A 57,658-nucleotide genomic window follows, 5' to 3' on the forward strand; every position below is an offset into this window, starting at 1 on the left:
TTTAATGAATTTATTTGCAAATTATGGTGGAAAATAAGTATTTGGTCACCTACAAACAAGCAAGATTTCTGGCTCTCACAGACCTGTAACTTCTTCTTTAAGAGGCTCCTCTATCCTCCACTCGTTACCTGTATTAATGGCACCTGTTTGAACTTGTTATCAGTATAAAAGACACCTGTCCACAACCTCAAACAGTCACACTCCAAACTCCACTATGGCCAAGACCAAAGAGCTGTCAAAGGACACCAGAAACAAAATTGTAGACCTGCACCAGGCTGGGAAGACTGAATCTGCAATAGGTAAGCAGCTTGGTTTGAAGAAATCAACTGTGGGAGCAATTATTAGGAAATGGAAGACATACAAGACCACTGATAATCTCCCTCGATCTGGGGCTCCATGCAGATCTCACCCCGTGGGGTCAAAATGATCACAAGAACGGTGAGCAAAAATCCCAGAACCACATGGGGGGACCTAGTGAATGACCTGCAGAGAGCTGGGACCAAAGTAACAAAGCCTACCATCAGTAACACACTACGCCGCCAGGGACTCAAATCCTGCAGTGCCAGATGTGTCCCCCTGCTTAAGCCAGTACATGTCCAGGCCCGTCTGAAGTTTGCTAGAGAGCATTTGGATGATCCAGAAGATGATTTGGAGAATGTCATATGGTCAGATGAAACCAAAATATAACTTTTTGGTAAAAACTCAACACGTCGTGTTTGGAGGACAAAGAATGCTGAGTTGCATCCAAAGAACACCATACCTACTGTGAAGCATGGGGGTGGAAACATCATGCTTTGGGGCTGTTTTTCTGCAAAGGGACCAGGACGACTGATCCGTGTAAAGGAAAGAATGAATGGGGCCATGTATCGTGAGATTTTGAGTGAAAACCTCCTTCCATCAGCAAGGGCATTGAAGATGAAACGTGGCTGGGTCTTTCAGCATGACAATGATCCCAAACACACCGCCCGGGCAACGAAGGAGTGGCTTCGTAAGAAGCATTTCAAGGTCCTGGAGTGGCCTAGCCAGTCTCCAGATCTCAACCCCATAGAAAATCTTTGGAGGGAGTTGAAAGTCCGTGTTGCCCAGCGACAGCCCCCAAAACATCACTGCTCTAGAGGAGATCTGCATGGAGGAATGGGCCAAAATATCAGCAACAGTGTGTGAAAACCTTGTGAAGACTTACAGAAAACGTTTGACCTGTGTCATTGCCAACAAAGAGTACATAACAAAGTATTGAGAAACTTTTGTTATTGACCAAATACTTATTTTCCACCATGATTTGCAAATAAATTCATAAAAAATCCTACAATGTGATTTTCTGGAATTTTTTTTCTCATTTTGTCTGTCATAGTTGACGTGTACCTATGATGAAAATTACAGGCCTCTCTAATCTTTTTAAGTGGGAGAACTTGCACAATTGGTGGCTGACTAAATACTTTTTTTCCCCACTGTATACTGCATTCTATTCTATAATATTCACTGTATCTTAGTCCATGCCGCTCTGTCATTGCTTGTCCATATATGTACAGTGAGGGAAAAAAGTATTTGATCCCCTGCTGATTTTGTACGTTTGCCCACTGACAAAGAAATTATCAGTCTATCATTTTAATGGTAGGTTTATTTGAACAGTGAGAGACAGAATAACAACAAAAAAATCCAGAAAAACGCATGTCAAAAATGTTATAAATTGATTTGCATTTTAATGAGGGAAATAAGTATTTGACCCCCTCTCAATCAGAAGGATTTCTGGCTCCCAGGTGTCTTTTATACAGATAACGAGCTGAGATTAGGAACACACTCTTAAAGGGAGTGCTCCTAATCTCAGTTTGTTACCTGTATAAAAGAAACCTGTCCACAGAAGCAATCAATCAATCAGATTCCAAACTCTCCACCATGGCCAAGACCAAAGAGCTCTCCAAGGATGTCAGGGACAAGATTGTAGACCTACACAAGGCTGGAATGGGCTACAAGACCATCGCCAAGCAGCTTGGTGAGAAGGGGAAAACAGTTGGTGCGATTATTCGCAAATGGAAGAAACACAAAAGAACTGTCAATCTCCCTCGGCCTGGGGCTCCATGCAAGATCTCACCTCGTGGAGTTGCAATGATCATGAGAACGGTGAGGAATCAGCCCAGAACTACACGGGAGGATCTTGTCAATGATCTCAAGGCAGCTGGGACCATAGTCACCAAGAAAACAATTGGTAACACACTACGCCGTGAAGGAGGTTCCCCTGCTCAAGAAAGCACATTACATGCCCGTCTGAAGTTTGCCAATGAACATCTGAATGATTCAGAGGAGAACTGGGTGAAAGTGTTGTGGTCAGATGAGACCAAAATTGAGCTCTTTGGCATCAACTCAACTCGCCGTGTTTGGAGGAGGAGGAATGATGCCTATGACCCCAAGAACACCATCCCCACCGTCAAACATGGAGGTGGAAACATTATGCTTTGGGGGTGTTTTTCTGCTAAGGGGACAGGACAACTTCACTGCATCAAAGGGACGATGGACGGGTCCATGTACCGTCAAATCTTGGGTGAGAACCTCCTTCCCTCAGCCAGGGCATTGAAAATTGGTCGTGGATGGGTATTCCAGCATGACAATGACCCAAAACACACGGCCAAGGCAACAAAGGAGTGGCTCAAGAATAAGCACATTAAGGTCCTGGAGTGGCCTAGCCAGTCTCCAGACCTTAATCCCATAGAAAATCTGTGTAGGGAGCTGAAGGTTCGAGTTGCCAAACGTCAGCCTCGAAACCTTAATGACTTGGAGAAGATCTGCAAAGAGGAGTGGGACAAAAACCCTCCTGAGATGTGTGCAAACCTGGTGGCCAACTACAAGAAACATCTGACCTCTGTGATTGCCAACAAGGGTTTTGCCACCAAGTACTAAGTCATGTTTTGCAGAGGGGTCAAATACTTATTTTCCTCATTAAAATGCAAATCAATTTATAACTTTTTTGACATGCGTTTTTCTGGATTTTTTTGTTGTTATTCTGTCTCTCACTGTTCAAATAAACCTACCATTAAAATTATAGACTGATCATTTCTTTGTCAGTGGGAAAACGTACAAAATCAGCAGGGGATCAAATACTTTTTTCCTTCACTGTATATTTTCTTAAATTCCATTCCTTACTAGTTTTGTGTGTATTAGGTATATGTTGTGAAATTGTTAGATATTACTTGTTAGATATTACTGCACTGTCGGAGCTAGAACCACAAGCATTTCGCTACACCCGCTATAACATCTGCTAAACACGTACGTGTATGTGACAAATAACATTTGATTTGATTTGATTTACTGCTGCAGCCTTCACAGTAATCTAAGACAATCTAAATTCACACTCCTCTTGTTGTCTGAGAGAACATTTTACAGGTTTAAAGCTTATTTCCTGCAATTCTACACATTTAGTCATGGGGTGCAGATAATTTTTCAATTTTAAAGCTCATTTTCTTGCAATTCTATATATTTTGCCATGTCTAATTTGTATTCATGTGATATTTGAGTGACTCAAACTTTACAACAAAATCTATGGGCTAAAAACCCTAGCTAAAAAAACTGTTAGCTGACATGGTTGACAAGTTATAAATAGCTCTCTACGGTATGCAATGACTGACATGACAAGAAGGAAACTTGTACTATTACAAATTCTGCCTATTAGTGCCCAGTTAGGCACAGTGGAAATAAGGGTGGTAGTCTACATCAGCCAGAGAGTGTTCTCACACTTGGTTTGGTCTTTCATCACAAACAGTAAATATGTGACATTCATATCGTATCAATCAACTGTTGTTCAACTGTTGCTGTGCTTGTTGATTTTTGCATGTTTGGATAGTAGTGCACTGATGTCCATGTACTGTAACTATCTACAGTACTCTCTTGTACCCTCGTGATACAGACATGACAGATGTCAGTCAGTCTGAATGTCCCCAATCCTGCAGATTCTATACTGAACAAAAATATAAACGCAACATGTAGTGTTGGTCCCACGTTTCATGAGCTGAAATAAAAGATCCCAGAAATGTTCCATATGCACAAAAAGCTTATTTCTCTCAGATTTTCTGCACAAATTTGTTTACATCCCTGTTAGTGAGCATTTCTCCTTTGCCAAGATAATCCATCCACCTGACAGGTGTGGCATATCAAGAAGCTGTCTAAACGGCATGATCATTACACAGGTGCATCTTGTGCTGGGGAAAAGGCCACTCTAAAATGTGCAGTTTTGTCACACAACACAATTTCACAGATGTCTCAAGTTTTGAGGGAGCATGCAATTGGCATGCTGTCTGCAGGAATGTCCACCAGAGCTGTTGTCAGATAATTGAATGTTAATTTCTCTACCATAAGCCGCATCCAACGTTGTTTTAGAGAATTTGGCAGTACGTCCAGCCGGCCTCACAACGCCAGCCCAGGACCTCCACATCAGGCTTCTTTACCTGAGGTATCGTCTGAGACCAGCCACCTGGACAGCTGATGAAACTGAGGAGTATTTCTGTCTGTAATAAAGCCCTTTTGTGTGGAAAAACTCATTCTGATTGGCTTGTCCTGGCTCCCCAGTGGGTGGGCCTGCCTCCCAAGTGGGTGGACCTATGCCCTCCCAGGCCCACCCATGGCAGCGCCCCTGCCCAGTCATGTGAAATCTATAGATTAGAGCCTAATGAATTCATTTCAATTGACTGATTTCCTTAAATGAACTGTAACTCAGTAAAATCTTTGAAATTGCTGCTTTGTGTTTATATTTTTGTTCAGCGTATATGCCATCTAGTGACCAATATAGGAATAGCACAGGGTAGTGAGAAGAAATCACACAAAATGATACACACAAAGGATATCCAACCTTAGTCACTTTACTTGTTTGAGAAACTCCAACCTTTTGAAATAAATAACTCATCCATTTCAAAGTCCACTACAGTGATTATGGCTGATAGCAGTGTTTCACAACAGGGAAACCACTCCCATTATAAGGCGGACACACAAGTCAGAGCTGAGGCTTGGTACAAATAGGAATTTGACATATTATGCAACTTAACGTTGAGGATGAGCATATTTTTTGTCATTGATCTGATATAGTTGATATATCCATGGTTTGCTAACACAGAGAACGAACTCCAGGCACTGGGCTTAGTGAGTTTGGCACAGGCTGACCAAGACACATGATCAAAGAATAACATTTAGAAGAAGAGTGCACTTGACTACATTACTCTTTCAATTCCTTTCTCTTTTTATCAGTGCAAAATAAAGCAAAATTATTTTTGCCTATCAAAATCTCTACATATGTATTTACATTAACTAGTTGCTGTATGCAAGGCCATTTCAGAAAATACGGTACATGATGAAAATACGTAGCTAAGAAACACATTAAATGCAAAACAATACAAGACAATAGTCATACTTTGAGCAGAACCTGTGCTTCAAAATGTCAGGCACGTGAAGCTGGCTAAGTCCAGTGCAGGAACGTGTTCTGATAAAACGAAAGAAATAGAGAGTTCATTCAGTAAATATAGGGAGATCTTTTAAAGTACCGTCATATTGGTTTAGAAAGGCTGTATTGTACTGTGAACATGACAGCACATATTAGGTCTAATGGGAGGGGGTGAATGAACCCACCACCTCAGACCTTGGTGGATGGTGTAATAATACATGGAGATCCACTCTCATGCTTCTGACATCACATTAAGACTACAGTCACGTTGGCATGTGGTGAACATGTATTAATAACAGATTCATCATTTTCATAACCTCTGGATGTAGGTTACACACTAGTAGGACATGCAGTTTAAACACATTTACTGCTATTGTTCTTTTTCTGTTTTATCTTCTTTACCTCCAAATGTGTCCCCTTGTCAGGACTCTTAGTGTCAAAAACATGTAAATGTAGTGATAGCTTGATATCAATTACCATATTCTTCTTTGCTTTAATAAAATCCAGTATTTATTTTGCATGTCATTTTCCTTCCATTTTTAGAAGTAATCCAGAGTAATTCATTCCATGAAAAATTGGAGGGGGAGTCATAGGTAGCCTTGGTGGAATTTTCCAGAATGGTACATATCTGGGCCAGCTCTTCTCTTGGCTCTGGGCGTCACACCTGCTGTAGCAGCGGGACGGAGACATTGAAGGGTGACAAAGTAGGCGAGCGTGTCCCCTCCTTTAAGAACACCATGTTTCCTTCCCTCCTCTCTCGGTCCACACACAGTAAGACACAACCGTCACAGCTGACTAAAGGCAAAATTAACATATTCCTCCTTCCTCCTTCTTCCTCTTCCCTTTTTGTTTTATATTCAGGCATTCTGAGGGCGGCTATGTGTAGCAGGAGAGTGGCAGCGAGGTCCCCAGGGTAAGTCTGAAAGGTGAATGATGCACATCCAAAGATACAGTCTCAACAACCCACCCAAGATGGCCACTGCTATAAAACTGTGGCTTCCTCCATGGCGTTCACCCATCTGGGTAGAAAGAAAAGTGCTGACTGTAATTGTAATACATTATAATAACAATCTGATTGTTGTGTTGACGCTGTTGTCAATGTGAGTCATGCCTATGAGGTGGCTTAATGAGGCCTGTAAGTGGGGCCAGGAGTTTTACCTCACCACGTAAAAGGCTAAAGGCTACAACTAGGGCCCAGAGTTAGTCTTGGTCAGATCATGTGGTGATATATATTTTTTAAAGGTGCAGTGCAGGGCTCACCTCTTAGCAGTGTGATTGTCCTCAGCCTTAAAGGTGTAGTACAGGGTCTTCTTGTGGTACAGCTCAAAGACGTTGGTAGTCTCCTCTCCATCTGGCCTATCAGGCAGCTTCACTGTGAAGCCCAACAGAGGCAAACTCTCAGACGCCACTTTCTCCTGGAGACAGAGAGAGACAAGGAGAGAGAGAGATAGAGAGAGAGAAATAGAGGGAAATGAGGAGGAGAGACAGAGAGAGAGAGAAGGAGGATGAGAGAGAGACAGAGAGAGACACATACAGAGAGAGAGAGAGAGAGAGGGAGAGAGAGAGGAGGAAGAGAGACAGACACAGAGAGAGAAATACACAGTGATCATTGACCTGCATAGTTTTAAGGATGCAGTTTGTGGAGGTTTTGCTGACTAAAAAAGTAGAGAGGGTGAATTAGCTTTACTAGGGAAACTCTATGCTCAGAGTTACAGGGATAGGTGTTTTGGGTAGAGGTGTGTGTGAGGGTTCAGGTTTAAGGGGAGCGTGTGTTCCCCCTCACCTCGCGGGCCTGGTAGGTGTAAAGCACCTTGTCTTTGAGGAGGAACCACAGCCTCTTCCAGTTCCTCTTGCTCCTCTTACTGCGCTGCAGAGTCCCACTCATAGAGCCCTCCTCTGACACACCCACCTAGAGACAACACAGGAACACACAGAGAGATTAGTTAGATACATAACAGTGCAAAGGGAAATGTATACTGTCACTACCTCAGTACAACCAAGTTGCATCAATTGAAGATCAAGCTGAAGAACAAAACGTCTAAGAGCCACTTTTGGAGGAAAATGTATGTTTCCATTAAAATGTAAGTTTAGTTTTTGGACAATAGCTTTTACCATTAAAATAAGATTAGTGTTTTGTGTGTGTGTGTGTGTGTGTGTGTGTGTGTATGTGTGTGTGTGTGATTACCTGGGTCAGAGAGGCAGTGCCCTTGCGTCTCCACAGGCTGGGAGGGTGAATGTTCTGGAAGACGGCAGAGAGCGGGCGGATGGAGCGGCGGTTAGAACGAGGACTGTCAGTACCACTCGCCCCAGACACATTCCCTCCTATGGAGACAGAGAACACCTGACCTTAACACCTGGACTCACACACATTCAATATGCTCCAGTAGTCAAGAGCGGCATATACAGTACAGTACAATACAATATAGTATAGTACAGTTTAGTACAATACAATACAGTACAAGAAAGGAAAGGAGGAGGAGTTATGCACCTCTCTTCTTGAGCTCACTGTAACAGTGGTCACACACTTTGGCCATGTGGTCCTTCAGGTACTTCAGAGGGTATCTGTTCCTGGAGCAGCTCCGACACACAATCTGAGTACAGCAGGACCAGGACACGTCAGAACACCCAACACACACAGGTCAGGCCTGACTATGGAAAACAGACTCCAGCCACATCATACTGCACAAAACTATGCTTCTAGGTGACAGAGCCATGCATTGTCACCTAGAAGCACATGTGTGTGAGAGAGAGACTCACCCTCCCGCAGGCGTGGCAGTGATGTCTGCGCAGTGTGAGGCTGAAGTCTGAGGTGCAGTTCATACACATCATCACATGGGACACAGGCACCAGAGTAGGAGCCTTCTCCCCCAGGGACAGCCACAGACGTTCTCTGGCCTGGAAGAGAGACAGGACAATATAGCTACGGCTACGGCACTAGACTTCACAGTAATACTCAGTGACTCATACTCAACTTAAAAGAGAAAATACACCCTCTGCAATGTTAATATAAGCTCAGTAAATGTATGAGTATTGGTTTGCTATTGTCATTGAGTGGGGAGCATTGTTATGTTATTGCTAACATTGCTTTTATGTATGCTCTGTCTCCCAGTCAAAGTCCTCTTCACCTCTCCAGAGCAGCTGCTGAATGTCGCAGGTCCTCTGGCGTGGTCAGACACTGTCCGACTCAGAGTGTGGAACCAGTCCTCCCTCTCACTACAGGAGCTGCACAGGGACACACAGAGCACAGGTCATTAAGCCCTCTCATCATACTTTTCATATACCTGTTTGACTACACTACTTTTAGGGCTATAAATGGCCCAGAGTGGTCTAGATACATGGTCAGGAAAACAACACTGACACTACTTATAAAAGGTCCAAAAAGCCTGGCACGAGAAGCTTTACTATACCTCATTCACTGTTGAAACAGCGCAATTGGTAACCATGGGAACTATGAACTACGATCATTATACCGACCATGCCACCCAAGGTGTGTTAGTGTGACCCACCTGGCTGCCAAGGTGATGGAGATGTCTGCTCCCTCGATCCTCAGAGCATTCTGCACATTCTCTATGACGGGTTTACTGACCTGGAACATCAATCATCAATAGCACATTACACAGACCCATCAGGAAAGTGAGAGAGAGGACAGATAGGTTTGAGAAGGGGAAAGAGAGAACGAGAGGATGGAGAAAGGGAGAGAGAGGAAAAGAATGAGAGATATAAAAGTGAGGGAGTAAGATAGAGATAAAGACACAGTTATAGAGAGGACAAGGGAGAGGGAGGGGGGAGGGAGAAGGGAGGGGGGGGTGAGTGATATAGACAAAGAGAAGAGAGAAATTTGGTAAATGGTGATGAAAAAAAAACAGGAGAGGGAGGACTCTGACCTTCATCCCAGTGAGTGGGAGGCTGTTCTTCAGTCTGTATTTCCCATCCTGCTGAGGGTAGGTGTACAGCAGCACATCATTCATCTGTTAAGACACAATCACACTCAGAATTCACTAACAAACCTCAGAATCACACATACTTTCATTCTGTATCCTCAGAACCAATGAACAAGATAATACTGTATACAAACATTTCACTGATTCAGCTGTCGGATAGAACAAGTGCATGGAGAAATGAAACAATGTGAAATGCATACATATACTTATTCTCAGTACTCTCCAATCCAAGTAGCATGCTACTTAGTGTTATATATCTTGATGCCTAGTCAGTTCACCTCTGCCGACATGTACATACTGTATCTACCTCTATTACCACATATCCCTGCACATTGATATGGTTATGGTACTCCTTGTATATAGCTTCATTCTTGTGTGTTTTAATTTTGTCTTATTTAACTCTGCATCATTGGGAAAGGGCTCGTAAGTAATCTTTTTACTGTAAGGTAAATGCGCATGTGACAAATAAAATTTGATTTGATAAAAAATACATTTGACATTATTCCTGCATGCTAAATGACCACATGGTGGTGCCCTAAACGAAGAGGAAACTATCAGTTCCTCAAGGAGGAGTTGGGCTGTTTTGGTGATCATAATTTCATCAGATTTGACAGTTAAATGTGTCTCAATGTCACAAATCAAGATTTCTCCCTGTTTTTCTGACTGCATGACTTGACCAGGAAAAACTCTGGGCCCTACTCATCATTCCACTGGGGCCCTAAACATACCGTAACTCCACCTCCTGGAGAGAGTGAGAGAAAAAAACTAAATGGATTATAGTTGTGTGTGATCATGAGTGGACTGACTGCATATAGCCTCAGTGTTTTATTCTTAAATGTTAAAGTGATTTCCTACAAGCCGTTCCTATAGCTTTTCGAATAATATTTTAAATTACGTTTTATCCGGTTGGATAATATTTCCAAAATATGATTAAGTGACTCGTCTTAGTGCAAATCCCTGTAGTTGGACAACAGTGACCTAGAAAACCTTAAAGTTGAATTCTGGGTAGATGTAAACAAAGGTCATTGGTCGTTCAAGAATAGGCCAATGGGATTATCTTTTCATTTTCAGATAACAGATTTGTCTTTCTTTAACTCTTTTGTCGATCTTCGTTCACCATCACTGAGAGGGCTGAACATTTCAAAAATAAGGAAGTCCCCTTTAATTCTGTAATTTTCCATCATATTAACCCATTCCTTGTTTTATGCTCTTTCTCTTCCTCTTCTGCCTACATCCCTCTCTCTCACTTTGAGATGGCAGTGTGTCAGAGTGTTCTGTTGGCATAGTTACAGAGGGGGCTTTCACTGCCAGGCCGCTAAAGAATGGCCTGTCTGAAGTCGTTACTCTGTCTAGACTTATGGCTTTATAAATTACACCCCCCTCCTCCTTCTCTCCCTCTCCCTCCTCAGACATGTCACCCCTACCACCATATCCTGAGTGTGTTTGTGGGGTTGCTAAAGACGGGTATGTTCTTTTTTTTTAAAGATGACAGAATCTAGGTGGGGGAGGTTGGTTTAATTTTAGAAATTAGTAATGAAACAATTTTAGATTAACATGGCATGGTAAAACAATAGTAGGACATCCAGGTGAATATCTACTGATCTACATACAAAATATCTCTCTAAATACAGTTATGATTGGACAAACTAACATGAGGTTTAAACAGAGTTTTCACCAGGTCTAGTGTGTGTGGCTGTATTCAACAGAGAGAACCAGGTCTAGTGTGTGTGGCTGTATTCAACAGAGAGAGAACCAGGTCTAGTGTGTGTGGCTGTATTCAACAGAGAGAGTACCAGGTGTAGTGTCTGTGGCTGTATTCAACAGAAAGGGAACCAGGTCTAGTGTGTGTGACGGTATTCAACAGAGAGAGAACCAGGTCTAGTGTGTGTGGCTGTATTCAACAGAGAGAGTACCAGGTGTAGTGTCTGTGGCTGTATTCAACAGAGAGAGAACCAGGTCTAGTGTGTGTGGCTGTATTCAACAGAGAGAGAACCAGGTCTAGTGTGTGTGGCTGTATTCAACAGAAAGGGTACCAGGTCTAGTGTCTGTGGCTGTATTCAACAGAGAGAGAACCAGGTCTAGTGTCTGTGGCTGTATTCAACAGAAAGGGAACCGCCGCGGGGCCGGACAGTATTCCAGGGCACGTTCTCAGAGCATGCGCAGAACAGCTGGCAGGCATATTCACGGTCATTTCCAACCTCTCCTTCTCCCAGTCTGTAATCCTCACAATGACTACCGCCCTGTAGCACTCACATCTGTAATCATGAAGTGCTTTGAAAGGCTGGTTATGGCACACATCAACTCCATCATCCCAGACACCCTAGACGCACTCCAATTTGCATACCGCCCCAACAGATCCATAGACGACGCAATCTCAATTGCACTCCACACTGCCCTCACCCACCTAGATAAGAGGAATACCTATGTGAGAATGCTGTTCATTGACTACAGCTCAGTGTTCAACACCATAGTCCCCTCCAAGCTCATCACCAAGCTTGGGACCCTGGGACTGAACACCTCCCTCTGCAACTGGATATTGGACTTCCTGATGGGCCGACCCCAGGTGGTGAGGGTAGGCAACATCACCTCTGCCACGCTGACCCTCAACACGGGAGCCCCACAAGGGTATGTGCTTAGTACCCTCCTATACTCCCTGATCACCCACAACTGCGTGGCCACGCATGACTCCAACACCATCATCAAGTTTGCTGATGACCCGACAGTGGTAGGCCTGATCACCGGCGACACCAGTAAGACCAAGGAGCTGATCGTGGACTACAGGAAACGGGGGGTCGAGGACGCCCCCATCCACATCGACGGGGCTGCAGTGGAGCGGGTTGAGAGCTTCAAGTTCCTCGGTGTCCAAATCACTAAGGACTTCAAATGGTCCACACACACGCACACAGTCGTGAAGAAGGCACGACAGCGCCTCTTCCCCCCCTTAGGAGGTTGAAAAGATTTGACATGGGCCATCAAATCCTCAAAAGGTTCTACAGCTGCACCATTGAGAGCATCTTGACTGGCTGCATCACTGCTTGGTATGGCAACTGCACCGCCCTCGATCGCATGGTGCTACAGAGAGTGGTACGGACAGCCCAGTACATCACTGGGGCCGAGCTCCCTGCCATCCAGGACCTCTATATCAGGCGGCCCGTAAAATTGGCCCAACATTTTTTTTCAAGACTCCAACCACACAAGCCATAGACTGTTCTCTCTGCTTCTGCACGGTAAGTGGTACCGGAGCAACGAGTCTGACACCAACAGGCTCCTGAACAGCTTCTATCCCCAAGCCATAAGACTGCTAAATAGCTAACAAAATGGCTATACGGGCTATCTGCATTGACCCTTCTATTTTATTTGTATTTTTGGACTGACTCTATGCACACTTACAGGACTCTACACACACTCACACTGACACTCCAACACACTCCAACATAGACACACAAACACACACACACACACACACACACACACACACACACACACACACACACACACACACACACACACACACACACACACACACTTCATTTGCTCACACATAGGGCTGTGGCGGTCATGACATTTCATCAGCCGGTGATTGTCAAGCAAATAACTGTTGGTCTAATTGACCATTAATTAACATAAACACATTTAGCATCTCCTGGCTTCCACACATACTGTAGCCTACAAGCCACTGATGCAGACCTTTGGAACATCTACATTTAAGAAAGTCTAATAAATCCATGTAATATAGCCTACACCATCACAATAAATCCATTATTTATTTAGACAGGTGTAAAGAAACATGATATGAAGAAAATGTAGTCTATTTCAGAAGAACAGAGTAGCATACTCTGAGTTGTCCATTTCTTAGGTCCTGATCTGGCTATGCCATATGGCTGTGGGCTACACTAGTTTATTTAGCAGAAAAGATTTGCTTAGAATTCCTTGCCATTATTTTATATTATTTTATAGTATGAAGAATACAATTGAACAAAGCTGAATAATATAGAAAGGATATTTTCTCCAAACGATTTGAGTGAGTGCGCACATGCGGCTATTTTGTGTTGAGCGGTTAATAAAGAAATAGGTACTCCTATATGCTTAATTTAGAGTTATTAATAACCAGGTCTAGTGTGTGTGGCTGTATTCAACAGAGAGAGAACCAGGTCTAGTGTGTCTGGTTGTATTCAACAGAGAGAGAACCAGGTCTAGTGTGTGTGGCTGTATTCAACAGAGAGAGAACCAGGTCTAGTGTGTGTGGCTGTATTCAACAGAGAGAGAACCAGGTCTAGTGTGTGTGGCTGTATTCAACAGAGAGAGAACCAGGTCTAGTGTGTGTGGCTGTATTCAACAGAAAGGGTACCAGGTCTAGTGTCTGTGGCTGTATTCAACAGAGAGAGAACCAGGTCTAGTGTCTGTGGCTGTATTCAACAGAAAGGGAACCAGGTCTAGTGTGTGTGGCTGTATTCAACAGAGAGAGAACCAGGTCTAGTGTGTGTGGCTGTATTCAACAGAAAGGGAACCAGGTCTAGTGTGTGTGGCTGTATTCAACAGAAAGGGAACCAGGTCTAGTGTGTGTGGCTGTATTCAACAGAGAGAGAACCAGGTCTAGTGTGTGTGGCTGTATTCAACAGAAAGGGAACCAGGTCTAGTGTGTGTGGCTGTATTCAACAGAAAGGGAACCAGGTCTAGTGTGTGTGGCTGTATTCAACAGAGAGAGAACCAGGTCTAGTGTGTGTGGCTGTATTCAACAGAAAGGGAACCAGGTCTAGTGTGTGTGGCTGTATTCAACAGAGAGAGAACCAGGTCTAGTGTGTGTGGCTGTATTCAACAGAAAGGGAACCAGGTCTAGTGTGTGTGGCTGTATTCAACAGAAAGGGAACCAGGTCTAGTGTGTGTGGCTGTATTCAACAGAGAGAGAACCAGGTCTAGTGTGTGTGGCTGTATTCAACAGAAAGGGAACCAGGTCTAGTGTGTGTGGCTGTATTCAACAGAGAGAGAACCAGGTCTAGTGTGTGTGGCTGTATTCAACAGAAAAGGAACCAGGTCTAGTGTGTGTGACTGTATTCAACAGAAAGGGAACCAGGTCTAGTGTGTGTGGCTGTATTCAACAGAGAGAGAACCAGGTCTAGTGTGTGTGGCTGTATTCAACAGAGAGAGAACCAGGTCTAGTGTGTGTGGCTGTATTCAACAGAGAGAACCAGGTCTAGTGTGTGTGGCTGTATTCAACAGAGGGAGAACCAGGTCTAGTGTGTGTGGCTGTATTCAACAGAAAAGGAACCAGGTCTAGTGTGTGTGACTGTATTCAACAGAGAGAACCAGGTCTAGTGTGTGTGGCTGTATTCAACAGAGAGAGAACCAGGTCTAGTGTGTGTGGCTGTATTCAACAGAAAGGGTACCAGGTCTAGTGTCTGTGGCTGTATTCAACAGAGAGAGAACCAGGTCTAGTGTCTGTGGCTGTATTCAACAGAAAGGGAACCAGGTCTAGTGTGTGTGGCTGTATTCAACAGAAAGGGAACCAGGTCTAGTGTGTGTGGCTGTATTCAACAGAGAGAGAACCAGGTCTAGTGTGTGTGGCTGTATTCAACAGAGAGAGAACCAGGTCTAGTGTGTGTGGCTGTATTCAACAGAAAGGGAACCAGGTCTAGTGTCTGTGGCTGTATTCAACAGAGAGAGAACCAGGTCTAGTGTGTGTGGCTGTATTCAACAGAAAAGGAACCAGGTCTAGTGTGTGTGACTGTATTCAACAGAAAGGGAACCAGGTCTAGTGTGTGTGGCTGTATTCAACAGAGAGAACCAGGTCTAGTGTGTGTGGCTGTATTCAACAGAGGGAGAACCAGGTGTAGTGTGTGTGGCTGTATTCAACAGAGAGAGAACCAGGTGTAGTGTGTGGGGGGGTGTATGAGGAGCGTTCCTGACCTTCCCCGTTCAGTCAGTAAAGAGCAGCTCAGGAAGCTGCCATTCAGAAACATCCTGCCAGGAAACCCTGCTCTCAATAGCAGGGTCTGGGAGGGCCATAGATATAGCCATAGAACAGACCTGCTGCTTCTCCTTTTCAGATTACATTTACATGTAATTTACATTGCAGCAAGAGAACAAAGAATGTGGGCTTTCCTTCTCCTTCTCCTTCTCCTTCTCCTTCTCCTTCTCCTTCTCCTTCTCCTTCTCCTTCTCCTTCTCCATGGCCGACGTGAGTAAGACATTTAAGCATGTTAACCCCCGCAAGGCTGCCGGCCCAGAGGGCATCCCAAGCTGCGTCCTCAGAGCATGCGCAGACCAGCTGGCTGGTGTGTTTACGGACATATTCAATCTCTCCCTATCCCAGTCTGCTGTCCCCACATGCTTCAAGATGGCCACCATTGTTCCTGTACCCAAGAAAAGCAAAGGTAACTGAACTAAATGACTATCGCCCCGTAGCACTCACCTCTGTCATCATGAAGTGCTTTGAGAGACTAGTCAAGGATCATATCACCTCTACCTTACCTGTCACCCTAGACCCACTTCAATTTGCTTACCGCCCCAATAGATCCATAGACGATGCAATCGCCATCACACTGCACACTGCCCTATCCCATCTGGACAAGAGGAATACGTATGTAAGAATGCTGTTAATTGACTATAGCTCAGCATTCAACACCATAGTACCCTCCAAGCTCATCATTAAGCTTGAGGCCCTGGGTCTGAACCCCGCCCTGTGCAACTGGGTCCTGGACTTCCTGACGGGCCGCCCCCAGGTGGTGAAGGTAGGAAACAACATCTCCACTTCGCTGATCCTCAACACTGGGGCCCCTCAAGGGTGTGTGCTCAGCCCCCTCCTGTACTCCCTTGTTCACCCATGACTGCGTGGCCAAGCACGCCACCAACTCAATCATCAAGTTTGCAGACGACACAACCGTAGTAGGCTTGATTACCAAGAATGACGAGACAGCCTACAGGGAGGAGGTGAGGGCTCTGGGAGTGTGGTGCCAGGAAAATAACCTCTCACTCAACGTCAACAAAACAAAGGAGATGATCGTGGACTTCAGGAAACAGCAGAGGGTGCACCCCCTATCCACATCGACGGGACCGCAGTGGAGAAGGTGGAAAGCTTCAAGTTCCTTGGCGTACACATCACTGACAAACTGAAATGGTCCACCCACACAGACAGTGTGGTGAAGAAGGTGCAACAGAGCCTCTTCAACCTCAGGAGGCTGAAGAAATTTGTCTTGGCACCTAAAACCCTCACAAACTTTTACAGATGCACAATTGAGAGCATCCTGTCAGGCTGTATCACCACCTGGTACGGCAACTGCACCGCCCGCAACCGCAGGGCTCTCCAGAGGGTGGTGCGGTCTGCCGAACGCATTACCGGGGGCAAACTACCCACCCTCCAGGACACCTACAGCACCCGATGTCACAGGAAGGCCAAAAAGATCATCAAGGACATCAACCACCCGAGCCACTGCCTGTTCACCCCTCTATCATCCAGAAGGCAAGGTCAGTACAGGTGCATCAAAGCTGGGACCGAGAGACTGAAAAACAGCTTTTATCTCAACGCCATCAGACTGTTAAATAGCCATCACTAGCACATTAGAGGCTGCTGCTGCCTATTGAAATCACTGGCCACTTTAAGAAATGGAACACTAGTCACTTTAATACTGTTTAAATATCTTGCATTACTCATCTCATACGTATATACTGTATTCTATAATATTCTACTGTATCTTAGTCCATGCCGCTCTGTCATTGCTCGTCCATATATTTATATATTCTTAATTCCATTCCTTACTTAGATTTGTGTGTATTGGGTACATGTTGTGAAATTGTTAGATATTACTTGTTAGATATTACTGCACTGTCGGAGCTAGAGGCACAAGCATTTCGCTACAGCCGCAATAACATCTGCTAAACACGTGTATGTGACAAATACAATTTGATTTGATTTGATTTGAAGATGATGCATAGTTGTGTAGTCATAATGACAAGCCCGGTGACCATGTTCAAATTTGAGAAAATTGTGAATGCTTTTTTTTATTTTTAGCCATTCCTTGTTCTGTCCGTTATCTATAGGTTTGTGGCGGTGAGTGTCCTACCCTCCCTCCAAACAGGAAGTGACATTTACCAGAAACAAGTGGCGTGGCTGTCTGCACTTCCTGCTGACCTTCATCAGAGTACCCTCCTTCACAAACACCTGAGAACAAAACACACACACACACACACAGGGTCAGACATAAAGTAGATTAAATGGCAATTGAGGACAGCGTGCCACATATGAGAAGCAAGAGAGTTGGAGAGAGGGCTTTAAAGGGTCCTTTAAGAGTGTGTGTGCACGCTCTTCTCCACTCCACCCAGACACAGAGAGAGGACCAGGGGATTCCCAGCTGACTGGTTATATAAAGGGCGACACAGGCGGGATGGAGAGGTGGAGGGGGGAGGGGGGAGAGGGTGTACCCTTGCCCGGGGCACTGGGCAGAAACAATGGTGTTATCAGGCAGGCAGGCAGGACGGCGCTTACCCTGCCAGGCTGGAGCAGATCCCTCTGGCCTCCAACACTGTACTCTATGTTGACAAGATGTAGCAGGTTCTCCTGAGAGAGAGAGAGAGAGAGGGGGGAGACATGCCATGTTGAGAAATTACAATGGCTACCAAATAAACGGTTGTGCATCCCACAACAACACTGCGTGTGTGCACTCTGCCTCTCTTACAAGCACTCACACACACACACACACACACACACACAACAAACACACAAAGGCAGGCACACACTATGTTGGAAAACACTCGTCTTCACTCTTGAAACTCACCCCATGTTTCAAACTGTCATTGGCTTGATCTGCAATGTCTGACACTACCACCAGAGCAGCTGAGAGCAAGGAAAAAAGTGACACGAGAGAAGTAAAGAGTTGTCGTTAAAGCAAAATAAAAAACATCAGACACACAGAGAACCAGAGAGGGACATGTTCACCAGAGACTATTCTCATCCTTCATGAGGTGTTCATTCCAGCCTTGTCCCCCATATACACACAGAGAGATAACATCCCCTACAATTTTCCTCCTCTCTCTCTCTCTCTCTCTCTCTCTCTCTCTCTCTCTCTCTCTCTCTCTCTCTCTCTCTCTCTCTCTCTCTCTCTCTCTCTCTCTCTCTCTCTCTCTCTCTCTCTCTCTCTCTCTCTCTCTCTCTCTCTCTCTCTCTCTCTCTCTCTCTCTCTCTCTCTCTCTCTCTCTTTCTCTCTCTCTCAATTCAATTCAATTCAATTTAAGGGCTTTATTGGCATGGGAAACGTATGTTAACATTGCCAAAGCAAGTGAAGTAGATAGTAAACAAAAGTGAAATAAATAATAAATATTAACAGTAAACATTACACTCAGAAGTTCCAAAAGAATAAAGACATTTCAAATGTCACATTATGTGTATATATACAGTGTTGTAACAATGTGCAAATAGTTAAAGTACAAATGGGAAAATAAATAAACATAAATATGGGTTGTATTTACAATGGTGTTTGTTCTTCACTGGTTGCCCTTTTCTTGTGGCAACAGGTCACAAATATTGCAGCTGTGATGGCACACTGTGGTTTTTCACCCAGTAGATAAGGGAGTTTATCAAAATTGGGTTTTGCTCAGTTTCCACCTCATTTTGTGGGCAGTGTGCACATAGCCTGTCTTCTCTTGAGAGCCAGGTCTGCCTACGGCAGACTTTCTCAATAGCAAGGCTATGCTCACTGAGTCTGTACATAGTCAAAGCTTTCCTTAAGTTTGGGTCAGTCACAGTGGTCAGGTATTCTGCCACTGTGTACTCTCTGTTTAGGGCCAAATAGCATTCTAGTTCACTCACTCACTCACTCACTCACTCACTCACCATCTGGGCTGGAAGTGGCTTCCCTAGTGATTTACCCACACACGCACAAACACACAGAAAAACCGAGACAGAATGGGTCCCTAGTCAACTACTCAGAATGTCAAATACATTCCTTATAAACACATACAAACATAACTGACATGGCCCTCTGGTGAATAACACAATACAGAGCAAATAGGTACTAGTGCTTATAGCAGAGCTCTACTGTACCCAGTGTGTCTTCATATTCTTTGGAGTCTGGGGAGAGGTTGTTGAGGTAATCTGGAGGAGGAGGAAAACAAACAGCAGCAACTGAGAAAAGACTGAAAGTGAAAGACACATGACCATTGATTGAACCACGGTAAGATCAGACATAATGTCTGATGTATAAATGTGTAAGTCTTGACATACTATTACACACCCACACCCACCCACCCACACACACCCACATTTTAGTCATTTAGCAGACGCTCTTATCCAGAGCGACTTACAGTTAGCACATACATTATTTTATCGAACCCACAACCCTGGCGTTGCAAACGCCATGCTCTACCAACTGAGCTACATCCCCTGCCGGCCATTCCCTCCCCTACCCTGGACGACGCTGGACCAATTGTGCGCCGCCCCATGGGTCTCCCGGTCGCGGCCGGCTACGACAGAGCCTGGATTCGAACCAGGATCTCTAGTGGCACAGCTAGCACTGCGATGCAGTGCCTTAGACCACTGCGCCACTCGGGAGACACTCACGCACACACACACACAAACACCCATGCACGCACGCACACACCCACCCACCCACTCACACACACGCACCCACGCACACACACACACACAAACACTTACCAGTGAGGAGCAAGCGGTATTGAGCCACCCGTACGATGACCTGCAGAAGCTGGTGTTTGAGAGAGACATTGTCCCCTGCTGGACTCTGCTGCTGGGAAAGACAGACAGACACACTCAGTAATGGGCCTCACTTCACTCACATTACTGATAACCTACACATCACACAAAACTCTTTCCTATGTCCATATCATCCCGAAATGTCTTCACTGCTACACTAAGAGAAACATTGACCAAATTATGAGCTTTTGCACTGACAGACAAAGTATAGAGACAGAGAAAAGAAAGAAAAACAGAGAAAAGAGAGGGTGGGAGGAGATATTTCAGCAGAATCCAAAGCCACTTAAGTGGCGAGCCAGGACCAATAACTCAACAGAGTGCTCAACAGAGTGCTCAACAGAGTGCTCAACAGAGTGCTTGTCAGCGTTCACAGTCCCCTGCAGAAACATCCCTGTACACTTGTACTCTTACACACACAAACAAGCATGTACACACACACACAAACACACAAAAACACGCACACACTATTTCAACTACCCACACATATTGCATGGATCACAAATCAAGTCCTGGCAGAGTAATATGTTGATTTGATAAGGGAGATGTAAAGACTTCCGTCTGCTAATTAGCTTTGTCAGCTTCTTCACCAGAGCTAGCCAGCAGCAACGCAAATAAACACACACACACTAGTGCCGAGCGATTAACCGAAATGTCCGTTATTTTTAATTTTTTTAACAACTAATTAACCGACGTCGGTTCAATTCTTTGAATTTCATTTTGTTCTTTTTTTTTCTGTGAGCTCAATGCGCAGTTTCTCTAGAAAGAAATCAGATCAAGCCTACACTGTGCAATGTAGTAGAGAGTTGTTTAGTGCAGAAAACGTGGTAATTAACTACAATGACCATAATCCATTGTGCGCCTACTTGTCCAGTCGGTGTAGGACAGACACGAAGAGAAGAGACAGAAGAAAGCACGATCAAGAGGGATATAGAGCAGTTGCTTCGTGAGGTAACTCTACCTGAAAATACATGATCTAAGTGATTGATAGTTGGTATTCAGTCATAATAGTATGCCTTATTTACTTTGAAGAACTACTAAAACAGTGATTTTTCAGACAGCATAGGCAGCAGCTCTATAGAGATGAGATGATGACTTGGAATGAAATAATAAAGTCATCAAATAAAACTAATGTAATATACACAACAACTGAAATATTTTATATCTAGTAAAGTAATGTGAATAAATGATGGTTAATAAGTGATAAGCAGTAGTGGACAGTCACTACCATCATGGGACTTTTATTAATTGTTTTATTCTGTGTTGTTGCAGCATTCAACCCACATAATGAATAGTGCATTTAATGTCCCAAAAATATTTTGAAACCGAAATTGAAAACGGTGATATTTTTTTAAATAAACGAACTGAAACCAAACCGATTTCAAAAAGCACTGATTGCTCAGCACTAACATATACACACACACAACGCACGCACACACACACACACACACACACACACACACACACACACACACACACAGTTGTTGCCTACTGTACGGTAACACCAACCATATCAGCTTCATCTGTTTCATTTCACACAGGAGCTTCATCATGGTCACTGTACATGATACACACAGTCACTTATGATGGGAGATACGTTAGAGGGAATGGGCAGAGAGAGTGGGGAAGGAGGGCTCTTTCTCCCATCCAAGATTCATTCAACACTCATCCTCTATAAGGCTGGAGTATCAACTACTTTGCTTTCAGCTTGACTACATAAAAGCACAATCAAATTAAGTCTCATATCAAAATCAAAATATTAATTAATTCTACTGTATTTGAGGTTAAAATGATACTCAGGAGAGTACGATGATATACTGTAAGTTGTAAGAAAAGCATCAATGGAAAAAGGAGAAGAAATGGAAATCACTTGGTTGCTTATGGTATTCAGATGTATTTCATGGTATTCCATTTCTCTGTCATCAGTGACTTGCACAACTACACAAGAGATGGACAGAGAGAAGAGGTGTCAAGAAATATACTCTGTCTGTCTGTCTGTCTGTCTGTGTCTGTCTCTATCTCAGCGTGCACCAACTCAGTCCAACACACGCTCTACCTGCACTCTGTTATATTCAGGTTTATATATCAGTGCAACTGTAGCGGAGGTGGTTCAGTGAACGACTCGTGTGATGAGTAACCTTGGATAACCAGTCACACCAATAGACAATTAAGGTGGCATAAGCATCAATAGGACTCTTATTCTACACAATTAACAGCCTGAAGATCAATACACTCATATACCCATAATGTACCATGCTCCATGGTAGCTACATTATGGATGTCAATGAAGACACTACAAATACACTACAATTGACTACTTATAATATACTACAAGGGAATGTCGTCAATGCATGCAATATAAACTGGAGCATGCAGATATCCAGATACGTTTGCACTTATCCAATATGCACGGTAGCTCACATGCTGATGGATAGCTCATGGTTGCTTTTGATTTGATTAATTTTGACAGAGACCAGACCCCTTCAATACTTCCCCTTTGCTGTGGTTTCTACAATCATGTTCAACTCTGTGGTAACAGTTGTGCTACTGAAGAAGAGGACTACAGACCAACACCTCAACCATTCAAAGTCAAAGCCTGGCAATTACAATACATGTTGAAGTGGTTAATAAAACAGACACCTTTCGGTCTTTCTGCTTTGTGAATGAATGTAGTTATCTAGCTCAATGGATCTTGCTTAATGTATGTATGAAGAGCTCTACTTTGTCCCTATTAAAAGCCAAATAAAGCAAATGAGACAGGAACTGTGTTCATTGACATTCAGACAGTTCCAACATGTTATTGATGAGGCAACACTTCATCTAATCTAATAGGATGATGACATGAAGAAAACGTTTTTCTTAATCAAAAGGAAAAACAGAATAAGATCTTATATGTGTAATATATTTGATTTCAAAATATGACTGTGTACAGTACTGACATTATCTGTCCACTTCTCGATCTTGTGACTGGAACTCAAAAGAGCTGCCTGTGAGAACCAAAAGTTGATTTAAAGCTGAAATCCGCATAAGGGGAAACAGCGCCACTGTTCGCCCCAGCACATTTGTTATTGTTTTGTTTGGTTGTTGAAAGGAGACGGGCATCCAGCAGTGGTAAAAACAATTTGCAGTACATACTCTGCTGTTGTATGATGTCCGAGGGGGGAAAAAAACAGTGTTCGTTGTTTGAAGTAACTTCTTTGTTGTTGTAGTATCGCCTCTCTCTCTCTCTCTCTCTCTCTCTCTCTCTCTCTCTCTCTCTCTCTCTCTCTCTCTCTCTCTCTCTCTCTCTCTCTCTCTCTCTCTCTCTCTCTCTCTCTCTCTCTCTCTCTCTCTCTCTAGAGTAGGCTTGTACCCAGAGAAGTACACAACCCAAGTGTCTCAACTCTCTGGATAAATAGTGTGTTTCTCTCCTGGTGTGTACTGTACATTAAAAACTCTACCTGACAAAATATAATGTGCTCTGATAGCTTGTAGTTTTGATTTCATTGCTACGCAGACGACACACAATTAATCTTCTCCTTTCCCCCTTCTGATAACCAGGTGGCGAATCGCATCTCTGCATGTCTGGCAGACATATCAGTGTGGATGACGGATCACCACCTCAAGCTGAACCTCGGCAAGACGGAGCTGCTCTTCCTCCCGGGGAAGGACTGCCCATTCCATGATCTCGCCATCACAGTTGACAACTCCGTTGTGTCCTCCTCCCAGAGTGCAAAGAGCCTTGGCGTGATCCTGGACAACACCCTGTCGTTCTCCGCTAACATCAAGGCGGTGACCCGATCCTGTAGGTTCATGCTCTACAACATTCGCAGAGTACGACCCTGCCTTACACAGGAAGCGGCACAGGTCCTAATCCAGGCACTTGTCATCTCCCGTCTGGATTACTGCAACTCGCTGTTGGCTGGGCTCCCTGCCTGTGCCATTAAACCCCTACAACTCATCCAGAACGCCGCAGCCCGTCTGGTGTTCAACCTTCCCAAGTTCTCTCACGTCACCCTGCTCCTCCGCACACTCCACTGGCTTCCAGTTGAAGCTCGCATCTGCTACAAGACCATGGTGCTTGCCTACGGAGCTGTGAGGGGAACGGCACCTCCACACCTTCAGGCTCTGATCAGTCCCTACACCCAAACGAGGGCATTGTGTTCATCCACCTCTGGCCTGCTGGCCCCCCTACCTCTGCGGAAGCACAGTTCCCGCTCAGCCCAGTCAAAACTGTTCGCTGCTCTGGCACCCCAATGGTGGAACAAGCTCCCTCACGACGCCAGGACAGCGGAGTCACTCACCACATTCCGGAGACACTTGAAACCCCACCTCTTTAAGGAATACCTGGGATAGGATAAAGTAATCCTTCTACCCCCCCCCACACACATTTACTTTACATTTTAGTCATTTAGCAGATAAGAGCGTCTGCTAAATGACGAAAATGTAAATGTAAATGTAATGATTTACAATTGAAAAAGTAAGTGTCCCCTAATACATTGCTCTTTGCTTCAACAGGCTGCACTTTGTCAGACTCCTCTACCCAGCTGGATATAGTTAGATCACCAGGCCAGTCTGTTCTCCTGCCCTGCTCCTGTACTGACTCTCAGACTAAACCTGACAGCATCACAAGGACTAAACTCTAGGATGGACAGAGACCTGAGACTTCATTAACCGAGAGTGACCTCTACAAATCAAATCAAATCAGAAATGTATTTGCCACATGCGCCGAATACAACAGGTGTAGACATTACAGTGAGATGCTTACTTACAAGCCCTTAACCAACAATGCAAAGTAAAACAAATAAAAAAAAGTGTTAAGCAGAGTGGAGATGTTTGATACTGAGAACTCTCCTGGAAACCTCTCTGTCCTCCTCTCACACCTCACTGATGAGGATCAGGGAGATTACAGGTGTATAATTAAGCAGTAAGGCATGAGGGGGTGTGGTATATGGCCAATATACCACGGCTAAGGACTGTTCTTACGCACGACGCAACGCAGAGTGCCTGGATACAGCCCTTAGCCGTCGTATATTGGCCATATACCACAAACCCCAGAGGAGTCTTATTGCTATTATAAACTGGTTACCAACGTAATTAGAGCAGTAAAAATAAATGTTTTGTCATACAAATTGGAATATGGTCTGATATACCACGGCTGTCAGCCAATCAGCATTCAGGGCTCCAACCACCCAGTTTATAATCAATAATAGAGAATACAGAGACATCACTCATCATGTTAAAGGTAAGACACCTGATTCTGATCTACCCTTTTCATTTATTTGTATGTATATTTAATTTCATTTTAAATAATCAATTTTACACCAAATCCATTAGAAAGTCAAGACATCATGATTACAAAACACTTCTGCAAAGGATGTCAATTGTCACTAAAATACAGGGCCTCTATCTGACTCCCTGACCAGAGCCATTATCATACAGCTCTGTCCCTGATCTGGCAGTAGCATTGAGTGTAGCCTACTAGACCAAACACAGTGTCTTCATAAACACTCATCACAATTATTATAATTTGAAAGGCATTGAAATATCTTGAATCTAGAAAGTGGCCAGTCATACCTGTTGCCTCTGTATAAGTGCTTCTGCCCTGGGTAAAAACATTGATAATCTCCTCTCACATGAATAGACCAACCCATACCAACCACCAAACCAACAACAGCCACCCAACCAACAACAACCCCCCAACCAACAACAACCACCCAACCAACAACAACCACCACCCAACCAACCGTAACCACCCAACCAACAACAACCACCATCCAACCAACAACAACCACCACCCAACCAACAACAACCACCACCCAACATTTACATTTACATTTACATTTTAGTCATTTAGCAGACGCTCTTATCCAGAGCGACTTACAGTTAAGTGAGTGCATACATTTTCATACTGGCCCCCCGACCAACAACAACCACCCAACCAACAACAACCACCACCCAACCAACAACAACCACCACCCAACCAACAACCACCCCCCAACCAACAACAACCACCACCCAACCAACAACAACCACCACCCAACCAACAACAACCACCACCCAACCAACAACAACCACCCAACCAACAACAACAACCACCCAACCAACAACAACCACCCAACCAACAACAACCACCCAACCAACAACAACCACCACCCAACCAACAACAACCACCCAACCAACAACAACCACCCAACCAACAACAACCACCACCCAACCAACAACAACCACCCAACCAACAACAACCACCCAACCAACAACAACCACCACCCAACTAACACCTACAACCCAACCATCAACAACAACCACCACCCAACCAACAACAACCACCCAACCAACAACAACCACCACCCAAGCAGAGACACACACAAATGTACAGACACACGCATACGCATACATTGTAATATTGTTGTTTGGTGGTATTATACATTTTGTATTGTAGATAGATAGTGGTGTAATAATGTTATATGATGTACTGTTTTATATTTTGTTTTATATGTAATGTAAGTGCTTTAATGTGTTTGGACCCCAGGAAGAGTAGCTGCTGCTTTGGCAACAGCTACTGGGGATCCCTAATAAATGCAAAAATACAAAATAACACCACCCAACCAACAACAACTACCACCCAACCAACAACTACCCAACCAACCAACAACAACCACCCAACCAACAATCGTAGGTAAGTGCCAATGCATAATTATATACTCATTATGATATAGCAACTCCATGAGAACATTATAATACCATTTCAGAAGGACCTATTTTACACACATACACATGGCTTGATATTGTATGTACACTAACGTTTTTAACAGAGACCAGACCCCTCCTGTACTTCCCCTTTGGTATTGTGCCAGCGCTCATTGTGGTCATTGTGGTCATAGCAGTCATTGTGGTTATAACAGTCATTGTGGTTATAGCAGTCATTGTGGTTAAAACAGTCATTGGGGTCAAAGCAGTCATTGTGGTTATAACAGTCATTGTAGTTATAACAGTCATTGTGGTTATAGCAGTCATTGTGGTTATAACAGTCATTGTGGTTATAGCAGTCATTGTGGTTATAACAGTCATTGGGGTCATAGCAGTCATTGTGGTTATAACAGTCATTGTGGTCATAGCAGTCATTGTGGTTATAACAGTCATTGTGGTCATAGCAGTCATTGTGGTTATAACAGTCATTGTGGTTATAGCATTTATTGTGGTTATAGCAGTCATTGTGGTCATAGCAGTCATTGTGGTTATAGCAGTCATTGTGGTTAAAACAGTCATTGGGGTCATAGCAGTCATTGTGGTTATAACAGTCATTGTAGTTATAACAGTCATTGTGGTTATAGCAGTCATTGTGGTTATAACAGTCATTGTGGTTATAGCAGTCATTGTGGTTATAACAGTCATTGGGGTCATAGCAGTCATTGTGGTTATAACAGTCATTGTGGTCATAGCAGTCATTGTGGTTATAACAGACATTGTAGTTATAGCAGTCATTGTGGTTATAGCAGTCATTGTGGTTATAGCAGTCATTGTGGTTATAACAGTCATTGTGGTCATAGCAGTCATTGTGGTTATAACAGTCATTGTGGTTATAACAATCATTGGGGTCATAGCAGTCATTGTGGTTATAACAGTCATTGTGGTCATAGCAGTCATTGTGGTTATATCAGTCATTGTGGTTATAGCAGTCATTGTGGTTATAGCAGTCATTGTGGTTATAGCAGTCATTGTGGTCATAGCAGTCATTGTGGTTATAGCAGTCATTGTGGTTATAGCAGTCATTGTGGTTATAGCAGTCATTGTGGTTATAGCAGCCATTGTGGTTATAGCAGTCATTGTGGCTATAGCAGTCATTGTGGTTATAGCAGTCATTGTGGTTATAGCATTGTTACTGAAGAAGAGAAGCAGAGCAGTAGGACCAGATGTGAATTATGTTAATCAAACTGAAACTGTCAATATCAGATAACTTTAAGATTATGCCTACATTTTGCATATTTAGTTGTTTTTTATACTTATTTTTTTAGGGCCAAAAGCTAAGTGTCTTTTTTTTGTTCTATGATACTGTATATCAGGTTTTATCTATCTTTAGTTTGGTACATTAAGGTCTATTTCTGATATGTGTCCTTTTTAAAACTAAGTTAAGTGGGTGTCGTTAAGTGGGTAGATTTTCTCAAAGCATACAGCTAATATGGCTTTTATTGTATTGAGTTCTCTTTTAAATAAAACAAGTAAATGATGTAAACTGTGTTTGTGCTAAGTTCTAAGACACTGGGTTATTATCTGTCATTAGTCAAATAAAATGTACCATGTGTATGGGTGCATACTGCATAGAATAAGAACTGGAAATTAAACTATGTAATCAACAAACACCTGATTAAAAGACAGTCAACTTCGCTGCTGAAAAGCACCGCAATCAACAACGTAAAGATGCTGAAAAAACCCCATATATCACCCACCCAATAGGAGTGGCAAGGATCCTAAGCCATGAAAGTGGGATCACAGACATTGAAGTTTTGCAAGCAGCTTTGCTCCATGACACAGTGGAGGACACTGACACCAGCATAGGAGAGCTACAGGCTGTCTTTGGGCAAACGGTGGCACGGCTTGTCCAGGAAGTGACAGACGACAAGGCGCTGTCCAAGGAGGAGACAAAGCGTCAGCAGGTGGAGTACGCACCTCACGCCAGCCACAAGGCCAAATTGGTCAAACTGGCTGACAAACTGTACAACCTAAGGGACATCAACCGCTGCACGCCCACAGGTTGGACGGCAGAGCGTGTTCAGGAGTACTTTGTGTGGGCAGCCCAGGTAGTGAGAGGGCTAAGGGGGACCAACCCAGCACTGGAGGGACACCTAGAGGAGCTCTTCAAACAGAGGGGGATCGAGCTTTGACACCTCTCTGCTTCTGACACAGGGTGCCACAACAGAGCAACTGTTGACGCACACTTTTGTAAAGAGTTTAAGACCTTGAGCGAATTGTCTTTGTTAGCTTCTCCATGGAATATACTTTTATATACTCTTAACTCACAAGGAAAAGGTTACTTTGGATTTATTTTTATCGGTGATTTGATTCTTCATTTTAAGTACAGTACTTTGTATACATTGTGTGTAGAACTGGCAAACCAACAATGTCACCTTGAGTTCTCGCTGGATTGAATAAAGCAATGCTATGCACTCGTAAAAGTGAAAAATGGTAAAAAAATGATTATAATATTTAATGGTGATGCAGAACCTGTAACTACTCTATCATGGCTAATTGCTCCTGTAAGTCGCTCTGGATAAGAGCGTCTGCTAAATAATGTAAATGTAAATGTAAATGTAAATATGATATTCCGCAGGAAAGTCCATCTTCAGCAGAGACAAAATTATGGCCTGCAGTTCCCTGCCACAGGATGTGGTTTAGGTGGCATAGCATGACATTCTCACACTCATCTAACACTATGCACGGAAAGCTGAAACTGACTAACAAATAGCTCACTGTGGCTTCAGGGTCTGCATACAGAGAGAAACCTAAGAGAAACCCTCCCCTGTCTTCTCTGATCTTATTCAAACAGTCTATCTGCTATGAACAGTCCTCACTTGACTTTAAACAGCCCTGCTGTCTGACCTCATACTGGCTGACGATGGCTGAGAAGGCGGGTGAGGTCCGGCAGCTCTCGTCCAGCAGGCTCATGCTGCGGTCGTAGTGACCGATGTAGGTCGTGAAGACCACAAACTCAAACTTCCTGGATAGGATGACATCCGCAATCCTCTGGCTCTCCTCCCTGAAGTAAGAGAAAGAATGGGATGAAGAAAAGAAACGGAGTAAAATGAAGGAGTGCACACTAGACACTGTGCTCAGTATGCAGCAGACACATGGACCATCTGATCTGATGAATGACCTCTGTGCTGCATTAATGTGTGTTCTGTCGGTCATGAGTACTGTATGTGTTGGCTGTGTGTGTGTGTGTGTGTGTGTGTGTGTGTGTGTGTGTGTGTGTGTGTGTGTGTGTGTGTGTGTGTGTGTGTGTGTGTGTGTGTGTGTGGTATGGGTTCTGCAATGTCTCACCACTGTCGGATGCGGTTCTCTAACTCGGTGAGGATTCTGCGGTGCAGAGTGTAAACATCAGGCAGCTCGTTGAGGATCTCCCTCAGCCTCTCCTCCTCCAGCACAGGATCCCCCTCATCCCCTACTGCAGCCCCCACCGCCTCCCTGAAGTCCTGACACAGAGATGAAGATGATTTGATCATATGGGTTATTAAAATACTGTACATGACACACAGTCATTGTATGAAGTCAATCAGTGCTTCCAGTCCTACGGCTGGAAGAGTACTCCATTCACACAACAAAAATGTGAATTTCCGATTCAGTGAGCATTATGTCGGTCTGTCAGTCTGTCATGATGTCTATTTTTTTGACAGACTGCTAATGATTGCACGAGGCAGCCAGTTAGCTCATAAAATGTACAGAGCCAGAGCATTAGATTATCTCCATAAGCCATAAAATGTAGGCCTGCTATGGTACATGTATGTTTACTTGCCTACATATACAGTAGTATAGTGCAGTACCCTGTCAATGACTGCAATAGGGGCATTGCCACATTTTGTGATGGAATTTTCATTACATCTTACAATTACGTCTCTAATCACAACAATTGCACACTCCAGGTTCTCTTGTTCTCACCCAGAAATAATACAGACTAAAATTGCTGTGTCATTCCATTAACCATGATGAGCTGACCCACTTTTTAAAGCACCAACCCCAGCCTGGTTTCTCAGGAGAGGGATGACAGACAGGGCGTTGTGATGTAATGCAGAGAGAAGTGCACCGAGATTAACTTTGACCCCAGAAGGGTTGCATTCCAAATCCCTTGCCTTTGTCTTGAAATGTGCAATGAACCACTTACTCTCCCTTAAAATAGGATAGTTGCTCTGCTGCTAAAAACTCATCCACAGCTAGTGCAGACAGCGCTGCTCTCCAGTCTGTGGGTAACCCTCCATTACATAATTCAAAGCCATCCCAATGATTCTATCTTGTCTGAGTGATTCACATGATTTGACATTCCACAGACAAAGAAATACTGTCTGCCAGGATCTGAACTCATGGCTGCTAGTGTACCCACTACTGTACTGTTGTACCAAGTACCAAACATATCACTGAAGATCGCCATCCTAACCCTTACTCCACATCTTTTGTATCTCTCTCCTTCCCAGCTCATAGGGGCACTAAAAGACGACAGGTAGCTTTCTTGGAGCAGATTTTGCTCCATGAAGGTAAGGGGAAATCCATCTATGAAAACATGTCTGGTTCAAAGACTTCTTGATACTTACCTCCTGGAGAAGCTTGAGGGCTTTCACATGTCTGCAGAGAGAGAAATTGTGTCAGGTTTCCATGTGCAGACAAATGTAAATATGCATTAATTTACAGGTTATTAAGGTGACAGAACAAGGTGAAAGGGACACGACAATGTTACAGAGTTACAGAGTTACAATGAGGCTGATCATTAGTGTTCTATGTGATTCTCAGGCCACTCACAGTCTCTCAGTGTCCACCAGCTCTTTGGCAATGTAGAAGGCTCTGGATCGACCATCGCTCTGTAAAGAACTACATTATCAGTAACAAATCTCTGTTGAATAGCAAACATTATACAATAGCAATATCTTAACTTATTTTTGAACACTCAAGCAGTCTCAAAGGTTCTGAAGCCTCACCTGTCTGTCATATGTGTTATCTGCTCCTCCCTCCTCCTCCTCCTCAGAGGTGCATCCTTGGTCCTCCTCCCCAGTTGTCCCTCCCCCCGCCTCACCCCCTGTCCCACCAGGGGGACCAACAGCTATGGAGCACATGGTGTAGGCTTCTGTATAGGCACTGAGATGACAGAATCAGAGTATCAGTATAGTGTAGTTCATACTCTTCACACACAGGTCACCAAACACACACAGGTCACCAAACACACACAGGTCAACAAACACACACAGATCAACAACTCAATATTAGGAAGGTGTTCTTAATGTTTTATACACTCAGTATATATCCATTGTTTAGCTGGGGGGGCAGTCCTAAACCCATCAAAGTTATTACTAAACCAAAGGACATTTACAGGGAGGCGTTATGAAGCTGTAATTCATCTGATGGTGTCACGACTTCCTCCGAAGCTGCCTCCTCTCCTTGTTCGGGCAGGCTTCGGCGTTCGTCGTCGTGGAGCTCCTTGTACTTTGTATCGATATATATACGGAATAAACGTTTATTCTGTGATTAACCCTCCTGCGCCTGACTCCTTCCAAATCACACGCCACAGAATCACACACCCACTATGGGGTCAGTAGTAGAAGAGCCCATGCCTGGAGTCGTGACACGGGTCCACGAGCATTCCAGGATTCTAGCCAGCTTGGGAAAAGCGATGGATTGGGTTCTCCAGGTCGTCCAACGCCTGGAGAGGAGAGGACCCGGCCCGTCGGGACCAGCTGAGCGACCGGATCCGGCCACCCACACTCCATCACCCCGAGGGATTCATCTATCCCGACCGAGGGAGTTTGACGGGACGGCTGCCCGCTGCCAGGGATTCCTCCTGCAGCTGGACCTCTACTTCGTGAACATCAGCCCGGCTCCATTGGAGCGGGAGAAGGTGTCCGCTCTCGTCTCCTGCCTCTCGGGGAAAGCCCTGGAGTGGGCCAACGGGGTCTGGAGAGAAGGAGGAACCGCGTTGGACACCTACAGGGAGTTCGCTCACCTCTTCAGGGCAGGGGACGAGGACCGAGCAGGACTTCGCCCTGGAGTTTCGGACCCTAGCGGCTGAGTCCGGGTGGAATGAGCGGGCCCTGATCGACGGATTCCGGTGCAGCCTGCAAGAGGACGTCCAAAGGGAGCTAGCCTGCCATGTTAACCTTCGACCAGCTGGTGGACATCGCCATCCGGTTGGACAACCTGCTGGCTGCTAGAGGACGTCCTGGGAGTGGCTTGCCCATTTCACCCCCCCCTGCAACTCGGAGTCCATTCCGATAGAGCTGGGTGGGGCAACGATCCGGGAGAACGGAGGAGGACAGCTTCAGTGTCACTCTTGTGGCAGAAGAGGACATTATACTGCACGCTGTCGTCAGGGTTCTTCCGGGTCTGGAGGCGGCAGGCAGGGCACTCTCGCATCACCCCAGGTAGCGCAAACCCACACTCGGTCAGAGCCCTCTGCTGCACACTGCACCATACACGTCACCTTCCCTGACTACCAGGGGCAGCTGGGAACTTTATGGACAGGTCGTTAGCTCTAAGTCTAGGTATTCCATTGGTTCCCCTATCCACTCCACTGCCCATCAAAGCACTTGACAGTTGACCATTAGGGTCAGGGTTCGTTAGGGAAGTTACAGCACCAGTCACGATGGTTACCCAAAGGACCCATTGAGAGCACGTCACATTTTTTATTATTTTGTCCCCCGATTTCCCTGTTGTGTTGGGTCTTCCCTGGTTAGCACTACACAACCCCACTTTTTCATGGCCACAGAGGGTTCTCACAGGGTTGTCGCGAGAGTGCCTAGCTGTTTCTGTTGGTGCAACCACGGTGGAAAGTCCAGAGACTTCCTCCACCGTGCGCATCCACCCCGAATACCTCAATTTGGCGCACACGTTTTCCAAAACGCAGGCAACCAAATTACCACCTCATCGGGGCGGGGGGGATTGCGCGATAAACCTTCGAGTAGACGCTGTGCCTCCCAGGATTCATGTATATCCCCTGTCACAGGCTGAAACGGAAGCGATGGAGACATCCGAGTCCCTGCACCAGGAGTTCATACGTCCCTCCACTTCGCCCGCCTCCTCGAGTTTCTTTTTTGTGAAGAAGAAAGACAGAGGTCTGCGCCCGTAAATTGATTACTGAGCATTGATCAAGGGGACAATACGTTATAGTTATCCTCTGCCCCTCATCCCATCTGTGATCGAGTCAATGCATGGGGCGCGCTTTTTCACAAAATTAGATCTCCGGAGTGCATATAACCTGGTGCGTGTCCGAGAGGGGGACGAATGGAAGACAGCATTCAGCACAACCATGGGGCAATACCTGGTAATGCCTGTTTGATGAATGCTCCATCCGTTTTCCAGTCCTTTGTGAACGAGGTGTTTCGGGACATGCTTGGTCATGGTGTAGTGGTCTACATCGATGACAGCTCGGCTGCAGTACGTGCCGTCTTTTGTCCGTGACCGTCTGATCTATTGGGCCCACACATCTCCCTCCTCTGGTCACCCAGGTATCGGTCGTACAGTGCGCTGCCTGACCAGAAAGTACTGGTGGCCTATCTTGGCAAAGGACGTGAGGGTGTATGTCTCCTCCTGCTCGGTGTGCGCCCAGAGTAAGGCACCTAGGCACCTCCCAGCGGGTAAGTTACAGCCCTTACCAGTTCCACAACGGCCATGGTCCCACCTGTGTATTGACTTTCTAACCGATCTTCCCCTCTCTCAGGGTAACACCACCATCCTGGTCGTTGTGGACTGCTTTTCAAAAGCCTTCCGCCTCCTTCCTCTGCCCGGTCTCCCCACGGCCCTGCAGACGGCGGAGGCCCTGTTTACTCACGTCTTCCGGCACTATGGGGTGCCAGAGGATATAGTGTCTGACCGGGGTCCCCAGTTCACATCCAGGGTCTGGAAAGCGTTGATGGAACGTCTGGGGGTCTCGGTCAACCTGACCTCTGGGTTTCACCCCGAGTCTAATGGGCAGGTGGAATGGGTGAATCAAGATGTGGGTAGGTTCCTGCGGTCCTACTGCCAGGACCGGCCGGGGGAGTGGTCGGTGTTCTTGCCATGGGCCGAATATGCCCATAACTCTCTTCATCACTCCTCCACTAACCTAACTCCCTTTCAATGTGTCTTAGGTTATCAGCCGGTTCGCTGCTCACGTTCACCTCCAGCGCGCCGTGCGTCACCAGAAGGCCAACACTGACCGCCACCGCAGTGAGGCCCCGGTTTTTGTACCAGGTGATCGGTTCTGGCTCTCGACCCGGAATCTGCCTCTCCGCCTGCCCTGCCGGAAGCTGAGCCCGCGGTTTGTGGGGCCGTTCAAAGTCCTGAGGAGAATCAACGAGGTTACCTATAGGTTACTACTCCCTCGAGATTACCGTATTAACCCCTCGTTTCATGTGTCTCTCATCAGGCCTGTGGTGGCTGGTCCGCTCCAGGAGTCTGAGGTGCGGGAGGTCCCTCCGCCCCCTCTGGACATCGAAGGGGCCCCAGCAAACTTTGTCCGTTCCATCCTGGGGGGGTACTGTCACGACTTCCTCCGAAGCTGCCTCCTCTCCTTGTTAGGGCAGGCTTCGGCGTTCGTCGTCACCGGCCTTCTAGCCACTGCCGCTCTTCATCTCATCATTCCATTTGTTTTGTCTTGTTTATTACACACACCTGGTTTCAATTCCCCTCATCAGTACCTGTATAAGTGTTCCCTCTGCCCCCTTGTCTTTGTGTGTGATTGTTTATTGTGGAGGTTATATGAGCTCGGTGGAGCTCCTTGTACTTTGTATCGACATATATACGGAATAAACCTTTATTCTGTGATTTACCCTCCTGCGCCTGACTCCTTCCAAATCACACGCCACAGATGGGCAGTGGATCAAATCCATAAAAGACAAAACTCTGATTGTTAGACAGATAAAAAAATACAACATAAAAAACATTATTGAGATTAATATGAAGGTGGGAGACCCAGTGAGACACAGCTTGTCTTCAGCTAGTGTCCATTTCCAAACCAACACAGAGAGGTCTAGTAACGCTTCTTTATAGGAAATGAAGAGGAACATGTCTGATCAATGGAAAGGAGGATGAATCAACCCCAGAGTGATCTCTCATAGGCCACGGTATCATCAGCTGATGAATGGCTCATAAAACTCAAAGGCTCTTAGATAAACAAATTAAAAACCATTTGTTCAGGAAGAGAACAATGAGGTTGTTAGAGAAATGTTTCAAGATTCTATCTGCCCACTCCAGCTCGCTCTATGGCGTTTCCATCATTAATGTCTTTATCTACAGACCACAACATGAAGTCTTATCTTTATACAGCATTTACATTGATACAAAGTCTATAAAGTTGTATCAATACACTGAGTGCACAAAACATTAGGAACACCTGCTCTTTTCATGACATAGACTGACCAGATGAATCCAGGTGAAAGCTATGATCCCTTATTGATGTCACCTGTTAAATCCACTTTAATCATTGTAGATGAAGCGGAGGAGACAGGTTAAAGAAGGATTTTTAAGCCTTGAGACAATTAAGACCTGGATTGTGCATGTGTGCCATTGAGAGGGTGAATATTTTGTACACAGTGAATTTCAGATTCCTCCACATAATTTGTCTCTTAGTCAGAGCAGTCCTACTCTCCTCTCTCCATAAAGCTTTATCTGTGAGATATATGACGCAGATGAATTGCACTCAACCGTCTGAGTTGACTTTATATGCCTCCATGTTAAAATACTGCTGTAATAATAGCAAAGTTACAGTATGTGGAGGACCATCAGAAGTATGGATAGCCTGAATGGGAAATTATGACAAGTGTGGGGAGAGACCAATAAACCTTCTATAGTGCCTCCAGCGACACAGCCATACCCAGGCCATGGCCCAGCATCAGTGGGATGGGATGGTACATGCTGACAGATGCACTTCTGCTGGTAGCCTGGGTGGATATGCTAATGATTGCGGCTCAGTGGGGAGTGTGCGCTAATGCTCTGATGATAACACATCCTTGAGTTAGCAGTGTGGCAGACCCCAGTGCTTCTTATTGCTGTGACAGTGTGAATGCTGTGCTTCACTGCATGCTCCAATGGGTTTAACACCACTGAAATGTACATTAGAAGATTCTCAAAAAACATAAACAACATGTAGGGGGTTCCATTCTTTGCATCTCACAAATAGGAAGTTACTACACTGAACAAAAATATAAACGCAACATGTAAAGTGTTGGTCCCATGATTCATGAGCTGAAATAAAATATCCCAGAAATGTTCCTTACGCACAAAAAGCTTATTTACATCCCTGTTAGTGAGCATTTCTCCTTTGCCAAGATAATCCATCCACCTGACAGGTGTGGCATATCAAGAAGCTGATTAAACAGCATGATCATTACACAGGTGCACCTTGTGCTGGGGACAATAAAAGGCCACATAAAATGTGCAGTTACGGACAACGAACACAATTGCATCGATGGCTATTTGAATGCACTTCACCACCCAACACCTACAGACAGAGCCCCTGACCGCTGCTGACCAACCTCCACCCAACACCTACAGACAGAGCCCCTGACCGCTGCTGACCAACCTCCACCCAACACCTACAGGCAGAGTCCCCGTTCGCTGTTGCTAACCTTCAGCTAGAACCTACAGACATAGCCCCGGACCACTGTTGACCAACCACCACCCAACACTTACAGACATAGCCCCTGACCGCTGCTGACCAACCTCCACCCAACACCTACAGGCAGAGTCCCCGTTCGCTGTTGCTAACCTTCAGCTAGAACCTACAGACATAGCCCCGGACCACTGCTGACCAACCACCACCCAACACCTACAGACAGAGCCCCTGACCGCTGTTGACCAACCTCCACCCAACACCTACAGACAGAGCCCCTGACCGCTGTTGACCAACCTCAAACAGAAACTACAGTCTGATCCTCCTGACCATTACAAACTGATCAACAGCCAAATAGCCTGCTATGTACAATAAAGAAAACCAAAATGTGCAGTCTAAACCCATATCAGTTCAAATGTGAGAGTAAAATACAGTAAGACCTGTGTGGTTGGTACAGGCAGTGGATCTCTGACCCTTTATTTGCAAACAATTTCATTTGAAATGTCTTAGTGCCAATGTATAATCTTAATGTGAACTGAACATCATTTGGATTCTTAGGATGCAACAACATGCAATAGCATCACCAATTCAAAGGATTCCCAGAGTCCTGTGTATCAAAACAACCTTGTGATTACCTCCCATGCACCTCCAGAATAGTAAACGTGGCTACTATACAGCGTTGCTGAGGGCAACACATCATAGAGCACACAGAACACTGAGATTGCATCTCCCAATCCTGTTTCTGATTGGCTGGAGGGAAGAGGGATGACTCCAAAATGCTCTGACAATTAATAATCTGGGGAGGTCTGTATAATAAGGGTGCAGTACTGTGGGGATGCAAGGGGGGTGGGGTGGGTTAATGTCAGCCCAGCACTGGAGATTATACCTGCAATATACCATAACAACGGTGGAGGTGTGAGGAGAATACTCTGAATTTCACACATGGACTCAGCTTGCCCAACAAAACAGAATCCCTTGTCCACTGTCCAGTCCCCCCAACCATGGGACTCCTAGGTAGGGGAGAGTTGGGTATGTCGAAAATACAATTTCATTCAGCATCACTCCATCAAGATAAATATAGTATTCTTTCTAACAAAGATATCTACATATATTTCAGGATGTTGTGTATCCCTGGAAATAATCAGAATTAATTTAAACATTACCGTTTTGAAAACGTAGCTTGTCCAAAAAAAGGGTATGGGGTAAGTTGTGCAGCGGTACAGGGTAAGTTAAGCCGCCTACACTTTTCTGTACTGAATGAAATAATACCACTACCTTTTTAAAACCATGTCTATTCTTATTTCCCAAATACAATTCAACACAATCACAAACGCTTTTTTGTCTTTTAATAATTTTAAGCATCTTTTAACACAGGCTTAACACCTAACAAACACTTTGTACTTTTTTCAAAAACGTTTAAAATAGGCCAGGCCCTATTGTTACCTCATATCCCAGCAATAATGCCTGCGAAGAAAACACTTCCATTTTCTCAACTTGCCATTGGCTCAACCATTGGCTCAACTTACCCCAAGGCAAACATTTTGACTATATTAGCCCATGCTAGGTTTAGGACCTCATATTGAAGCTTAAAGACCCCAACTGATGTATAGAACAATCTTAAAATTATCTACTTTGGTTAAGATACAAGCATCATGAAACGCCAACACAATAAATTAATTTGACTTGGTGAAAATATGTTTTTTTTTTACGAACTTGATTACCACTTTTTCCATGTGGTTTCTTCCTTCACAGACTCCATGAAATGATGACATCTTCCTAAATATTTGGTCAAATTATGAATTTTGTGTATGGTTTCCTACAAGCAATGGTGGCTCAACTTACCCCTTTGGCTCAACTTACCCCACTCTCCCCTACCGTATCCCTTAGGTAGCCATCCAAGACAGAAAAATTATGACCTGCCCAAATGAATTGTTATGTTCGTTCCTCAATGATTTACCCCCTCTACAGATATAGGATCTTAATTTCAGCCAGTTTGCTACAACAGGAAATGTGAATTATTATATGGATTATAATTAATGGACATTTATGTAGAGGTTGATACATTTTCGTAGGGGAAAATCAAGTCTGAACTACTAGATTTACATTTCGCACACACACACGCATGCACACACACAAATAAAACAACTTGAAATCCAAGTCAAAAGTAAAAGTTACGTTCAAGGTATAAACAAAAATGTCCCCATACCTTTCAGGCTCCTGCTCAGGCGACTGAGCTTTTCTCTCAAACCTAGGGAAGCTACTCATATCCACGTAACCATCAGTCTCATTGGCAGAAGACAGCACCCGACTCTGATGATCAAAGAACTCTGCAAAGGTCCCCGGTCGTACAGGCCTCCGAGAGGGGATCTGGATGTTCTCATAGTCGGAGTTGAGGGTCTGGGCTGGGATGTTCTCGTAGTCTGATGTGTCAGCGTTGGGGAAGGAGATGGAGCGGGGTTTAGTCAGGGGAAGGGGGGTGAAGGGGGCGAGAGTGCGATCCTCGAAGGACTCTACCCGGGCCACGCTGCGGTTGAGGAAGGCCACAGAACCCCCTTTTCTTTTCCCGTCCTTATAGAACAGAAAGGTGGATGGGGACTCAGGAGAGCGCTGGGGCTTACTGACTTTCCAGGACTTGACCTGCGGGGAGCTGCCTGTGCTGCGCCTGTCTAAATCAAGGACCTTGGCAATGCCGTGGTGGCTGGACTCAGAGGAGGACCTCGAGGAGGACACGTTGACATCCACCACCAGCTTGCTCTCCGTCTTTCTCCTTAACTTCAGCATCAGGAAACGCTTGAAGGAGGACTTCTTCTTCTTCTGCCTGTCTGGGGATTCTCCCTCGATGAACAGGGACGGGGAGCTCTTGGTGATGGGCTTCTTGGTGATGTAGGCCAGCTCAAAGGGAGGAGGGATGTCCACCATTGATGTAGGAGTGGACAGGCCGCTGGAGGGCAGGGGGCTTCGCTGGGAGAAGCTTCCAGAAGAGCCCGTGACACACGGCAGGGAGAGGCTGTCCTCCCCCGTCTCCTCCAAGAAACCCTGGCCCTCCCTGTACACACTTAGGGGCAGGTCCCGTGCCTCCATGGAGAAGGAGCGGGGGTACAGAAGAAAGCGATGTGGTTTGGATGAGCTCTTGGCCCGGGTTGAGTTTAACATGGGGCTGCTGCTCAACGCGGGTCCCCTCCGGTCCAATCCCACCTTGCAGTATTTCTGAACGTGGAACTCTGAACCCGCCTCCTCTGGAACCGTCTCAGGCACGTAACCAGGCACTTTCCCCGACAGCGACCGGGACCTGGTGACAATGGACTTCCTGTCAAAAGGCAGGAAATTCTCCCCCTCTGAGTCCAGGCCGGCCTCTTCGTAGACATGCTCATCACTGAGGTTGTCTTCTGTGTCTGTGGTCTCATCCAGGTAGGGAACGATGTGGCCCTCTAGGTCCTCCTCGTCCCTGAACACATCAGAGTCATCTGGGGAGAGCAGCTGGCTGTCAGAGAACAACAAGGCCTGGGAGGTGTCTGTGTCCGCTGGCAAAGAGATGGACACCAGCCTGAAACGGGGCTGGTTGTTACTCTGGTTCAGGAAAGCCTCCACTGTCTGGAATCCAGGCGTCCTTTTCTGACATGAACCTGTCATGTTCTCCCTGTCATCATCATCATCGTCATCGTCGTCTATCTCAACGTAGTCCTCAGAGGAGACACACTCAATCTTCCCCATGTCGTCAGAGTCATCACACAGCGAGTCATCATCACCTATGGCTGCGTACTCACTGGGTTCCGTGATCTCTGTGGTGGCCAGTGAAGATTCCTCCGAAGTGCTCTCACTCTCTGCCGATCCGTGACCTTTACCCTCTGTGGGGCTCTGCTCTAGGTTCACAATGTCCTCAGTTGAGATGTAATAAGGCTCCAGGCTGGGGTCAGCTGCTTCCTCCTCTGTGTCAAAGAGTTGTTTTGCTTCATGGTGGCTTTGTTGGCACTCACCTTCTTCAATACTGTACTGAATAGTCATGGGGTCTTCATCAATGATGGAATATGGTTGGCACCTTCCTACTCTCTCATTTGAGGGACCAATTACATCATATCCATCGTCCTGTAGGACATTGTGAGGACTACCAGGGTTAGGTAAGGATTCTTCTGCTTCCTCCTCATCCTCCTCCTTGAAGGATGAAGGCTCTTTTGTAACAAGGTCCTCTATGTTGTCTTTGACAAGGAGAGCTATGGGTTCCTCAGAAATAGATACTGTTACTGCATCTGCTGTGCTATTAGCTGCTTCTTCTTCTTCCTCTCTTCGGCACTCCTCTTCCTGCTCCCTCTCCTCCTCTACATCCCTCTCCTCTTGCCCAGGCCCAGTTTCACAGGGGTAGCATGCTGCCTCCTCCTCCTCAATGCTGGTTATGGAGAGGTCACACACTGAGAGGCCATCTTTGTCGGCCAGCGCCTCGCCTGCATAGCTGCCCTCAGCGTCGATGTCATCAGTGATGTCCGTATCAATCTTCTCCACCGTGTCCACTGAGTCAATTGTGAATCCAGCATTACTGACCCCCAGCATTTCCAGAGAATCCACCTCCTCTGTTTGAACGCTGTCAGTTAACCTACAGTCCTCCTCTTCCTCCTGCATCATCTTCTCCTCCTGTTCCCTTTGCTCTTCATACCCATTCTCGTTGACCCCTGAACTGAGAGCGTCTGAGTAATACTGAGGTTCCACTGGTTCCTCCTCCTCTAGCCCCTCCCCTCCACTCAGAGTGTCCTCCGGCTCGTTCTCCTGGTCCAGCTCCTCATCTGAGGGCAGCATGTCCCCGTTGGTGTACCCCTCCTGGCTGTTGTTGGAGAGCAGGGAAGAGTCACGCCCCTCAAGGTCATGTGGTACTTTGGGTTTGGGGGCGATGGGAGGTTTGGGGCCCCTGGCTGAGGAGCAGGGCCGGGACATGAGTGGGGAAGGCAGCTTGAAGGTGAGGTGACTCACAAGCTTTGGTTTAGGAGCAATAGGAGGTTTCTTAAAATCTGAAAACAAAACAAAAAATATCATCATTAGCAACTTCAATCAGAAACTGAATATTCAAAACATACAGGGGAGGAATCATGAGGTTAGCAGTCTGCACAAAAAAACGATTAACTAGGAGCAAGGAACAATCCATATAGAGTCAGACGAGATTGAAATGTTGTAGGCTATCTTTAAAACAACATTCATCACTACCTCATATCCCTCATTTAATTGTGAAAAGCATAGTCTAAGTTGTTTCTATCTTTGTATTGTGATAGCCAAGCCTTCAAACAGATAGGACACCTGGGAAGGATATTGAATGTGGACACTTTTCTTAGAGGGACAAAAGTTACAACCCTAAAGGATTTATTAAAGGATTTCCCCCAAGTCACTTCCTGTGTTTCACTGGAGAGAAGCCCCTCTCAGACAGTTTTTGCTCCTTTGAAGGTGTGAGTATCAAAGGACAAAACAACAAAATACAAAAGAAAACACATGACAGCACAACTGGTCAAACATGACCTCAATAGATCAATCAACTATATGATCTCCTCTCCATCCCCTGAGGAAAACAGCATCCCTGGCTGGACCATGAAGAACCAATCAGATTCTCCATAAAGCTGCAATGTGACATGCATCATAGGCTGTGTTTAGAGAGGCAGCCCAATTCTGATATTTTTTTCACTAATTGGTCTAATGCCATTGACAACCTTGTCATAAATCAATAATGGGCATTATCAAAAGAATATCTGGTGTCAATAAAATCCTCATCACTCATGTGTTTAGATATATCTATTATCCTAGATATATTAGCTATACACTATATATCAGGCAAAGCGTCAATACAGGACTAAGATTGAATCCTACTACATCGGCTCTGACGCTCGTTGGATGTGGCAGGGCTTGCAAACTATTACGGACTACAAAGGGAAACCCAGCCGCGAGCTGCCCAGTGACGCGAGACGGGCTAAATGCATTTTATGCTCGCTTCGAAGCAAGCAACACTGAAGCATGCATGAGAGCACCAGCTGTTCCAGACGTGTGATCACGCTCTCCGTAGCCGATGTGAGCAAGACCTTTAAACAGGTCAATATTCACAAGGCCACGGGGCCAGACGGATTACCAGGAGCATGCGCGGACCACTGGCAAGTGTCTTCACTGACATTTTCAACCTCTCCCTGACTGAGTCTGTAATATCTACATGTTTCAAGCAGACCACCATAGTCCCTGTGCCAAGAAAGCAAAGGTAACCAGCCTAAATGATTCCCGCCCCGTAGCACTCACGTCGGTAGCCATGAAGTGCTTTGAAAGGCTGGTCATGGCTCACATCAACACCATCATCCCGGAAACACTAGACCCACTCCGATTCACATAGCGCCCCAACAGATCCACAGATGACGCAATCTCAATCGCACCCACACTGCCCTTTCCCACCTGGACAAAAGGAACACCTATGTGAGAATGCTTTTCATTGACTATAGCTCAGCGTTCAACACCATAGTGCCCACAAAGCTTATCACTAAGCTAAGGACCCTTGGACTAAACACCTCCCTCTGCAACTGGATCCTGGACTTCCTGACAGGCCAGGTGGTAAGGGTAGGCAACAACACATCTGCCACACTGATCCTCAACACGGGGGCCCCTAAGGGGTGCGTGCTCAGTCCTCTCCTGTACTCCCTGTTCACCCACGACTGCGTGGCCAAGCACGACTCCAACACCATCATTAAGTTTGCTGACGACACAACAGTGGTAGGCCTGATCACCGACAACGATGAGACAGCCTATAGGGAGGAGGTCAGAGACCTGGCAGTGTCGTGCCAGGACAACAACCTCTCCCTCAATGTGAGCAAGACAAAGGAGATGATCATGGAGCAGGTCGAGAGTTTCAAGTTCCTTGGTGTCCACATCACCAACAAACTATCATGGTCCAAACACACCAAGAAAGTTGTGAAGAGGGCAGGACAACGCCTTTTGGCATGGGTCCCCAGATCCTCAAGAAGTTATATAGCTGCACCATCGAGAGCATCCTGACCGGTTGCATCACCACCTAGTATGGCAACTACTCAGCATCCGACTGTAAGGCACTACAGAGGGTAATGCGTACAGCCCAGTACATCACTGGGGCCAAGCTTCCTGCCATCCAGGACCTATATACTGTCAGAGGAACGCCCAAATAACTGTCAAAGACTCGTCACCCAAGTCATAGACTGTTCTCTCTGTTACCACGCGACAAGCGGTACAGGAGCGCCAAGTCTAGGTCCAAAAGGCTCCTTAACAGCTTCTACCCCCAAGCCATAAGACTGCTGAACAATTAATCAAATGGCCACCTGGACTATTTGCATCAACCCCCCCCCCCCTACCTACATGTACAAATTACCTTGACTAACCTGTACCACAGCACATTGACCCCCTGTATATAGCCTCGTTATTGTTACTTTATTGCGTTACTTTTTACTTTATTTTATTTAGTAAATATTTTCTTAACTCTATTTCTTGAACTGCATTGTTGGTTAAGGGCTCGTAAGTAAGCATTTCATGGTAAGGTCTACACCTGTTGTATTCGGAGCATTTGACAAATAACATTTGATTTGATATGTTGTTGTTTATCTATCTTAGTTGAATGCACTGACTGTAAGTCGCTCTGGAGCGTCTGCTGAATTAACAAAATGTAAATGTAGAAACAAACACATGCAGAGCATGCTGGGTGTTATTCTAATGAGCTTCGCCCCCAAACAAGTCCAAATTTAGTCAGCCCGGACCAGACCAGATCTGAGCTAATCATAGAATTCTAGGCTATGTTTTACAAGTTTGTACAGTACAGTACGGTACAGTTCAGTACAGTAGAGCACAGTAGAGTACAGTACGGTACAGGACAGTAGAGTTTAATTCAGTAGAGTAGTGTAGAGTAGAGTACAGTAAAGTACAGTACAGTACAGTTTAATTCAGTATAGTAGAGTACAGTAGAGTTTAATTCAGTAGAGTAGAGTGCAGTACAGTTTAGTAGAGTACATTCGAGTAAAGTAGGGTACAATACATGATACTGTACTATACTAGAGATGGGCGGTATACCATATTTTTTTATATACAGGTATTGATGCACAGACCAGTTTGGGTTTCTAATTCACCTTCTACAGTATTTCAATGTTTGGTTTGTTAAATGTGATACACCACTCTGCCAGACGTCTATGATTGTTTCAGATTTTTTGGGGGGACAAGACCAAAAATCTACTTGAAATCCAGGCTGGTCTGGACAGCACCAAAAAAAGACAACCGGTCTGGACAGGACCAAAAAAAGACATCCAAAAGACGTTGGCGTAAGGTCCATGCTTAGTGGGAAGTCTGGCCCCCTACCTACACACACAGTCCCTTTCCAATTTTTTTATGGGTAGGACACGTTCTTACACACTCTCTTTTTTATAGGAACAAAACAAATCAGACAATGCGGCGTTTTATTATGAACTGACCAAAACGTTGTCAAGACCTACAGTATATGAGTTGTACATTTGTCCAAATCAAGGTGATCTTACCTGTGTTCATTTTCGGGAACCATCTGCGCGAACATCCGAACCGTTTATCATTTATCAATCCTTGTGAGAAAGCAACAGCCCGTACATTCTAGACAACAACACGTATTCGCAGAAACAGAAAGCAAGCTATTCAAAGACCAGCAAGGTAAAACTATAACTTTGGTTTTCTTATGTCGAGTTTATTGCGTCAAGTTACTTTCCAGCTGTAGTGGTCCTCGATTGGTGAAGCGCGCATTGTATGTGGTGAGAGGCGCGACTGAACTGATGCACGATGGTTTGGAGTTGGGAGCTGAGCGCGGGAGGTGCTCCCCTGGCGTTTCCTGAGGAGGAAGCGCCCTTTTCCATGTCAGGGACTGACCTGCCCTCAAAACAATACACATCGAGGTAGATAAGCTGAATTTATTATTTAAATTGAGTAGCCTACTACTGAGAGCAGGTAATTTAAATAGAAAAGCACATGGCTTACACAATGAGTAACTTTTCTTTGTGCATTCCAATTGCCAATATGGGGTAGGCTACTATAATCCAAAGAAATTGTAAAACTCATTTACCCAGAACCCATTGCCTTTTGGCCCTCATCAGACAGAAAGTCTATGTTAAATGCATTGACAAACTGGAATTGACAACATGCATGATATAAAAACAACTGATGGACTTCATGTTGTCCAAGCTGATGAATGCTTTGTTTGTGGAAAATGGATGGTGACCTTTTCCACATGAGGCTGTGTGACCATAGGCTCTGAGACATCCAGCTAAAAACAGAATGTGTGGGATCCCAGAGACTGCTGCCATTTGGACATGGTTTCCTGCCCATACATCTGAAGTGTGATTGGAGGACAGCAGTCCCTTAAAACATTTCTGCATAACAGGAAATTGCTCTCCCTGTTTCCTGCACAAGGAGGCTCCACTTCCTTAGCAACTAATGGACAAAACGGGCACATTTAACCCTTTGGAGTGTTGAAACTCAAACGATGACGATGTAACGTATTTTGTCTCTTAAAGTAGTCACAGGATAGGATACACCAAAAATAATTTATTTTCCATTACAACAATGAAGTATTGTGTTTAGGAGAACTGCCTATTTCCTATTGTGGTACACATTTCTATACAGTAGGCCTATCTATAAACCACATTTAACATATTTATGAATGTACCATCTTTCGACTTTCTTGTCCTAATGCACCCTCAGCAGCATCGGTAGAAACCGGAAACATCCGGTTTTCAGGGATACAGCATCTTTAACCAAGCTTCCTTTTCCCCTAAAAACCGGACGTGGGGTCCCCGCTCAGGCGTTTCTTTTACGCCTGCTATGTCAGGTTATACTGTAACACCACAGCAGCTATTATGATCCATGAACTGACTTTGCCTCACTCTGCATCTCTCAGGGTGTGACACATGGACACGCACACACACGCACACACACATACACACACACTCACAGACACACTCACACTCACACTCACACACAGACAAATACTCAGTCATGTTCAGCTGCAGAGGTAATCCCAGCAATCTCACTGTCACATGCAGTTCAGAGAGAGGCTAAACCCGCACAGAAGGCATGCAGATTTCTGCCCAGGTCCACTAAAGAGAACACTCAGAACTCCAGGATTACAGCGTTCCGAACACCCAGGGCATCCCCCCTTGCTGTGACAGTGCACATGGGAGGATATTGGATAAACTGCCTCTACCTGGGAAAGGACCATGGGGTGCCATTTTCCTCTTGCTCTCTCTCAAAACATTGAAAGGTCAAAAAATCTGGCCACATCACAGCCGGCCTGGGGATTACTGCAGATATAATTCAACATGCAACATACATAAATAAGTCCCATTGCTGGCACTGGCAGCATTACAAGAAGAGACACTGCAGGAAAACCTGCAACTGTAGACCTGACTGGTAAAGAAAAAACGATCTACAGTCCAGTCTAGTGCTCCCAGGTTCAAACAAGGGGAGGCACCACACTGGGTTCCACTAAGTTAGACCTGCCTAAAATAGGTCAACCACTCTGATCCTATTACACATTGATTAAACATACTTGAATTCCACCACAACTGTATCTCTGCAGAATTATCCTATTTGTATTTTTAAATCAGGGGTCTCTGCAGAACGATCCTATTTGTACTTTTCAATCAGGGGCATCATGCATGCATTATGACCAGTCCATATATTTTAAAGCTAATCCCTTAACTTCAATTGGCATGACAACTCTGTTTTCAACAGTCCCCCAACTCAGGCTAAGTATAGCGTACTAGCAGCACAGATTGTTTTCTGATGATTGAAAACATTAAGTGCCATTACCTCTGACCCCTTTTGTTTGTCCAATAAGTGTGTTTTCATATTGAGTCAATAAAGGGCAGGAAGGTGGGCTCAGAGAGCAGCCCTGCTCTGTGGCATGAGAGAATAACGTATCTCCTGATAAACAAGGGACTGCAGATGTGGACACATGAAAACATGGTTTGGGCTCTGAGATGGGGGGTTTCCTCCACACACACACTCTCTAACACACACACACGCGGACACACACACACAGCAATCCTTGCCCCCTCCTGAAGGGGAATGGAGGTAAAATAGGGTTAATAGGCCAGTGATGATCTCAGGGCTGGAATGTGAGGTGTTCTTGTCAACGTGCCAGCTCCACAAACTGATCTGAGGCCAGTGTTGTCTAACACCTGTGCTGTGTGCAGCCAGCTGTGGTGTTACAGAGCAGGTTGTTGTGGGAGGAGGAGGATGATTAATGGACGGACCCATTCACTCTGGCTTCTACACCACATGCAGTAATTAGGTCCACCTGCAAATCAGCATTTAGAACCAGATAATGAGGGAAAGTGTGTGTCTAAGAGAAAGAAAGAACAAAAGAACTAACAAACAAAAGAAAAAAGAAAAGAAAGAAAGAAAAGAAAGAAAGAAAGAAAGAAAGAAAGAAAGAAAGAAAGAAAGAAAGAAAGAAAGAAAGAAAGAAAGAAAGAAAGAAAGAAAGAAAGAAAGAAAGAAAGAAAGAAAGAAAGAAAGAAAGAAAGAAAGAAAGAAAGAAAGAAAAGAGGGGAGGACGGCTCATGAACCCAATCAATAACTTCCCTTTAATACAATGCTTTGTTCTCCTGATTGTAACATTCATGAAAGGGAATTACTGACCCCCAAGAACGCAGTGGCCTCCATCATTCTTAAATGGAAGACGTTTGGAACCACCAAGACTCTTCCTAGAGCTGGCCGCCCGGCCAAACTGAGAAATCTGTGAAGCGTGGTGGTGGCAGCATCATGCTGTGGGGATGTTTTTCAGCGGCAGGGACTGGGAGACTAGTCAGGATCAAGGGAAAGATGAACGGAGCAAAGTACAGAGAGAGCCTTAATGAAAACCTGCTCCAGAGAGCTCAGGACCTCAGACTGGGGCGAAGGTTCACCTTCCAACAGGACAACGACCCTAAGCACACAGCAAAGACAACGCAGGAGTGGCTTCGGCACAAGTCTCAATGTCCTTGAGTGGCCCAGCCAGAACCCGGACTTGAACCCGATCTCTGGAGAGACCTGAAAGTAGCTGTGCAGCGACGCTCCCCATTGAACCTGACAGCGCTTGAGAGGATCTGCAGAGAAGAATGAGAGAAACTCCCAAAATACAGGTGTGCCAAGCTTGTAGCGTCATATCCAAGAAGACTCGAGGCTGTAATCGCTGCCAAAGGTGCTTCAACAAAGTACTGAGTAAAGGGTCTGAATACTTATGTAAATGTTTTTTGCAATAGCACTACACAGCTGATTCAAATAATAAAATAATAAAGTAATGTATTGTGTCATTTTGGAGTCACTTTTATTGTAAATAATTATAGAATATGTTTCTAAACACTTCTACATTAATGTGGATGCTACCATGATTACGGATAATCCTGAATGAATCGTGAATAATGATGAGTGAGAAAGTTATAGGCAAACAAATATCATACACCCAAATAAATGCTTACTTCCCCTGTTATTTTAATGGTGAGAGGTTAGCATGTCTTGGGGGTATGATATCTGTGCGTCTGTAACTTTCTCACTCATCATTATTCACGATTCATTCAGGATTATCCGTAATCATGGTAGCATCCACATTAATGTAGAAGTGTTTAGAAACTTTTTCTATTCTTATTTACAATACAAGTGACTCCAAAATCCCCGAGTGGCGGAGTGGTCTAAGGCACTGCATCTCAGTGCTTGAGGCATCACTACAGACCCCCTGTGTTCGATTCCAGGCTGTATCACAACCGGCCATGATTGGGAGTCCTGTAGGGCGGTGCACAATTGGCCCAGCGTCGCCTGGGTTTGGCCGGTGTAGGCCGTCATTGTAAATAAGAATTTGTTCTTAACTCACTTGCCTGGTTAAATAAATAAAAATAAATTTAAAAAATGACACAATACATTATGTTCTATTGGGCACAAAATCTGAAACACAACCAAAACAAACAGCAAATGCATCCAACAAATGTGTAGAGTTACAAGCTTGATGTAGTCATTGCGTGCTATGTATATGGGACCAAATGCTTAACTTTTTACTAATTTAATACACATAAGTGAATTTGTCTGAATACTTTTGATCCCCTAAAATGGGGGGACTATGTACAACAAGTGCTAAATGGTTCACCTGATATGGATGAAAATACCCTCAAATTAAAGCTGGCAGTCTGCACTTTAACTTCATAGTCATTGTTTGATTTAAGATCCACACTTTTGAGTATAGAGCCAAAAGCAGAAAAACATGCTTCACCGTCGCAATAATAATGGAGGGCACTGTATATGATCAAGTGGGAGAATCCCTGTGCTGTGTATGTGTATGTGTGTGTGTATGTGTGTGTGTGTGTGTTTTTCTGTGTGTGCTGTGGCATAGCGCAGTTTCACATGTTTTATTTTATTTTTACAATAAGAATGTGGCTTGAAAAAAATAGTTCCCTCTTGATTTACTCTTTCCTGTCACTGTTTTCAGGTCTTTCAGCAAAAGGGGGCAGGGAACCAATAGCTTTGTACGAGTGATAGTTATGGCCAGAGCAGTTAAGTATTGGGTCCGTCAGTCTATGATATATACAGTTTAATTTGTATGTTATGTGAAATGTCACAAAAAACAGCTGGTTATAAAGGTAAGACAATAACAACTCATCATTTACAGTGTTAACACAATCACTACTTCTGTTAAAACCCCTCTGACAAGTAGTGGATTACATCAGCTGTGGTTCAACAGTAACTGTTTTGCAGGAGGGGACTAAATTGTGTCAAGGGGTTGAAGCAAGTTCCTGTAAATCGCTTTTATCTGTCTTCATATCTATTGTGTGAGCCTTGGAGTCTATTCAAATATTTTCCCACCGGGCCACGCTAATCATAAAATACAGTCACACTTTCGCAGTATTGAAAATAACAGAAAATATTTATGTAACAATGTAAGCAAACACTCATACTCACACGTACACACAAACTGAATGAAAACATGTTTGTTCTACTTGGACTGTGCTCTTGGCTGGCGCAGCTATGCTGAGTGTAGCATGGCTTTGTATCCTGTCAGGTCTACAGTGGGGAGAGCAATGGGGTGCTGACAACCTCTTGTTGTGTCATGGTGGGCTAAATATAATTTCACATCATGGCTAAGGATGAAAACACAACTGTTTTTTTATTTTATTTTTCTGTAAGACCTTCCTGACCTTTGTACGATGATCACGGGACATTCCCTCGCTCTCTTTCCCTCTGGATTTCTCAGCAAATACGTTTTTCAAAGAATGTTCTGATTCCTGGTGAGAAAAAAGAGCTACTCCCTCAGGTCTGAATAGTTTTTGATAAATCAAACAGACAGGAAACATGGTATTAGGGTGAAATAATCTGTCACAGATAAGAATGACACTTGATTTGAAGGAGCTTTGTTAAAGAAACAAGAAACCATAGAGAGGCAATTATTTACTGACCTATTAACAATGCTTGTCCTCATAGATTACGGTTATGGTGAAAACATACACCTATATCTGTCAGGCGCATTCTTTGAATTGCTAATAAATGTTATTTGAAAACCTGATTTGAAACATTCCTGCACTAAATCATGGAAAGCAAACTAAATAGCATCAGGGAAAATTATGCACTAAAATAGCAACCAAAAAACAGCATGGTATGCATGCAATTTCAACCCCTGAACAATAAACAATGGACAAAGAAAGGTCAAAGTGTGTGTGTTTGTGCGTGTGTGTGTATGTGTGTGTGTGTGTGCGTATGTGGAAAGAAAAAGAAAGAGCCTAGACCTAAGAAAGGTCAAAGTGTGTGTGTGTGTGTGTGTGTGTGTGTGTGTGTTTGTGTTGGGTGTGTGTTAGTGATTGAGTGAGTGACTGGGCCTGAAGCTGGCTAAGTCCAGTGCAGGAACGAGTTCTGATAAAACGAAAGAAATAGAGAGTTCATTCAGTAAATATAGGGAGATCTTTTAAAGTACCGTCATATTGGTTTAGAAAGGCTGTATTGTACTGTGAACATGACAGCACATATTAGGTCTAATGGGAGGGGGTGAATGAACCCACCACCTCAGACCTTGGTGGATGGTGTAATAATACATGGAGATCCACTCTCATGCTTCTGACATCACATTAAGACTACAGTCACGTTGGCATGTGGTGAACATGTATTAATAACAGATTCATCATTTTCATAACCTCTGGATGTAGGTTACACACTAGTAGGACATGCAGTTTAAACACATTTACTGCTATTGTTCTTTTTCTGTTTTATCTTCTTTACCCCCAAATGGGGCGGCAGGTAGCTTAGTGGTTAAGAGCGTTGTGCCAGTAACCGAAAGGTCGCTGGTTCTAATCCCCGAGCCGACTAGGTGAAAAATCTGCCGATGTGCCCTTGAGCAAGGCACTTAACCCTAATTGCTCCTGTAAGTCGCTCTGGATAAGAGCGTCTGCTAAATGACTAAAATGTAAAAAATGGTGCTCTGCCGGGTTACAGTTCAACATCTCCACTTTCCTGCCTCTCTCCATGGCCTGGTGTCACTAAGGGAAAGATGAGCCTTCACAGGCACAATCAACTATCCACACACAACAAATATCTCTGGTTAAAAAACTAATACACTTTGCAGGATAAACTATGGTGTAGGTCCTGCATTTGAATAGAAGGCCCTGGATCTTGTGACTAGGGTCACAACCTGGCCTTGCGTATGATCTTCACAAGGGACATCACTTAACTAATTAATCACCATTGATTTAAGTAACAACTCTTCATTTACACAATATGGCCTCTGACTTGAGCATGATTTTGGTGTGAGGCAATAAGCATAATGTTGTTGTGAGCAGCAGCCATCTATCTCCATAAAACTGCAGTGGATTAACCAGAGCTAACCGTTCATCATATGTGTTTGTGCGTGTGTACATGTGTGCGTGCCTGCACACGCATTTGTGTGTTTGTGTTGTGTGTGTGTGTGGGATGCAGAGAAGTGCGGTAGACAGTTATCACGCTGAAGTGATGGATGTCCAATCCAGGCGATAAGCAGAATCCCAGCAGCTCAATAAGGGATATAGAGGCCAGCCATTAAGTACAGCAGAGCGGCCAAAAGCAGTGGACAGGTGGGATTGATCCTGGCATAGTCATGTAGTGAGTGTAATTAATACAAATTATTTATCTCCACCAGAGGCCACCATGTGGTTAGGTCCACCAGTAGCCTATGGGCCTACTTGTTTTCCCATAGAGATCATAGAAACAACTTTTAAATGCATTCATAGGCTTCCATCACTGGCTTTATCGCTGGATGCCTTGTTCGCCAGAGTGGTAGAATGGCAGGACAGTGGGCTATGTTGGTGAGCCTGGAGAAATTGAGATTATTGTGTTACGGGTCAGCTGGTGTGCTTCCTGGGTTAATTGAATCAGACATGTCCTATGTACCAAGCGGAGCAGAATTCAGTACACGTTTTCTGACCCCTATACTCAGTCATTATCTACATTACTTGACCATGGATGGCACCTAACCTCGAATAAGGAAAATACTGTTTCCATTTAAACTGCCTGCCATTAAATGTGTTTAAACTGTTTTGGGTTGGTTCTGTCAGTGACATTCACATAGGATTGGCAATGAAAGGGGGAGAGAGAGAGATGATTTTAGTTCAAGTGTTCATTATCATACTATATTGGGTTGTTTGTTTCTAGGAGGCAACACCTCCTCCTGATAGACACATTGAGATGCAAGCTGCAGTAAAACTGAAATTTGTTCACAGTCAATACTGTATTGGGGGCTGCAGGAGGCATATCATCACTGCCATGAAGTGGCAAATGCCAGATGGGCTGGACCACTTTTTAGGTTGGGTGGGCTGGTCGAAATTGACAGACACGCAAATAACAATGAAAAAGGTGACATGGCCGGCTGCCCATTGGCCTGTTAAGATTATTATTTTTTAAATACTTTTTTTGCGCAATTTCTTTCTTATACTAATCTGTAACGAGCCTTTGGCTGATCGATGTGCCCGGTTTTCTTATAGGCTGAGCAGAGGTCACACAAACACATTCAAAGTCAAACTCGGTATCAACAAAGAGACCTGCTCCAACTCTGTCATCAGTTAGACAGCCAAGATCATGGATCGTAAAAAACGGAAATGGTGACTATAAACGTAGAAAGAGCACATTCTACATTGTCACCTCACTCAAAACATTTTTTGGCGTCTTAAACCATGATTTGCTCTAACTCCTGCCTATAGGTCTCTGGGTAGTAGCCTACAACTGCAAAGTTTTTGGGGATATTACATTTACTGTTGGATGAATACATGGCAACTAGCAGCAGTGGCGTGTATTCATGGATGCCAAGGGAAGCCAGGCTTCCCCAAATATTTAACCAATAAAAAAATGTATATTATGAAATAATGTATCTTTCATCTCTCTGTGTTTTCATAATTTTCGTTCAATTCGCAAGTGGCTAAATCTCACCGGAGAAATCATCCAAGCGAGGGAGACAGCGCCCCTCTGTCTCAGTATGTGTTGCCCATGTATCAGATGCTGTCTGGACCAAAAGAGTATGACATGTTGCCGCAGTAGCATTTGATTGATTGACGCCAGCAAGCGTTTTGTCTCCCTTGATAAAAACAATATATATACAGTACCAGTCAAAAGTTTGGACACACCTACTCATTCAAAGGTTTTTCTTTATTTTTACTATTTTCTACATTGTAGAATAATAGTGAAGACATCAAAACTATGAAAAAACACATATGGAATCATGTAGTAACCAAAAAAGTGTTAAACAAATCAAAATATATTTTATATTTTCGATTCTACCTTTGCCTTGATGACAGCTTTGCACACTCTCGGCATTCTCTCAACTTGCTTCATGAGGAATTATTTTCCAACAGTCTTGAAGGAGTTCCCACATATGGCTGCTTTTCCTTCACTCTGCGGTCCAACTCATCCCAAACCATCTCAATTGGGTCCATCACTCTCCTTCTTGGTCAAATAGCCCTTACACAGACTGTAGGTGTATTTTGGGTCATTGTACTGTTGAAAAACAAATGAGAGTCCCACTAAGCGCAAACCAGATAGGATGGCGTATCGCTGCAGAATGCTGTGGTAGCCATGCTGGTTAAGTGTGCCTTGAATTCTAAATAAATCACTGACAGTGTCACCAGCAAAGCACCCCCACACCATCACACCTCCTCCTCCATGCTTCACGGTGGGAACCACACATGCGAAGATCATCCGTTCATCTACTCTGCGTCTCACAAAGACACGCCGGTTGGAACCAAAAATCTCACATTTGGACTCATCAGACCAAAGGACAGATTTCCACCAGTCTAATGTCCATTGCTCATGTTTCTTGGCCCAAGCAAGTCTCTTCTTATTATTGGTGTCCTTTAGTTGTGGTTTCTTTGCAGATATTCAACCATGAAGGCCTGATTCACTTAGTCTCCTCTGAACAGTTGATGTTGAGATGTGTCTGTTACTTGAACTATGTGAAGCATTTATTTGGGCTGCAATCTGAGGTGCAGTTAACTCTAATGAACTTATCCTCTGCAGCAGAGGTAACTCTGGGTCTTCCTTTCTGTAGCGGTCCTCAAGAGAGCCAGTTTCATCATAGCGCTTGATGGTTTTTGCGACTGCACTTTAAGAAAATTTTCCGTATTCACTGACCTTCATCTCTTAAAGTAATGATGGACTGTCATTTCTCTTTGCTTATTTGAGCTATTCTTGCCATAAGATGGACTTGTTATTTTACCAAATAGGGCTATCTTCTGTATACCACCCCTACCTTGTCACAACACAACTGATTGGCTTAAACGCATTAAGAAGGAAAGAAATTCCACACTTTTAAAAAGGCACACCTGTTAATTGAAATGCATTCCAGGTGACTTCCTCATGAAGCTGGTTGAGAGAATGCCAAGAGTGTGCAAAGCTGTCATCAAGGCAAAGGGTGGCTACTTTGAAGAATCTCAAATATAAAATATATTTTGATTTGTTTAACATTTTTTTGGTTACTACATGATTCCATATGTGTTATTTCATAGTTTTGATGTCACTAATATTCTACAATGTAGAAAATAGTCAAAATAACTTTTGATTGGTACTGTATATATAATCCAATCAACTGTGGGTTGTCCTGGTGCAGCAAACCCCCCCTCGCCCCTTGGATTTGGCTTCACACCAATCAAATCACATTGTCAGAAAACTGTGTCTGTTTCTGGTCTGCTTGTGTTGTTGTCCTGCAGTAGCTAGCTTGCTCAATCGGCCCTCTCCTAAGCCATGGATGGAGATGGGGATTTGGACTTGAATTAATTAATTAATTAATTCTTGCAACAGGCCAATGATTATGATGGCGATTCTGATCTAACCATTAATGCATATATTGTGCCACTGGCCTGAGACAATTGAAGTTCAATATGTAGCCTAGTAGGCTCACGTTAACTAGCCAGCTAACTTTGCTGGGTCATTGTTGCCCATGCGAGGAAGTTAGGCTAGCAAGCATTTTCGCTAGGTAGCCTATGACAACAAAAACTAAAAGCGTACTGTATGACAGAGCCATAGATAGTTTAGCCAACATGAAAGAGGGGAGGATGGCATTGGCGTTCCTCCCCTCTTGGAATAAATAGTTTTTGGTATCTTTAAGTTTGTTTTCACTGTATTAAACTAAGCATATATAGCCTAGTTGATTTGATGAAGTTTAAATGTTTATGTTGAAATGGTGCTGGAATAGCGGAGGCAGTGCTCCTGTTGTCTTTGTGCTGACTTGCGGTAACTCTGTGGTTTTAAATCAGTAGTTGTTTAGTAAACTGTCTAAAACCTTAACTTGCTTGACCATGCTGTAGGTCATGTAACTGTTTGTTTCATGCAATACTTGCTTTGTGGACTTCACCGGACAGTTGTTGCTCTCTGGTTTTGTGATGAAACAAACGTGTGTAGTTGAATTTACTGCACCACTGTGTGACTGTTGTCTTTTTGTTGTCTTGGCCTTATTCTATATCATGGTGGCGTATGAACTAACAGGTTATAGAGCAAACAATTAACTTATTACAACATAGGTTGAAATATGGCTTTTTTACTGGCTTGGCTTCCCCAGTGATTTTACCCATGTACAGCTACTGACTAGCAGTGGTTATTATATTTAGTGTTAGCGATCTAGTTAATGTGTTTTAAGTTTCCACTTCCTCAGATGTTGAACCCCAAATTAATGAGTCTATGATATTAGGTAAAGCACATACATTTGTATGTAATTATTGAACAATCAAAAAATCTGGAAATTCTGGAGTCCTATTTTGACAGTAAAATATAGCAACTATAGTCTAATTGTCAACCCAAAATTCAACCCAAAAGTTGGCGGCACACGCAGGGATGTGGGCTGGTGTGGATAAAATGCCAGGACCGAATTCTTGTCC

The 57,658-nt window shown here is 44.5% G+C and overlaps 2 protein-coding genes across 2 annotated transcripts; one reads left to right on the forward strand and one right to left on the reverse strand.

Moving 5' to 3' along the window:
* Nucleotides 1–4,828: 4,828 nt before the first annotated feature.
* LOC121577602 (FYVE, RhoGEF and PH domain-containing protein 5) lies at nucleotides 4,829–46,057 on the reverse strand. Its single transcript, XM_041891334.2, has 21 exons — nucleotides 45,821–46,057; nucleotides 39,529–42,316; nucleotides 31,720–31,876; nucleotides 31,544–31,602; nucleotides 31,339–31,369; nucleotides 30,077–30,228; nucleotides 29,636–29,792; nucleotides 20,006–20,093; nucleotides 19,394–19,444; nucleotides 18,129–18,187; nucleotides 17,840–17,911; nucleotides 17,447–17,515; nucleotides 9,304–9,387; nucleotides 8,926–9,005; nucleotides 8,545–8,641; nucleotides 8,177–8,314; nucleotides 7,908–8,010; nucleotides 7,605–7,741; nucleotides 7,203–7,328; nucleotides 6,680–6,834; nucleotides 4,829–6,438 (listed from the first exon to the last, which is right to left on the reverse strand). The coding sequence occupies exons 1-21, from the start codon at nucleotides 45,828–45,830 to the stop codon at nucleotides 6,402–6,404; spliced, it is 4,650 nt and encodes a 1,549-aa protein (XP_041747268.2). The 5' UTR covers nucleotides 45,831–46,057; the 3' UTR covers nucleotides 4,829–6,401.
* On the forward strand, nucleotides 25,275–29,332 carry LOC121578500 (guanosine-3',5'-bis(diphosphate) 3'-pyrophosphohydrolase MESH1-like). Its single transcript, XM_041892863.2, has 2 exons — nucleotides 25,275–25,283; nucleotides 28,411–29,332. Exons 1-2 carry the CDS (start codon nucleotides 25,275–25,277, stop codon nucleotides 28,918–28,920), a joined length of 519 nt encoding a protein of 172 aa, XP_041748797.2. The 3' UTR covers nucleotides 28,921–29,332.
* Nucleotides 46,058–57,658: the final 11,601 nt, after the last annotated feature.

Source organism: Coregonus clupeaformis, chromosome 12, assembly GCF_020615455.1.
Source record: "Coregonus clupeaformis isolate EN_2021a chromosome 12, ASM2061545v1, whole genome shotgun sequence".
NCBI lineage: Eukaryota > Metazoa > Chordata > Actinopteri > Salmoniformes > Salmonidae > Coregonus > Coregonus clupeaformis.

Coding starts and splice junctions, on each gene's coding strand:
- LOC121577602 (XM_041891334.2), bottom strand. Junction 31,877..39,528: donor CCTGAGCAGGAGCCTGAAAG/GTATGGGGACAT, acceptor CTGTCATCTCAG/TGCCTATACAGAAGCCTACA. Junction 8,642..8,925: donor TCCATCACCTTGGCAGCCAG/GTGGGTCACACT, acceptor GTCCCTGTGCAG/CTCCTGTAGTGAGAGGGAGG.